Source organism: Cyrtonyx montezumae, unplaced genomic scaffold (assembly GCF_038088225.1).
Source record: "Cyrtonyx montezumae isolate F1298 unplaced genomic scaffold, pur_monq_1.0 scaffold_3, whole genome shotgun sequence".
NCBI classification, from domain to species: domain Eukaryota; kingdom Metazoa; phylum Chordata; class Aves; order Galliformes; family Odontophoridae; genus Cyrtonyx; species Cyrtonyx montezumae.
The window spans coordinates 90,393,156-90,465,244 of record NW_027072034.1 but is presented as its reverse complement, the minus strand read 5'-3'; the positions used below and the strand labels follow the sequence as shown (position 1 = coordinate 90,465,244).

Below are 72,089 nucleotides of genomic sequence, written 5' to 3'. Positions count from 1 at the left end.
AACAGAAACATAAAGTAACAAAAATTCCTTTAGAGTATGTAGTTCATCTCTTCTGAGAGAACTATCTTGGAACCATCGACAGTCCATGGTACTGTTAACTCTTTAACTCCCACTACACTACATGATGTTATGATGGAATTGGAATACCAAAAACAAAAATCATAAAACCATGATATTTCACCCCTTATTCCATATCACTTCATCATGCTTTATATATATACATAAATATATACATAAGGCCTGATGGTACCCTAACCTGAACCCTAAACCTTCCCTAACCCTAACACTAACTCTAACACTAAAGTTCCAGGTTCTATACTTTGGCCACAACAACCCCAGGCAGTGCTACAGGATTTGGGCAGAGTGGCTGGAAGACTGTGTGGAAGAAATGCACCTGGAGACGCTGGTGTGCCTAGGTATCCAAGAAGGCCAATAGCATCCTGGTTTGTATCAGAAATAGTGTAGCCAGCAGGACTAGGGAGACAATTGTCCCTCTGTACTTGGCACTGATAAGTCTGTACCTTGAGTAGTGTGTTCAGTTTTGAGCCCCTCACTACAAGAAAGACACTGAGACCCTGGAGTGTGTTCCTAGAAGTGCAAATAAGCTGGTGAGATGTCTGGAGCACACAAATCTTATGAGGAGGATCAGAAGACAAGGGGATTGTTTAGTCTGAGGAAGAGGAGGCTACAGGAAACCTTATCATTCTCTACAACTATTTGAAAGGAGGTTGTGGAAGCTGGGGGTCTGTTTCTTCTCCCAAGTAACCACCTAGTACCAGAGGGGATGGTCTCAAGTTGAGGTTTATTACCTAATAACTATATTGGCATCTTAAAATTTAATCATCTAGAAACCAAACAAATACAGTTCAGTGTGTTTGAAATTACTCTTGATACATATGCTTATCTGTATATAAGTTGATGGCTCTGTAACTGTTCCAGTACTGCCATTTTAATTAGTCTCTGACACTGATTTGATTAATCTCTTTGGGTTTGGTGTAATGAGACATACAACTCATAAAATATATGAGGTTCTGTAATGGGGAAAAGGGATGACAAGAGCAGAGATGGCTTGCTCAACAGCTACTAAAGAGGGAAAGTATGACTCACAGAGAGTAATATGATGAGAAGAGCCATATGAAGGGAGTGTAAAACTTGTGTGGTTTCTTATTCTATTTATAAATATCTATATTCTTTTCAACTGATATCCTTTCATTATATATTTTTCTTTATTTAATCAAACATTTGAACTGACCCTGACTGCCATACAAAGTAGCTGATGAGTTTGGGAAGATCAGTTATTTCCTCCTGAAGGAGCTTTTTACCATTATAGTTAACTATGGAACCATTTAATAAACAGTAACTTGTAATCAGCATCAATGTCTGTGTTATTACTATGAGAAGAAATTTTAAACAAACAGTACCAAAAATTAAATGTTAGAGTCATTAGCTTCCACAATTAGAATATGTTTTTAAAGTAGTACAGATTAAATGATTTTTAAAAGAAATGGTGTAGGAGACAGAGGGCACCTATATTCTTTCTACATTCTTCTTGAAATGTGGATTTCAATGTGGATTCTTTTGTATGTCAACATTTCAGTAAATTTGCCAAAGACTTTTATCATACTTCCATAATTAAGTTTGACACCATAATATGTAGGTCACTCGGAAGGTAATGCTTCCCATTTATTTCCATAGAAACTTCAAAATATATGAAGAGCACAATAACAGTTTTTGGTAGAGCAAGTTCTCAACTACAAAACACTATTTTTTAACATAGTCACCAACAATTGCCATGCATTTTTGCCAGCATTGAACAAAAGCCTGCATGATATACTTGTAACAATCTGCATGGTCATCTGGAATGTGGCTGTTTTTCACATCATTGTCTACATCACTGAAATGCACCACCCCCACCTCACTGTGCTAACACCCACTGTTTGATCTCCATAAACATTTAGTAAGAACCAATGATTTCAACAAATGCTGCATAGAGGAATTCACTTCCATGCCTTTGCTTCCTATGCACTTCCATGTCACACTCCATTTTGTCAGATAGGCCCTCTACATCTGTCACATGGCAACAAAATACAAGGAAATATTAGCAGGAAGATTCAATTTCTACTGCCATAACACTAATATCTCTCTGCCTCTGAAGTTGTGAGACAATATAATAAAATGTGAGGCATTCGTTTTGGAGCATCCCTCGTAATTTAATTGCATTTACTACATTCTCTTTTTGGTATCCTTTTTAAAAAGTTGCCCTATACAGTTATATTCTAGAAAAAAAAATTAAAAAGATAAATAAATAAAATAATAATAAACTTTCTGAAAAAGATCATAAACTAAACAGAAAATCTTGCACATGAAATCTGAGCACACATTTTGTTGGTAAGTATTTAACACACCTCACCAAAGGGCATGAGCATAACTGGAGAAATATGACCTGCCATACTTGTCAACTGCATTTTTCTCAGCAAGATAAACAAAATAGGATAAAAAGATTCATCCCAAGAATCCATTGTATGACATTGTTATGAGTACACAAGGCTTAAATCATATCTTTTCTACCAAATACCATTTAAATAACTGTGTGAAGGGGGAACTCAATGAGATAAAAAATTAGTACATTTTATTTCTAGTATGAAATTTGCTTCCGGTAAAATTAATTCAGTTATATGTTTTCTATTTATATAAGACTAAAAAAAAATTAAGGACAAGCCAACATTTACATAGTTATTTGGACAGCGTAAGGTGCTGTATCTATTCTGGTTTATGTCCTTTGAGTGAGATTGAATGGAAACTTTTCCATGTAATTGTCTGCTCAGAATACCAAATAAGGATTTGGTGGCATCTACCCATACCAAATAGTATAAATTGATAGATAATCTATAAGAAAATCATATTCTGTAGAAATCAGGCCTTAAAACTTCAAATCGGTATGAATTTTTAACAGATAAGAGTTTAAGAATAACAAGTGTGGTCTAATACAAATTACTAATTTCATCAGAAACTTTCGTATATGTGGAAACAAAAGGAACAAAAACACATGCAGATAGGTAAATTTGAATATTGAGAGACTGAAGCCAACACATTGTAACTGAGACAAATTCATATATGTAGCCATGGTAAGTCTCATGCAATACACAAAATTCAGCAATCAGGAAAAATACTTTCTTGTACCTCAAAACCACAATTCATCAATAACCACCTCCTGAAAGCAGTAGAACAGCACACCAAACAAGGTGAGGAATAAGGATAGCTCATTGAGAGACTCATAAACTGGTGCTTATGAGTGGCTAACTAAATTTTCAGTAAGCTACATGATTTTTCCATGTATTTCCATCACCACATATGATACTGACTCATGTTTTGTTACTTTTGGCAATAAATATTTGCATAAGCTCAATCTGGTGAAAACAGAAGAGCATCCCAGCCAAACTGAGACTGGGTGAGTTAATACAGCTATATGTATAATTCCAAAACACATGGAAAAGATTGGTGGAAACATTAGTAAGCTCCTCTGGGTCCCTGGAGGTCCAAGTAGTTGGTATTTTCACAAGTTAGAAAGATGTGATTTTATTTTTTCACATTGTTTATGGATTTAAAATCCACTTTCATCTTTTTGAAAGAGCACGAGCTCAACAAATAAATGATCCCTTATGCACTGTAAAGAAATATTAGCCAAGGCATTTTTGTTGATTTTATTTCTTTCTTTTTCCTTTTTTATTTTTTTAACAATGATTTCTTAGGAGACTGGAAAGGAATAAAGGCTCCATTCTTCCTTCCACTTCATACAATGCTAGAGTTTCAGCTACATTTGACCAATGTCAATACAAAATTGTGTATGATTTTTTAAATTATTTTCACTAATGCGTGAGAGGTTATCTGCTTTGACAAGTATTACAGATCTGCAGAGGTTTATATATCATCATAAACACATTTTTGGAATATGATATCTTCAGGTGCAATTGTTTACATTCACTTCTCCAAAATTTTCCATTTGATTTAATTTGGGGGAAGGAGAGTTTTCTCTTCTAACTACTGAACATATATTTGTGACATTTAAGAATTAGATGTTATATTTTGAAGATGCTTTTTCCAGAGGATTGACTGAAACTTTGCATATTCACAGAAAAAGTTCCCCTAGACACCTCTGTCATTAAGGTTAACATAAGTTGAGAATATATGTTTGGGTTTTAGTTCTGCCCTAGCTAGATATCTAGGCAATATGACAACGCAGACTTGGAGCATAAAAACTCTTCCTGTTGTACAGAATGAAAGTAGGCTTTATTCTAAAGCATTTCTGAAAGACTACTTTAAAGCAGGACAACTTAGTGTATCCATGATGCTAAGCCATCAAGACATGAAATTTTCTACGAAATAAAAAATAATAGGAAAAGAAGGGAAAAAAATAATGGAAAAAAACAAAGCAAGATTAAAGTCATAATATTACATTAATATTTTGGATTAAATGCCTGGCATTCTCTTTACCAGATGAAAACTAGAAAACAAAATTCTAAACAGAAAATTTAGCAAATGAAGCAATGTCTGAGGTATTGATAACTGTCAATATCTGAAGAAAAAATGTAGTCATAAAGAGCAGGTTAAGGAATCACCCTTAGAAGCTGAGATGTAGACAGCCTGTTCAGATCACATCTAAGAGGAGACTTGCATTGTTTACCTGATGATGATTCTTAAATGCTTTTTTTCCAAGTAAAAACAGTGCTTCAAACTTCTCTAATGAAAATATGAGCAAACATTTTCCTCTAGATGCCTAAAGCAGAATGAACTAAAGATGTCATTATTTAATTCCTTTGTGTATAAGTTAAAAAAAATCATCTGACTGGAAATAGATACGTGATTATAGGAAAATATTTGAATCATAAACGTTTACTATTTTCAGATGAAGAAAAATAATTATCAGTATGATTCCTCAACAAATTTATTCAATGAAGTATTTACTTATAATGACCCTTTTTATAATGGACTTCGATTCTCTACACTCATTTTACTGGCTTATCATCAAAACAAAATAGTGAAAAGTAGAAAAGGAATAACAATGAATTAATCTATCTGAAAATTTTCTACTAGAATATTTTAACTCTACTATCCTTAATTATTAATATTATAATTATTATGACTATTTGTAATTTAGTCATCTTATTTAAATCCCATTTTAGATGCATACTTCTGGGCTACAGTAATTGGTGCTGTCCTTAAGTGACTTGTTTTTCTCAGACTTGAAAGACCCAACTTCTGCTTTTTTTTTCACAAAGCAAGCTTTCTGAGCTTTCTTGTTTGACAGTCAAATGATCAAATGCCCATCTTTTTTAGGGGAAGCACAAAATAATATTGATTATTAAATAACATATCAGTGACTGACATGTTTATTTGATATGCCATTAGAATAATAGTTTTAAATATCTGGAAAGCTTTATAAGATTTTCTATTAAAATGCAAATCAAGGATAAATTACAAGGCAATCATGTGTGTGTGTATCAATGCACTTCTACAAGTAATACCTCATTATTTACTAATGTTGGGTTGGAAGAGAGTCCCCAACACAATAATTAGATATCTTCCCTTTACAATTGCTAGAAATATCTCTTCATCCTTAACCCAATGGCAGGTCTTGATTTTCCTGTGTCTGTTGCTTAAGGTGCTTACCAGTGTGCAAATTTCATCCAAGTGTTGATGACTATGTTAAAGGCTAGGAGTCCTAAAGTACAGATTTAAAAAATACAACAGAATGGGTACACAGCCTGAATATGCATAACCCAATTCCTAGAAAGGGAAATATATATATATATTTTTTTTTTTTGAAAGAAATATTTATTTTCCCTACTTGCTGAGGAGCAGTGGAGAGCTTGTGGGTGAGAATCAAGGGGCAGGCTGGTAAGGGTGACACTGTCATGGGTGTGTACTATAGACCCCCTGATCAGGAAGAGGAGGTTGATGAGGCCTTCCATAAGCAATTAGAAGTAGTGTCACATTCCCAGGTGCTCATGCTTATGGGGAACTTCAATTACCCAGATATTCGCTGGATGAGCAACTTGGCCAAGCATGCACGGTCCAGACAGTTCTTGCAATGTGTTGAAGACAACTTTCTGATGCAGGTGGTGGAGGAACAAACATGGGGAGGGGTGTTATTTGACCTTATTCTCGCTAACAAGGAAGGACTTGTTAAGGAACTAAAGACTGGGGGCAGCTTGGGTTGTACTGATCACGAGATGGTGGAGTTTAAGATCCTGAGTGGAAAGAGCAAAGCAAAAAGTAGGATTGCTACCCTGGACTTTAAGAGAGCCAATTTTGATCTATTCTGGGACCTACTTGGAGCTATTCCATGGGTTAGGGTGTTAGAAGGTAAGGGGGCCTGTGAGAGCTGGTCAGCATTTAAACAGTTCTTCCTCCAAGCTCAGGATCAGTGCATCCCTGTGAAATCAGGAAAGGGTGGCAGGAGCTCATACACAAACTCAAAGGGAAGAAGAAGGTCCATGAAGTGTGGAAAAAGGGTCCAACCACTTGGGAAGAATACAGAAATGTTGTCAGGGCCTGCAGGGATGCGACAAGGAAGACTAAAGCACACCTGGAATAGAATCTGGCAAAAGTGGTAAAGGACAATAAAAAAGGCTTTTTTAAGTATGTTAACAATAAAAGGGAGATTAGGGAGAATGTGGGCTGCCTACTAGGTGAGGGGGGTGTTATGGTAATGGGGGATGCTGAGAAGGCAGAGATACTGAACACCTTCTTTGCTTCAGTCTTCAGTGAAAAAGCTCTCCCTCAGGAATCCCAGACCCTGAAGGATAGTGAGAGGGTCTGGGGAATAAGAGACTTTCCTTTAGTCAGGGAAGAGGTGGTCCGTGAGCACCTAGGCAATGCTAATGTTCATAAATCCATGGGACCCGATGGGGTGCATCCACGGGTGCTGAGGGAGCTGGCGGACGTGATTGCTGAACTGTTCTCTATCATCTCTGAGAGGTCTTATAGAATGAGGGATGTGCCTGATGACTGGAAGATAGCCAATGTCACTCCGATCTTCAAAAAGGGCAAGAAGGAAGATCCTGGTAATTACAGGCCAGTCAGTCTTACCTCTGTCCCTGGAAAGGTGATGGAACAGCTTGTGCTGCATGCCATCTCCAGACAATTGGAAGAAAAGGAGGTTATCAGGAGTAGCCAGCATGGGTTCACCAAGGGGAGGTCATTCTTGACCAACCTGGTGGCCTTCTATGATGTTGTCACTGGCTGGGTGGATGGAGGGAGGACGGTGGATGTAGTCTACCTTGATTTCAGCATTTGATACTGTCTCCCATAAAATTGTTATAACAAATCTAAGGATGTGTGGGATAGACGAGTGGACAGTGAAGTGGGTTGAGAACTGTCTGACTGGCAGAGCGCAGAGGGCCTGGTGAGGCCTCATCTGGAGTACTGTGTCCAGATCTGGGCTCCCCAGTATAAAAAAGACAGGCATCTCTTGGAAAGAGTCCAGCGCAGGGCCACAGAGATGGTGAAGGGCCTGGAGGCTCTCCCCTATGAAGAAGGGCTACATGAACTGGGTCTGTTTAGCCTTGAGAAAAGAAGACTGAGAGGGGACCTGATCCAGGTTTATAAATATCTGAGGTATGGGGGACAAAGTGGCAAGGCCAGACTCTTTTCAGCAGTGTGTGGAGTCAGGACAAGGGGAAACAGACAGAAACTGCAGCACAGGAGGTTCCACATGAATATGTGTAAGAACTTCCTTATGGTGAGGATGACAGAGCACTGTAACAAGCTACCCAGGGGGGTTGTGGAATCTTCTTCTCAGGAGATATTCAAAACCTGCCTGGACGCCTACCTGTGCGACCTGGGGTAGGGAACCTGCTTTGGCAGGGGGGTTGGACTCGATGATCTGCAGAGGTCCCTTCCAACACCTATGATTCTATGATTCTATGAGGGGTTAAAATGTCACCCTGTCACAACTGAATCGTCTAGAGCTTGCAACTTAGTTCTACAAGAAAACAATCTAATATAGGTGGATCCATTTTTCTGGGATTTCAGGTATTTAATGGTGTTGCAAACTTGACCATAAATGCATGCCCTAAAAGCAAAAAAAAAAATGGCAAAGGAAATGATATGGGGTTATTCTTTCTGAATTCCAAAACAGCTACTCATATCACAGCAGAACACATCCTCAGAAAACTTGTTGAACTGTCTTACCTGTCCTAACTGGTTGTCAGTGGGGTAGTAACACCACTGCAGAGGTATGGGTTAACTTTCTCTGGCAGAAAGCATCCTGTGTTGCAGGACAATTACTATAATTCAACATCAGGAAAGACCTCACTGAGGCCAAAGCTACTAGGGTTCATAAACAAGCACACAGCAAACCTTCTCATTAAAGTCCCTTCTACAAAGTTACTTAAATACAACAAAATTTTTGAGATTTTCACATGCACCCTCCTCTTCTGCTACAAGGATTTTATTATAATATAAGGATTAATATTCTATGGTAACAGAGTACCTTAAAATACCTTACATATAGTAATACATATAGTTCCCTCCATTGTTCACATACACAGCTAGATTGATGTAGATAAATCCTGGTGATCTGACTGAAGGGGAAATCAGAGGCTTGTAACAAGAAATTCAGAACATCTTGCAGGTTAAGTTAGAAGTGGGAAATATACCTATCCTATCTTTCCTTTCTTCTATTTATTCAACTAGCTTCCCAGTACAAGCTTGCAGTGCTTGATGCAAGCTGAACAAATGTCCAAGACATCAGATGTTTTTACTTCACGTATGAGTTACTTGTGCCAAACAAATTCACTAAAACATAATTACATCTTGAAGAAAGCAATTACTCATACTTTAACAGTACATAACTATGTGCTGTCTGGATTACTTCTTAAATAAACTGATGTAAAGAGAGATGTTTGGTGTTTCACACAGGATGTAATGTTTCTTAAGTTCCTTCCTCTTGATTTGGCATTCACACCATTCTTCAAATGCCTTGTTTCTGTACTCCTGTTTCTCAGAACCAGCACAATAGCACAGTCATCCACTGTCCAGTGCTTCAACATAATTGTTTCCTATACAAGGTTTATATTTCTGTAGGTGTGAAAAGCTAGTCACTAGGACACCTTATTTTAGAGGTGGCAAACACCTCCTCATTAGATCCTATGATAAGAACAATAATTGAGGCTACTACTACAATTAGATCTGTTAAGAAAAAGAAAGGATGTATTAAATGTCAGCTCTCAGCATTAAAGCCCACAATGAATACAAACTGAGAAAAGCACATCAAAAATGAAACGAAGTTAGCTGAAGTTTGGTGGAGAGGAAATCACTATAATAGCTTCACATCAAAACAACAACAAAAACCTACAACCCCCATATACAAAAACAAACAAAACCACTACCACCACCAACAAAACAGGTTCTCCCATAATTAATTTAATAATGAAATCTTTGATGGCAAAGGCATATGTACACTATAGAAATTAATCAACATTTCAGCTCAAGGCTCTTAAGAGTAAATGTAGGGTAATGAAAAGCTTATAGAAAGATATCTCATACAGATACACACCCTAATAGCTTCAAATTTTATCAAAGTTTTCAACATTTACAGAACTGCTAGAACAAAGGTTGCCTAGAAAGAATCAGAGCTGATGCTGGCTTACTTTGTAGTAGTCTTTAATTGTATGAAACAAAGATAACTGTTTCCACAGTTCTTTTTTTTTTTTTTCCGGCAAAATACAATACAGCATTTCTACAAAACAAACAAACAAACAAACAAAAAACATCAATAACAACAACAAAACAGTATCTTACACTCTGATTGGATTATTTTCAGTATTTTTCTGATTCCTCTCCAAGGAATAGTATTTAGTTAGCTAATTAAAGACCATACTACAATAATTGTAAATTTATGTGTAAATATAGGGGGAGATAAATTAAGATTAAGAAAAAGCTTCCATTAATACAACTTCTGATTATGCAGTCTTCTAAATTTTCAGTGTTGCTCCTTTATAATGCATGTGCATCAAAACACTACTAAATTATCAGACAGATACATACCTATCTGATGACCATACCTTCTAAATACACTTCAATCAGGTGGTGACAGTACAAAACATTTTTCATTTATACTTTCCCTTTTTCTAACAATATATTCTAATGGTAGAAATCTTTCAAGTATTTCCTCCAAATATATTTTAACATCTTTATTTTTTCTCTGTTTCTAATTTTCATCCCAATTTCCAATTTTTAGTCTTCTCATAGAATTCAAACTTTACTGGTTCAAAGAGCCCTATTTTATATTACAGTTTATCAGCACATCTCTCTGCCCTTACTCTGCTACCTCACAATCCCATGCAGTTTCAAGCCCAACTTTCTTTCCCTAAAAGTCCTGCTGCCACTTTACACTTCCTTCTCCTGACATCAATCCTCTTCTTATTTTCTCCAGGCCATTCTCTTACATGGCAACTTCACCATGGTGTTCAAGCCTGGTATCTCCCTTTTTATGTGCCCTGAACAGTTTCAGAAAGAGCCATTACCCATCATGTTTGAAAGACTGTGGCAGTCTGTTGAAATTCTCACTGGTGTGACTGGAAAAGGGGAAACATAACTCCCGTTTTCAAGAAGGGAAAAATGAAGAGCCAAGGAACTACAGGCCAGACAGTCTCACCTCTGTGCCTGGAAAGATCATGGAGCAGATCCTCCTGAAAGCCCTGCTAAGGCACACAGAAAATAAAGATGAAGTGATTGGTGGTAACCAACATGGTTTCACCAAGGGCAAGTCATGCCTGACAAACTTGGTGGCCTTTTATGATGGAGATGTAGCATCAGTGGATAAAGGAAGAGCAACTGATGTCATCTACCTGGTGTTGTGCAAAGATTTTGACACTGTTCTGCATGACATCCTAGTCACCAAACTGGAGAAAAATGGATTTGATGGATGGAACAATTGCTGGATAAGGAATTGGATGGATGGTTGAACTCAGAGAGTTGCAGTGAATGGCTCAATGTTCAAATAGAGACTGGGGACAAGTGGCATTCCTCAGGGATCTGTGCTGTGACTGGTGCTCTTTAACATCTTTGTAGGCGACATAGCCAGTGGGATCAAGAGCACCCTCAGCAAGTTTGCAGATGATATAAGTTCATAAGTTCATAAGTTCATAAGGTTGGAAAGGACCTATAAGATCATCTAGTCCAACCATCCTCCTATCACTATCTCTACCCAACTACTAAATTAAATCCTTTAGCACCTCATCTAAACGCTTCTTGAACAGCGCTAGGGATGGTGCCTCAACCACCTCCCTAGGCAGGCCATTCCAGTGCCTGACCACTCTTTCAGAAAAGAAATGCTTCCTCAGGTCTAATCTAAATCTTCCCCGGCGCAACTTGTGGCCATTCCCTCTCGTCCTGTCGTTATTTATCAGGGAGAAGAGGCCCACCCCCTCCTCACCACAACCCCCCTTCAGGAAGTGGTAGAGTGCAATAAGGTCTCCTCTGAGCCTCCTCTTCTCCAGACTAAACAATGCCAGCTCCCTCAGCCGCTCCTCATAAGACTTGTGCTCCAGACCCCTCACCAGTTTTGTTGCCCTTCTCTGAACACGCTCCAGGGCCTCAATGTCCTTCTTGTAGTGAGGGGCCCTCATATGAAGCTAAGTGGTGCAGCTGAAATGTTAGATGTGAGGAATGCCATCCAGAGTGACCTGGTCAGGCTTGAGAGGTGGGCCCATGCCAACCTCTTGAAGGTCAACTGGCCAAGTGCAAGGTCCTGCACCTAGGTCACTTGATGAAAGACTCAGCATCAGCTGGCAATATGTGCTTGCAGCCCAGAAGGCCAACTGCATTCTGGAATGAATCAAGAGAAGCAACACCAGCAGGTTGAAGGAAGTGATTCTGTCATCCAATTTTGAGGCCTCCAAACAATATAGTGTTGTAGTCGATGCAGTGATACTTTTGCATGTACAGTCATCTGTAGCCGTTCTGAGCTTTTCTTAACAAACATGCTGTATATTCTCCAAAGGCTACCCAAATATTAATGTTTATCAAAGTAAATATAGAAAGTTACCCATAGGACTCATGTTAGGCCACAAAACTAGATCGGCTCTAGAAACAGCTGAAGAATTTATTTGTTTGTAATGCAACAATTCTTTTTCAATAACAAAAAATGAGTACAGTATTTCATCATACTGTTCTCTACTAACATCCAGATGTACAATTGAACTTATTTCCTGAGGATTTGTGTCAAGTTTCATAAGGTCACAGATGGTTAAGGAAAACATCAGGCCATTCTCTCTCCTTGATACTTCCACATTCTTTTATTTAAATATTTAATAGTTGAGTCATGTAATTCACGGGTCTACTGGAGTCTAAACAAAAACACAGACACAAAACAACACAAAATTTGCCCTATGTTAGAGCAAATCTTTTATCAATTCATCATTTTTCGGCAAGATGTACTATTTGCATCTCCCCCCAAAGCTCTCCCCTACTCCAGAGATGCTAACCACAATAGTACCTCAAAACACAAAACACTGTTTAATTTTGGTAATTTTTCCCAAGTTATGCTTTAGACATTTCTCTTTTTTCATTCATTCCTCCCTCTGCAGAAAAAAAATAAAAATAAAAAATTGTATACACCTTTCTTTCTGCTTTCTATATCAGACCTCCAGAAAAAATCTTCTTAATTTTCCCAAATTTAGGGAAGATTGAATGAAGTATTCTTTGATGGACTTCCTGTGTCTTACAGCTATGTTTTAAACATTAATTTCTATTCGTCCACCAGAAGAAATAATTTCATAAGCTCACAAAGATACAGCTTAGATTCACCACAGGGCCTCTGCAGTTGCTGAATGCTAATGTTAAAAATAATAATAATAATAAAAAAAAGTAAAGTTAAAAAAAAAGCCAGCAAACAATAAACAATACAGTTCAAATCTCATCAACAATTGATAATGGCTTTCTGGCAAAAAGTATCCTCTGGAATCCAACATATTTAATCCTGCAGCCTGCAGACAACAGTTGGGCCACATATTCAGCACCGAAAAAGTCAACCATAACAATATTCTGTATCAGAAATAAAAGGATAACATATCAGATCTTTGATTAGAAGACAGACTACAGTTTCCACATCTGATTTATTCCTACAACAAATAGAAACAAGCTTGTGATACACTTTACAATATAAAATATTGTGTCTCATATATTCACATTTAATATGTGTATATCCTAGCCAGTATGGTAAACAGGTTTGTTATCTGTTCATTAATGCAATTTTGCATGAATAAAAGGACAATTTAAGCTCAGTTCCATCAGTAAATTACGGTGAAATTACAATACTGTTATTCTTCTATATTCTTATTTTTTAATCTTAAGAATTTTAAAGAAATGTAGACTTCAACCATTTTATTTCTAAATTGAATAAGGATAGAAAACATTTCCATACCATAAAATAAAATATAAGAAAAGAAAGTACAATATCAACTTCTGTATATTCAAGAATATGCAACTTATGAAACAAATGAATGACCTATATATTAATTTTTCTTCTTTCTATGGTAGGGGATATTGCTTCCCTCTTTTTTAAAACAATTATGCATTATCAAGAGTCTGTATATTTCAAAGCGCTTTTGAAGAAAACAATCAAAATTTGATGCATTTGTTGAAAAATTTGATCCCTCCTTTTTTCATTTTCCTCCAGGATGCAATAGGCTATCACAGCCAAAACACAGCTTCTAGGATTTGTTTAAATTCAAATTGTATCCATTAATTCAGTGACAAAACACTTATTATATAAATGACAGTTTTGGAAAATACCTTTTTTTCTAGCTTAAACATGTCTTTTGTCTGCACATGGGAAATTCTAAAGCATCTCTGTAGTGAATATACTTAAATCACAGTTTTCAATTTCTTAGCAGTATTTACATGTTTAGAAATGATGCACTGAATTGCAGAGAACAGACCAAAGTCTTACAATTCTAGAAAATAGATATTAAAAACTCTACACTACTACATCCAATTTTGATTTTTAAGAAAATTAGGTTAGCATTTATCTATTCACTTCTAGCTCTCTGTTTTGCCTGGAATGAGAAACAAGCAAATATCGTAGAATCATAGAATCAAAATGTGCACAATCATTCTCCTGTTCATATCGTAATTTCTGCCTCACAAAAATCAAAGATTATGGGAAAGATAAGAAAATTCAGAACATAATTTTAAGGCAGAAACAAAAGAAAATACATAGCAAATTAGTTTTCAGTTTACTGATGGTTAGGAATTTCCAGTATTTTTCCAGTGATACGTAGTTCAGCTACTGTACAAGAAATAGTTTTTCTAATTTTTGTGTCTGTAGTCAAATGTTTTTTTAATTAAAGCACATTTTAAGAACGGTGTTCAAAGGAAAACTGTTTGCAAGGATTTTGCAAAATGTTGTCACTAAATTCTTTATATTTTTATAGGTTCCTAATGTCATCACTTCAAAGCATTTTGTTCTGAGCTTCTAATTAAGCATCTCTTATTTGACTAAAGGAAGCAAAATATTGCCTATATGGAGGAAAGGCACTGAAGCTTGGCAGTGGACTGAAGTCACAAGTCCTTCTTTTAGAATCATAGAATGGCTTGGGTTGGAAAGGAATTTAAAGATCATCTGGTTCCAATCCCACTGCTGAGGGCAGAGTTCCAACCAATAAATCAGGCTACCCAGGGCCCCATGCAGCCTGATCAAGTGGCATCCACAGCTTCTCTGGGAAACTTATTCTAGTGCCTCACCACCCTCAAAACAAAAAATTTCCTCCCATAATCTAATCAAAATCTCCCCTCCTTTAGTTTAAAACTGTTTTACCTTGTCCTTATACTATCTGCCCATGTAATTAGTTGGTCTCCTTCCTGTATATAAGCTCCTTTAGGTACTAAAATGCTGCTATGAGTTCTTCCCAGAACCTTCCCCAGGCTGAACAAGTGCAACTTTCTCAGCTTGCCTTCATCAGAGAGGTGCTCCTGCACCTCTTTTATCTTCATGGACCTCCTTTGGGCTTGCTCTAGCAGCTCAGCATTCTTAGGCTGTAGCCTCAGACCTGGATTTAGTACTCCAGATGAGGCTTCATGGGGGCAGAGTAGAGGGATATAGTCAACTCACACACCTTGCACACAACTGCTCTTTTGATGTATCTGAGGATACAGCTGGCCTTCTGAGTTGTTAGTGTACACTGTTGGCTTCTGTGAAGAATTTAATCCACCAGAATTCTTAAGTCCTTCTTCAGGCTGCTTCTTCTCAAGGCTGCTTTCAATGAGTTCTTCTCCCAGTCTACAAACGCCTGGATCATCCCAGCTCAAGTGCAACACCTTGCACTTTGGCCTTGTTGAATCTCATTAGGTTAGCACTGGCCCACATGGGTCACCAAACTTGCTGAGGTTACTCTCAATCCCTTGCACTTAGGCAAAGCTAGTGTCATGGCCTGATCTGAAAGATCATTCCCACAGCCTCATTTTTGGACAAAAATAGCTGATTCCCACTGAGCTCCCCGTCAGAGCTACATACATTCAGAGTCTTAGAGGAAGAAATAAAATCAGAAAACATAGTTTATGTGCTTCTGTTGACAATACTAGTATCTTGCTATATTGACAGGAGAACATATCCATAGCAATTCAAATAAAATAAGAGGCGTCAATCAATTGATCAATTGCATCAAATAGCCTTTGTCTGCCTCATAGTGGCAATTTGTTCAGTGTCCCTCCTAGCAGACAATACTGGTGGCATCAGGGTTAGAATTAGCGTATATTACAATTACTGGGTCAGCTAAATTTACAAAACAAAAACAAAAACAGAAAAAAAACAATCTTAATGAGAAACACAATATTTGTGTGGAAGAAACAAAAACTTCTTGGAATTAGAATCACTGAATCACAGAATCGTACTGGTTGGAAGGGACCTCAAGAGATCATCGAGTCCAGCCCCCCTGCCAAAGCAGGTTCCCTACACCAGGTCGCACAGGTAGGTGTCCAGGTGGGTCTTGAATATCTCCAGAGGAGACTCCACAACCCCCCTGGGCAGCTGTGCCAGTGCTCTGTCACCCTCACCGTAAATAAGTTCTTGAGCACATTAAAGTGCACACATGAAAAAGATGAGTTATTTTCTCAGTTGCAGTTGTGTTTTAGGTGGAGAGCACACACAAGCCACTCTTTACATTTTTTGTATTAGAATATTGTAGGTGCTTGAGTAAAAGGAGGAAGTGGGATGGCTAAATGAAAAGAGTATGCTCATGCCCTATTCATCAAGGAATGTCAGTTCAAAATAATGAAGCCTCATAAGCAGATATAAAGGTTTAATAATAAAAATATTTGCACACATGTACTTATGTCCAAAATAGAATTGGATAACATGTCACAAGGGTTTTCTAATTCTTAGAGGTGAAAATGTCAGTTTAGTTACACATTCATTTTTACTTGAGTTATACAATAATATGGCCTGACTGTTCCACCGTATAAAAGAAATAATGTTATTCAACTGACATTAGTTTACCTGTAAATTCCATAAGGGATTTGATACCTCATTACCACCTACACAGGCCAATATATACTATACAACTATCACCAAATGCCCCTAAGTATTACAGGACCTATCTGCCTGCTATACCTTAAGAGATCCATTATTATCTATAAGAAATTATCTGTCCTGGTAAGGACAGCAGGAGTAGCTGTGAATTTCATGTATTAGACTACAAACATATCATTGTATTACACAGACCTGAAGCACTAATGCATTGTGGCAAAGCATAGATTTAAAGTTATAAACTTGCATAAGAAATAGAACATTGGCAAAAAATTCCATCACTTTATACACCAATTCCTTTGATACAGTAGGAAAAGCCCTCTCAAACCTAGAATAATCCCTACACTACATTATTAATTATAGAGGAAACAGACTCAAGCTCATATATTATGAGGCTTAATTTCCATTCTGCTAACAGACTCAGAATGATGTAACATTTTATGACTTTTTTTAAGTGGGAGAAGGGGCAAAACAGAGACAAAAATAAAGGAATAGGATTGCTCTTACACTGTAGGCTGAAAGAGTAAGTTCTCTTTAAAAAAAAATGAGAGTGTAATCAACAAAATGCTTCCCAAAAAGAAAAGCCACTCTGAAATTCAGTTCAGAATCAAAGTAATTAAACACGCTAGCTTAAGAAATTCAATTATCACTTGGTAATCCAAGGTTTTTTTTTGCTTTGTGTTTGTTTTGTTTCTGTTTCTTATGTTCTGATGTTGTTTAATTTTATTTTCCCTTTTACTTTTGAGAAACCTGGGCTATATATGCACAACAGGAGTTGTTAATGGTATATCGGACACAAGGAAGTATTATATAGAGACAAAACAAAGCAGTGACTTCAGGAAAGACATAGAACAATGTGATCCATCTGCATCCTGCAACTCTTTCCTAAGATCCCACTATTAAGCCCTTATTCCTAAATACAGCTCCAGCAAGAAGCCCCTCTCTTGAAAAGCTGTACTCTCTAGCAGAGCACCACTATGACATTAACACATAAAGACATTAACTAGGTACTAATGTGTTTGGAAGATGTGCTATTGGTTTTTCCACGAGGAAAACGTGTCAGAGGAAAGTAGATTAATAAAGTATGTCTCCAAAAGGAAGAGGTGTCACAGAAGCTGCTCTCGTCTAGGAAAACCACTGGAATAAAGGATGTAGCCCTGCTGAAACAGGGAAGGGGATGGATCTCAGTTGAAACACTAAACCTTTTACCTTGTGTCTCTGCAGAAAGCTTCTAGGACAGTACATGCCTTTCTAAGCTTTAACACACTAGCCAGAAAAGAACTACATGAAAAAAACAGCCATCTGGAGAACATCACTAGAACTTTGTGTTCCTTGATAAAAGCAAAGGAAAACAAAACTCAAGGCCCTCTACCAATTTTAATATGTAATAGTTTCATAAGAAAAACTTCCTATTTTGCACTGAATACAGACCACTATCAGTGATGCAACACTGAACTAGCTAGAATTTTGGTCCAATCCAGTAGTACATGCATTCATAGAGTTTCGCCACTACAGCTTAGCCTGAAAATGTTGCAGTAGTTTCAAATTTATATTTAGTGCTCTGAATTTGAAGGTACATTAGGATAAACACATTTCTTATTCCTCCTTCGTTCCAACTGCAATGATTAAATTACAAAATTAAATATAATTCACCATGCAAGTAGGAAGTAAACTAGTAAAATTGAATTGATATGCTTTATAGGAAAAAAATACTATTTTCTCAAAGTCAAGTACATATTTGGTATCCTCAAATCAAAATTTCTCATGGAAACTCTAAAAAAATTCTCTTTTACCTATAACATTTTCATACAAATACATGATTTCTTGTGTCCTATTCCTCATATTGTGTAAAATACCAAATATATGAATAAAATATTTTTCTTTTTTTTTAAACTGCAGAATTTTTTAGATTACTCCAGTGAAGTAAGAAACTATTTTTGCAATCTTTCTGCAAGGTCTTTTACACTAAAAAAAAAATTTTTTTTAATTGTCTTTTGTGAACTACTATGGTGACCTCTTCTGGTAAAAAAATATATGACGTCAAACCATGAACACATTCATCAAACTAATCCTCAAAGGAGGGATTACACCTGGTCCATTTTATAGTTTATTTTTTAATGCTGTATTCTTAAATATCTTGATGTCATTTACAAATCAAAACTGTCACATGAACTACCAGAAAATTACAAAATATCACATTCTCCTGCTGGATAGGCAAAAGCACGTACAAGAGACTTTTGCAACTTTTTGAAAGTAAATTTTTCAACAGAAGCATCTTAGCAGAAAATAAAATGATAACTTTTTCCATTGGGAAATGAATATCTGGGACAAACTGAGAAGATAAAATGAAGGAAGCGTCTGAAGAAAAAAGAGATGACCAAGAGCACGTGCAAAACTTGCAAATAGTATTTCTTCCTATTTTGGCTCTTGGTTATTTTATTTATTCTTTTTTTTTTTTTTTTTTCTGAGAGAAACAATAACTTCTACAGGAAATATCATGAAAAATACTCCTCATTATTTTATTTTTTCTTTTTTCAATCTCAGTCACTTAGCTACTGTAATCTCAGAATTCAACAGTTTCAACATTTGTCTCTGGTCACACAAACATCAGGAAACTCTGAGAAGAGTTGTAAACATTCTTCTGAATAATCACCCAACAACAGTAACTGGTTAAAATACATAAATCTATTGTAGAATATGTAAACACATATGAAAGAAAGCCATAATCTTCCTGTATATCTGGAAGTAGACAGGTCCAAATGAGTTTGATGACCTCTGAGTGAGAGTGGCTGAAAAAGATGGACAACTGTAAACATTACAGAAAATAAAATTCTAGAAGATAGATTATATAGAACAAGAAGTATGAAAAGGGGACTTACACAGAAATTACAGTTATTAAAAGTTAAAGTAAATAAATAAATAAATAGACCTGTTAAGTAAACAGAATTTTTGAAATTAAAGACTGTGTAAATAATCAGTACTGATTTGGTTGATATATTTTATTCAGCATGAAAATCTCAATGAGGGAAAAGAGTGAAATAATGAATAAGAGAAAGAGAACTCTGGGAAATATGGCCAATGGAACCATAACAGACATATGAGATAATGATTTTAAAAGCATGTAGACTCTAAGCAGTATTTTTAGGGAAAAAAGAAAAAACTTACTACAGTAACACTAACGCTATTTTAGTATTTAATTACTTTCTTTTCTTTTACTTATTTATTAAAAAATCAACTCTAAACACATCAGTGAAGAACTGAAGTAGTATTTCAAGCAGGTAGGGTTTCCAGTAAAAAAAAAGAAACAGTAATATAAATAACATTATGTCTACTTTCTTAATTTTTCAGAATATGCATTTATGTAAGAATTTGTGGTTAAACATAAAAAAAAGCAAGCTGCAGTTAAGTATAAAGGACCAAAACCACAGCTGTCATGAGCACTCTTCAAAAGCCATGTTCCTGACAGAAAACTGAAAGGGGGCTCAGATCTGCAGATCAATCAGGATTTGTTCTGCACTCCATCACTTGGTATTTCAGCAGTACTTATGAAAACCATTAGAAAGGTAGCAGATAAACACAAATAACAACAAGGAGTTGATTATATCAAAGACAGTGAACGATGACTTGGAATTAAGTATCTACTGTAGGGAATCCCCTAATCACCATTCTTGTATTTGAGACAAGCTATGAAAAATCAAGCAGAACCTGAGGAATATCTCTATTAGTTTCAAAAGTATCCAAAGAGTCATTGAGGAGGAAAAGAACTAAAAATCACCACTATTTGACAGGTTTTTACTGTCTTGTTTATGAGAAGCATTAATCAAGTTTTTAAAATTCATTTTAAACCAGACCCAAAATTCTGATGCACATATCATGCTAGGTAAAGGTATTATCATGTGGTGCTCCAAATGCAAAAGACAAGAAAAATACATTTTCTCTCCCACTCCCAAATATTTACTCTTAGTACATAACATGTACTCTGGTTGCCCATTTTTCTGGTAATCAGACATGGCAGAATAATTTGTGTGGCCATATCACAAATTCATAAAAGCACTCCTGGACAGGATTATTTCACAAACTTGGGTTTAGTACACAACAGTTGAAATTACCTCTTTTCAGCTATTCCAGTTACAGAACTGGCAAAAAACATCTCTCACATATTGTTTTTTTGGAGAGTCAGTTTTGCCAATTCATTCTGATGATCAAAATGAAGGATCTCCTATGTGAGTTCCTGCTCTAATATTTAAAGCATTAAGTGCTGAGGAAAATGAACAGAGACATCAGACAGGGAACTTAATAGAGATGTGATGGACTGTTCTAGGTTTCTCCAATAGTAGTTGCACCAAATCAGGATTTTACAACAGGATATGTGATTTTTTTACAACACTATAGGTGATGTAATGATGAAAGTTTGTTAGAGACTGCTTGATTAAGATTTTAAAAAATAGTCAGACTTGTTTAAACAACTTAAGAAAGTTTCTGAATTACACATCCTGTTTCTTATGGCTGACTTCAATCCAGCTAAAACCTATTTGAAGAGCAATACATTAAGATAAAAGCAATCTGATGGATTTTAGCGTAATTCAGGACAACTGAGAATGAATCAGTTGGATCTGCTAATTGGATACACAAAGTAAATTATTGGAAATGTAAATAAAGATAGTGTTTTGGCTAAATATGTCTTAACATTGAAATGCAGGACTAAAGAGTCTTTTTTTTCCCTCTATAACTGACTTGAAAATGTATGTGGGTTTCAAAGGTGGTGGGTAATATATATTTTCTTTTAATTTCACACCAAATGATAAGTTATGCCGCCCTTCAGACAGCTAAGTCTTTATAAGAAGATTTCAGTGGCTTAGGATACATCTGCTACTGCACATCTGTTACTAATGTGCCATATTTCCCTCAAAGACACAAATTATCCAGAATTATATTTTACATGACATTTCACTCTGTTAAGAAAACACAAACACACCGAAGCATCTTCAAGTGTCCAGTGATCCTACTTGTCAGGTTCTATCAACTTCCGACACTACAATTCTGAAGTCCTTTTTAACTCTTAATCCACCTCGTTATAATGACAAGCAGCTTTTCCGCAACTGGGAAAACATCAAAAACATGACTGGGCAATATTTATCAGCTACCAACACAGTAAAAGGGCTATGCAAAGAACTTCATGTTTTTTGGATCAGGTGATAAACAAATCAATTTCATTCTGAATTTGATCCAATAGATGTTTTGGTCCATCTTGTTTCTTACCATGCTGGCATTCTCCTCTGCTCTCAGTGAGCTAAATATTAAATATCCACTAGTATTACTGTTTCTGGTAGTGGTCATAAGTTATAATCACTCAGCATTCTTCAGTGCATATGGCTGGCAGAATACTGCACTTCTGACACTGATTACTGCTTAAAGGCCAAGTAACATTTCTTACAGGATTAACATCAGACAAAATCCCAAAAAATCTCAGGGATCCTAGTGATGGCTTAGTCACCTGAATGCAAGAGTATATGGTATGTACTTACATACAGTAAGTACACTTACATACACTTACATACACTTACATACACTTACATACACTTAAGTACACTTACATACACTTACATACTGTACATACAGTACTTACATACAGTACTGTATGCTGGTATAGTATGTTCTACAGGAAAATAAATAGTAATTCATTTCTGTTTTCAAACCAGCTGGAAAACCAAAATCTATCACAATAGAAGTCAGCATTTAGCAAAAAGAAATTACAGCATGACTTCTGAGATTACAGTACATTGATATTAGAGGATTTGAGTGGCTAAGATGCAGATGTTGTGAGGAACTGTTTGAATGTAATTTACTCCATTTTAATGAAGGAATTTTTATATTGCTTCTCAAAATTTCTAGAAGTGAAGGGGAAATGAAGGAACAGCTTCTGGAGTCCTTATGCAAATTTCTTGTTTTTCAATTCCTACCTGCTTCAAATTAGCATTTCAAAATATCGTATGTATTTTACAACAGTTCACTTGTCTCTAGAAGGCAATTCATATCCTAAAGACGCATATTAGATCAGGACTGGTAATAATGTTCCAGCACATTTAAAAAGTAAACTATACACTCAGTTCAGTGATAAAAAAGATTGTTACATGACCACTGTGAAATAAAAAGCAAGTGTAACCATTAATTTATCAAGCATCTTCTTAGTTAAATAATAACTCCTTTTTAACTGTCACCTGCCAATGAGAGTAGGTAACATTTTAGCTGTCCTACGAGCATGCTTGGTATGAACATTTCTTAAAATGATGTCCCTTGCTCACCTAAAGCAATTCACATTGACTAGTGTCTTTACTAATAAATCTCACTAACCGTCCAGAAAAGGCTCCCAGTGGCTCAGAGTAATGTGCTATAGCAGACAGTACACTGAATATTAAACAAATCACCACAGAGATAAATCTTTAAAAACAAAACTGTAGTGATTTTTCAAGCTGAATTAAAAAGTTAAGTTTCATTTTATCTCTTCCATTCATATAACACTTTCATCATAAATACTTTCTATTTAATCAATTCATTCATTCTTTTCAAGTGAAGAGTGTGTTCTGAATTCCACCATTTTGCATTCTATAAGTTATAAGAAGCTGAAACCAGCAGAGAGAACTCACAATATCGTGTATCATATCCCAAAGAAGCTAGTAATAGTTAGCATTTCAGTAAAGCCATGGGTTGCAGTAGAATTCATGTCCTTTAGTAGTACCAAGTTATCAGAATTGATATTACATTAAATGAAGTAGAATTAGACATAAGACTGGCATGAGGTTCAATAACTGTAATGAAAACTGTGTCATAAAGTGTATTCCATAAACTAAAAATATAAATAAACACAGAAAAATAAATAGCTCCCACAACAGTATTTCTAATATCATTATCCAGATCGAGAAAAAAAGTCCTCTCGAAGGCCCTGCTAAGACACACAGAAAATAAAGATTAGGTGATTGGTGGTAACCAACATGGTTTCACCAAGGGCAGGTCATTCTTGACAAACGTGGTGGCCTTTTATTATGGAGCTACAGCATCAGTGGATAAAGGAAGAGCAACCGATGTCATCTACCTGGACTTCTGGAAAGAGTTTGACACTGTTATGCATGACTTTCCTTTTCTTTGTTCATGGCCTCAATGAGTCAACCAGCAGAGGGAGCAAAAGTCACACAGTCTTCTTGTAGACACTATTAGGGAAAGGGGTGAGAAAAAGAGTGTAAACGGTTTGCGGGCCGGTTTGACCCGGTACCGTGACAATTGAGGCAGGGGACCCACGGACCCACACCCCGGAAAGGGGAAGGGGGAAAGGGAAAAAGGAGAAGGGAGATGGGAACAAAACAGGAACAACGGCAACGATCTGAGGAATGATTCCTAGGAACAAAACAGCGGCAACGATCTGAGGAGGAAAGCTAATTTACTAAATAAGATATCAGAAAGGAAAATTACACAGTATAATACAATATAATTGGAATTGAGGCTAATGAATCAAATAAAATGAGCAAGAGAGAGTGTCTGATAAACCAAAGGCCTTATGCTAATGCTGAAGGTGGATGGATGCAACAAACACCCACTGCCAAGTTCGATCCCGAAGGGAAGAGAGATAGTCCCATGACCGCAGACAGGTTTTATCTTTCACTCTGGGCAGAAATATAAAAATGCAAAGCATCGCAAAGTCCTCTGGGGAATGCAGTTCTTCTCTTCTGAGACAGGTACACCCAGACCTATTGATGATCCATGGAGCTGGAGCATTAACTCCCAATACACCACATGATGTTATGATGTGGAATACCAATAACACAACAAAAATCGTAAAACCATAACAGAGAGGAAGGGAAGAAGGGAGGGAGGGAGGGGAGGGGAGGAGAGGAGTGTAAGAAGTGAAAAACAAGGAGAAATTCATTGGAATTCTGTTGGGCTTTTTATGCTATCAATAGGAATAGTATAAAAAATGTAGTTTTTTCATTTATTATGTACTGTAAGCAATATAAACGAGATTTTTTATATTAAGACAAACATTATATATACATCCTATCCTAACTGCTTTCTACAGATTTTAAATAGGGGATTAACCAGCACCTTAGGTGCTGGTACCTGCGCTGTGGAATTTGGCTTTCTCAGGGATTTTAGGAGGATTTCAGTAAGGTTGTAGTTCACTGCAAACTCCTTCTCATGGTTACATTGTTTTCAGTATCTCACATGACTAATCTAATACTGGCTGTGGCTAGAGACAGTCATGAGCCCAACTAAAGATCAGAAAGATCTTCAAGTAAGAGAGAAATTGGAATATTCTTTTTAATCAGCAATCCAATAGTGCATAATTTCACAGTGGTACTGAATGTCCTTGGTTGGCCAGAGCTAAAATTGCTTGTCTGCTCTGTTATAATCCTGATAGTTATATAACCCAATAGTCTGAAACAGGTGAGAAAAAAGTGTGATTTCTTCTCACTAATAATGATGGCAGGTCTTTAGGAAAATTGTTATGCTACAGATATACAAGAACTGAAGATTAGTTTATTGTTTTGTACCTAAAGAATATCTTTTTGAAGATAATCAAGGATAAATACATGTAAATACAATGAAAGAAAATAGGAATATGAGAATTTCAACATTAAAAATACTTGCTCTGCTTACATTCATCTAGTAACATCTATCAGGACACTCAGGGTTGCAGAACACATCATATCTTTTCTCTTGTTCTACTCTCAGTTAAGCAAAGAGAAAAACTAGATATTCTCTATGACCCAGAAAAAAAGTAACCAGATTTGTAAACTTTTAAAAAAGAGATAAATTGAGGAAGTGATTACTAAAGATGCAAAGATGTATGTGCATAACGACAAGTAAGGGAGGACAACTGATGTATTTTATTTCCTAAGAGACCTAGAATTGTCCAAAGGGTGCTAGGTCAGCCCAGAAGTTCTCTAAGTTCCTGTTAATTGTTGTTTCCTCCTTATATTTATTTGTTGAAACTCTCTTTCTCTCTTCCATTTAATTAAAACCATTCAGAGGATTCATAGAGTTCATTTCATTTGTGGCACTATATATTCTGCCCAGTGAGTGTCACTCCTTCCCAGTAAATGACAAAGAGGCAATTCATTTTCTAGTACAGGATAGACCGAATATTCCACAGATAAAGCACCATATCCTCTCATAAGCTGCATTTATTTGAAATGTAGGATCAATGGTGATCACTTTTGGCTTAAAAGATCAAGACTTGCTTTTTGCAAGAGAGAGAGAATCTGGATATATTTCAGTTTCAATAATTTCCTAATCCAAATGCTAACATAAAACCCACCGAGAAACAACAGAAAGTCTTTTCATTTGCACACTTCATTTTAAAGAACTTGTGCTGAGGTGCCTAAGTCTAGAGATCATGTCTGTCACTTCTGGCACCTGCAAGATGCAACAGAATGAAACATATAAAGCAACAGAAGTGAAAGGGTGTGAGCAAAGACAACCTCAAGGCGAACATTCCAAGCAATGCAGGTTAAGATGGTATCAATACTAAGCAGCACTGCATCACCACAAAGGATTATTCCAAGACAGATCAAAATGATGACAGATGGATATGCTACTCTTGACCTTGACACCAGAAAATTAGGAATTATTAGAGCCTACTTATTGGAATATGAAACCTGAAAGAATAACAGAAACAGTCAGGGACTGACAGAAAGCTTGATATTCAGACTGGATGCCAGAAAGCAGAGATCTGAACAACTAACATCATAAAGGGCATGTCAGTAATGTCATTGTCCAAGTGATAAAAAAACTAGGCTAAGCAGCAGTGAGAGCAACTGAAATGTAAGCATGAGGGAAGTTCACATAGGGAGGATACAGAGGAAATTGTGGTGAGGATAAAATCTAAGAAATTGACTGCAGAAGTCAAGATCTGGATTTGATTATATCCTCCCTGTAAGAACATATCTCATGGGCTACTGAGAATTTTCTTCCTACGTTGCCTCATAGAACTTGTGCTGTTAGATCCCAGAACCTAGAAATTACTTTTTGAAGCTTTAATTTTACCATAATTTAGGTTAGGTTAGGGTTTAATTTGCCGATCAGCTGTTGTAACTGTTGGCTATATCAACTATGTTGGTAACCTAAGGATTTAGTATTTCAAAATCATCTGAAGAGTGTATGTAACCCTTTCTAATACAAAACTACTGTGTACACTCAGAGTGAAAAACCCCGCCAAATAAAAATATTTCACAGGAATCTTATGGAAGTCTTTATAAAAATGACCTTTATCTAAATAATGCTGGATTTAGATATTTCCATTAAGGTTATAGCACACAGCAGAAACTTTACAGGCAAAACCTGAACAATTGCAGCAAATTTGATTCCCAGGCTGAGTTAGAGATCACCCAGATTGTTAAAGATCATTTTGATATGTGATACTCAGCGAGAGAAAGCACAAATCCCATGAGCTGATCTACTTTCACTAGCACTGAATGACTGCTAAAGTGATTCTTCATTCAAAACCAGAAAATTTGGTGGAGTGTGAGACATTAGCCAGATAAATACATTATATATCTTGTCATAAGAAATTAAGAGCGGGGATTGGATTGATGAAAGCTGCTGGAACCACTCAGAACTCAGTTGATTCATTATATTGAGAAAAAAAATATATAAAGGAGGAGACAGACTATTTTATTCTTCTTAATCTTTACTCTTAAATATGACAGAATTCACCACCGTGAATTTTCATTCAGAACTATTATTTGATGCTTTTTACAGCATTTGGGGCATATACGTTTGGAGTGCTCCATCTTCTTCTGTAGGAAGGAAGATTAATTCCAGACTCTGGCAAAGAAATCTGATGAAAGTATTACATGAGAAAACTAGTGTGTAAAATGGCCATGAAAAAGAATATCTGTCATTTAAGTGACTCAAGCTGTCAGTTCAAGTTTGCTGTTTGATCATTTATACTTCTATTGTCTTGTTTGGATGCTAAAGATTATTAACAAAAGTAATACAATCTGGACACCATTTTAGACACCAAATAGAAAACAAGAGAAATTTCTCCTGAAGGTAATACCTGCAGTTCAGTTAAATTTCTATTCTAACCATAATGGCCAAGAATAATAGAGAAATGCTGTGCAAGATTATGTCTTATTTTGTGTAAGTGTATGGAAACTGTTGAATCACAGTCTGAACCACTGAGTGGTCACCTAAGGCGAGCACCAAGTCAGCCACAGATGAAAGGGCACAGGTAAAGGGGCACAGGTGAAAGTGATATACCTGTGTGATTGGAAGGGGTGGAGCCTGGCTCCACCTCTCCCAAACCCCATTTAAGGGCTGACCACCATGAGGGAAGAGTCTCTTGTTGGAGACCCCTTCTGCATGGAGTCCAAGGCAAGCCTCCATCGTCTTAAAGGTGAGCCACCCTCTTTGCTAGCTATCTGTGTACCATCTATATAGGCCTACTAAAATATACCATCTTCCATATTATTTTCATTGAGTACCATCCTTGGGATTATTTTACCCTAGAGTAAGAATAGAAAAACAAATGTTCAGCAGGCATATACAACTCATACATAGAAGATACAATATCTAGATAAAAATGTACAGTTCATGTAATCCAAATAAAACCATCTGTCTTACCAGTACTTCCTATCAAGTGAAAGGTTGCAGTACTACCCCTCAAACACACTCTTGACTTGTGATAATACTGTTGTGGGTTGGTTTTCTTTGCTTCTTTCAGTCCTGGAGACAAGTTTTGGCTACTACTGGTGATGGCCTTCTCACAGCAGTGAGGCTGTGCATACTCCCAGCATGCTGCAGGCAGCTGAAAAGAAGCCATAGGATTTTTTTGGATCAGCAGGCACGTTGAAACAACTGTCCTTTTATATTTTCTCTTCTAATACAGTGGAACAGTGTTTGCTTCTCCCTCTGATACTTTCAGCAGATAGCATACACTACATTCTTTTTTTTTAGCATTGTTCTCCCTGTCACTGAACCATGCATCAAAATGCAAGTTAGTTTTGAGACATCTAAATCTGTTTAATTAATTGCCAACTGATTTGCTGAATCCAAGAAGCTATAATTCTATTGCCCCTGAGGCAAAGGGAGTGACCCTCCTTTTTAAAATCTGCTGGAAGAAATTTAAAATAAAATAAAAATGATTACCAAATTCCTTATGAAGAGCAGGACAATAATTGGAAATGTGATACCACAAACAAAGCTTCAGCAATTCTCATCAATAAACACCACTGGCTTAAAGCCTCACTTCATGTTTGAGAAGCAAGCTGTTGCCTGTAATGTGAGGTCAGCAAAAATCTATTGTCAGCAAATGGTTACTAGCTCCTGGGGCTCCTTAAATAATTTGGATTAAATTTCTAGAATACTTACAGGTAGAGTAAGTGGACGGATGTGAGTTAATGTTGTTGGTTTGGCAAGAAAGTACTTCAACTCTGTCATATGGCTATTTTCCTTTCTTCACCATTTGCTTTTACTCAATCACCAATATCCTTGCCCTCTTTTGCAGCAGGCATTGTCTGTATTGTAAAGGGATCAAAACAGGTTGTGACTGTTCATTTGCTTACAAATTATTTCCAGAGGACTGCTGGCTAGTCTTAGTGGCAGCTTATCAGTTCCTACAGAGAGGGGATTAATAAGGGGGAAACGTGAATAATTACCTGCCAGTGGAGCTGGCCTACTCTTCCCTATCCAAAAAGAAATGAGGTACTGCTTTCTGGTGCCTTTTAATCTTTGCATTTTTCTGTGATTTCCACAAACAACAAGCCATATTTTGATCTATTACTTCTGTAAATTCAGTTTTCCTTTTCTACTATACAGCTCCTAAAAAAGGAGGAGGTAAGTCTTATGTCTGAAAACACCTGTCTTTCTTTCCCCTGTAGTTTTTCACTTTTCTTATGGCAGAAAGTTGCCTCATCATTTGTTTGCAGATTTTCTCTTATGATCTGAGAGTTTATTTGATTTTGAAATCTTACATAGTGCACACAAATAAAAGATGGAATTGATTTCATGAAAAAGGTATTGCCAATATATACTATATTTTAGTGCTTCTTCATTTATCCTGAATTTCTTAATCTTTATGCATACAACAGGAAAAAAATCTTCACTGTTTTTAAACTATCATCCCATCTATTCTATGTCTTAACTAATTAAATTAGCTGTACTAGTGTATTGGATAGTTGTATGGGAAACGGTTGAATCATGGCCTGAACCACTGATTGATCACCTGAGGCGAGCACTGAGTCAGCTGCAGGGGTACAAGGGAAGGTAATGTACCTGTGTGATGGGAAGGGGTGGAGTCTGGCTCCACCTCTCCCAGACCCCATTTAAGGGCTGACCACCACCAGGGAAGAATCTCTTGTTGGAGATCCCTCCTGTGTGGAGTCATCACTGAGCCTCAACCATTTGTAAAAGGTGAGCCACCCTTTAATTACCAGTAGTCTGTGTACCATCTATATAAAGCCTTATGGAAATATACCATCCTCTGCAATATCTCCTCTGATTTCCATCCTTTCAAATTACCTGCCATACAATAGTTGATGAACTAGAGTTAAAGAATCAACATCAGTGCCCCTTTCTGCCCTGATCTCCCTTAAACACAGGACCATTCTAGAGAGTAAACAGTGCAGGTGTGAACATTTCTGTTGTTCCTGTAGCCAGGGACAAATTCTGCTTAACAGACTAACTGGGTATGAGCATTCTTCTTTGAAATGTACAGACACTTAGAACTAGTATGCTAGCTAAAACAGAGCAAACTGATGTCAAGTGCTTTATCAAAAAAGAACTTTTTCAAGATTGTGTTGTAATATTTTCCATGTAAGACATGCCTAATGAAAGTTCTTAAAGGAGAAGTAGTAACCATAACCAAAAATAGCAACCAACTTTTGAATCTTGTATCAAATAATACTATTTCTAGTAAAGACTGTGCACATGAGGTTTTTCTGTTTATCTGCTGCAAACAAGTGTACTTGAAGGGTTGGTATACAAGATGCTTGTGGGACTGTTATCTCTTGAACAATAAAAAAAGTATGGTGGAGGAAGAAACAAACATCAGCTGGAAGACTGAGATGTGCTTCTATGTAACTAAGAACAAAAGAGTTGCTCTGTGGCCTTTTTGGCTTGCCAAACTTAATTGACCCTACCAAAGTGTGATTTGAGAGAGGAAAACATTCTTAGAAAATGTGAACTATATACTGTACAATAATCAATGCAAACTGTTATAAAGAAAAACTACTGAAATCAATGCTATGAGGTAGAAGCATTGATCATGAGTCATTGATGTTTTTATGAAACCACACCTGTTTTTCCCCTTACGTCCTCCTTTCTAAAAACAGAGTTTCTGTGACTTACTTTGCTATAAAAAAGCCCTTCACCTGAATAACTGCAAACCACAGCACAGCTATAGTTGGCAGGGACCTCTGGGTCCATCTGCTCCAAATCACTTCTCAAGTAGGGGAACCCAGAGCAGGGTGCCAAGGCCCAGGAAGCTTCTGAAGATCTCAAAGGAGGAGATTCCATAACCTCACTGTATAACCTGTACCTGCGTTCCACCACAAGCACATCACAGAAGTGCTTCCTAGTTTTCAGAGGAAGCCTCCTGTGCTGCAGTTTGTGCCCATTGCCTCTTATCCTGGTACAAGGCACTTCTAAAAATAGCCTGGATTCATCTTCTGTGTGCTTTCCCTTCAGATATTTGTGTATAAATGACTTGTTTGTGTCTCCAGCTTAAATTTTAACAAAAAAAAGAAAGGCTTTTTTTCCTCACTAAAATCCATTTTCTTCTGCTAGAGTCAAATTACAAGAGAAAGAAATTAGACTGATGGTAGTATGTTCAAGTAAATTGATATGCACCAATCTGAGCTTTTGCATTTTTCTTGGTATTAGGCAACTGAGTGGTCCAGCCCAAATGCTGTCAGCTTTAAGACGGCATGTTGCTAGGGAGAGCAAATGAGTTTAGCCATCAGAAAGTAATACGTTTGGAGGTTTTTTATTTATTGTTTTGTTTTTTAATTTTATTTTAGGTGGCTATTTTGGGGCAGACATATTGAGGCATGTCCATTAAAAATATAAAAATGTAAAAATATTATATTAATACTATATATTATTTAAATAAAAATATTTATAAAAATAATTTTTATAAAAATAAAAATGCACGCTATTCTCATTTCTGAGTGCATGAAGCACTTCATTTTCTTCTAAATACTACTATACTGTTTAACATTCAATAGCCATACGCTTCTATGAAACATTCTTCTTAGTCTGAGTATAAGCTCATTTCTGTTGCTTGTGTATTTTTCTTATACAAATAAATTTGTGACAGTCACGAAGAGGTTGTCTGTGTGCCTTTGTAGGCAGATTTTGATGTCTATCAGTTCACTTATAGTTCAAGCCTCAGGAAACTGTAATTAGATGTTTTGTTGAAAGATTTGGGGCTTTTATATACATAATCAGACACAAATTAGACTTGGTCAGAAATACTGGTAAAGGAACAATTTTTCTGTTGAAAATACCAGGATGTTAAAATTAGAAAGAAGTTAGGGAACGTGTTGGTTTCAGCAGAACTGGAGAAGAAGACCAGACAGGTTTAATAGAAAGTAGAGTCCAAGCCTAGGCTAACAACTGGCAGCCTATCTGGAAAGGAGTTTAGACATATCTGACTTCCTTTTTTTTTTTTGCCTCAGAATAAAATATATTCAGGGATTTCAAGCCTTCAACCAAAGGAAAATTCCAGCCATAACATGAGTTTACTGAGGATGTCTGTTTTCAGTTTTTTCTTCAGCTTACTCTAGGCTGAAGCCAGAGAAGGCTGATACTAGCCCAGTGGCATGTAACATGATGTTGCCCATCTGGCTCCAATCAGAAGTTGACTGAAAAAGATCCAGTGTATGCCTGTTCAGCTTGAAAACTTACGAGTCTTGATTTCTGGTGGGGAGGAGCATTACTTGTTTGCTTTCTGTGGACAGAAGCTGTCTTTGAATGCTCACAACTTGCAATACTGCTTGCTCTCCTTGCATAAATTCTTTCACAGACTTCTCTTTCTGCCTTAGACCTACTGCTGTCTACACTGCACTGCTACATTTTTTTGAAGAGCTAAGTCAGTCTCAGCTTTGGTGATACTGCATATGCCTAACCTTGCCTCTGGGAATGACAGTGTCCAGACCATGGAATAACTGTGAGGAATAGGCCTAGGACATCAGGTATTAGCTTCTTCACTACAAATATATTTAGTAGATAGAATTTGCACAACTTTCCTTAGAACTGTTAGAAATACCAATTTGGCAGAGACGCCTGTGCTCACAAAGTCTTGATATATTGTTTCTATATTTTTATTTCTCTGCCATAAACCTTCTCTTGGATATAATAAGCATGTCTCATGATCTAACACACAAAGCCACTTCAGAACTTTCTAAGTTTGGCATACTGTTTAAAACTTTTGCTAACTTATTTTTGACTGTAACTACTTTGAGAATCAAAACAAAATAATTCTTAAGGTTTTGTCAGTTTTAAATTCATAATGCATCAGACATGGTCAACAGTACATTTATATTTTTTTTCTAAAAGAAAAGATGTTTTCTAAATGGTACTTCTATTTTTCCTAAAATTACTGGAATTATTGCATGTATCACGTACAAATTGACGTATCAGTATAATAAGGCGCTGAAAAAGAAGAAAAAAGGGAAAAGAAAAAAAAAACTCTTTTGTCACATTAAAAATGGAATCTTTCATCCATTTTATTTTCAGAGCACACAAAAATTGATACAGTACACATTCAATGATCTTTAATAAGTGAATGAAACAATTATTTTTCAGATTCTACTCATTACTGTTCAGAAACTAAATTGTTCAAGCTATTTGTTTATGTCCACTTCAATAAATTGCTTCCAGTATTTCACTCTCTTTCAGAGAGGAATAATCTTGTCCTAAACGTTTTATAAATAGCTACCTAACATTTCTAAAACACCTAGATAAACAAGAAAGGGATTTACAAACATATGTTACTATTCTGTACCTTTATTGGGACCTTTGAGCAGCATATAAATGAACTATCACCAATATGAATCATTACCTAACAATTGTGTTCAAACCACAGCATGAACCACACATCAGAAAAAAAATCTCACATTAGTAGCAAAGATTTTCAAAGTATTTAACAGTCTAATCTATCTGCTGTTCTTTAGATAGCACTGCAACTTGGATTTTCCTTTTCTCTGAATTTAGCTTGCACTAATCCAGAACTGGCAGAGCACGTTTTACAATTGCCAAAAGCAGGGGTCAAAAAAAACTCCTTTTAAGTGCCCTGCCATTCCTATGGTTAAATCTTCTTCATTCAACTGAGTATCTTCCAGTAATGTCTGCAGTACTTTCTTTGTCTTTTAGGTTTTATCTCCATATGTCCTGTTACCTGTACACTTGGATGTCCTTTCTGTTCCTGGACACAGAAATCAAGTGTCCATTTTGATTACGTATCAGGCTTGCCACACTAAGTTTCTATAAGAAATAACCTAATCACTTCTTTAAACATTCACAGAAATAGTTCATCAAACAACAAAATGACTTCATGATCAGTTTTTATGGGTCTGACATATTTTCATTGGTCTTGGCTATCAAACAGATCAATAAGTTTTGGCATGTATCTTCATGCTGTATCTTCTTATAATGCTAACTCACAGGGACAGGAAATTACCACAGAACAACATTGACCTCTTTGTAATATTCTAATTAATATACTAAAGTATTAATAAAATATTATTAACAAAATATATAATATATAATATTAATAAAATATACAAGCACATTATGATGCTGTGCAAATATATTCAGCACTAGGTTAATGCCAGATTATTGATTATCATAAAGAAGCCTAAAGCATTCCTCTTCTTACCATGTAGAGTCCACAATTTAATGATCAACTGTAACGTTAGCATAAAGAAATCCATTTTTGTTTTACTGCCTTCTGTAAGAGCAAAAATTTTTTCCACAAAACTCTAACCAAATTCCATCATTAGCACCATATCATTGCCACAGCTCGGTATTTGTTTTCACTATAGAAACAAACTGCTTCAATATAGAAAAAAACAGCTTCACTAGAAAAAAACCTTAGCCTGTGAGGATGTTAGACCATGCAATGATCTATTGCATGGTCTATTTAAAAAATTGAGATTCTAGAATAAGATGGATTAAATTTCTTACATAAACGATGGAAAAAGTCATCAATAATTTCAAAAAATTAAAATAAAACTTACACAGCTTGTGGCTTTGTGCCCTGTGGTTAGGTTATTCTGTGCCTAAAAAGAAGTAAGCTCAGATCAAAGTTCTTCCTTAGAACTCTCATAACATCTCTTTCCTGAAAACTCTTTGGTGCCAATGCCAAACAATTTAACTGAACTCAAAGTGAAGTGTTTTCATCTTTGGAATTATTAATTTTTCTTTCCTCTATCCAACTGCTTATTTTAACAAAACTTGAAGAAACTTATTATCTCTGACAAGTCTCATCCTCTGTCAATATTTACTGAAGCTTGCCAACTGGCTCCAAAGTTTTTGGTAAGGCACTTTCAGACAGACGCTCTCAGTGCAGCTGCATAGACCTAATTTCCTTAGGAAAAGAGGCTAAACATTAATGACTGCTCCTGTGTATTTTTAGAACAACTCAATCTTGGGACTTAAAAGAATCCTAAATATAATTCTTTTTAATAGTAGTGTGCATCCAATAGCAATTTAGTTCACTCAGTTTTATCACTCAGTTGAACAGGCAACCTGAAGCAAAAAAAGGAATGTCCCACTTCAATAAAATTACTAGTTCTTAAAATTCTTCCCTTTAATACTGCTCAACTGTTGGTACCTGAAGTTATCCTTACAGATAACACATCAGCTTCATGCCACTATGCTAGTGTATATAGATAGATAAGATGTAGCTGGAGTAGCTCTAAAATGGAAAACTCAATTTCTGTGTAAAATATCCAAAAAAGTAACCGCTATGATGGCAAAAAACAACCTGAATCTAGCAATAATAAAAAGGCCTAACTTACCCATATGAAAGCACATCATGTCCAGACTTAGGCTTTGACACCAAGGTCAAAACCAGAATCTTGAAAGCAAACATATGCTTATAATTACTCAGAACTTTAGATGTTGCTAGTATTACAATCACACACAGAATCACAGAATTGTAGGGGTTGGAAGGGACCTCTAGAGATTATCAAGTCCAATCCCCACCAAAGCAGTTCCCTAGACCAGGTTTTACAGGTACATGTCCAGGTGAGTCTTGAATGTTTCCAGAGAAGGAGACTTCACGACCTCTCTGTGCAGCCTGTGCCAGTGCTCCATCACCTGCACTGTGAAGAAGTTCCCACACACATTTGTGCGGAACTTCCTATGCTTCACTTTGTGGCCGTTTCTCCTTGTCCTATCACCACACACTGCTGAGAAGAGTCCAGCCTCAACCCTTTGCCTCCCACTCCTTAGATATTTATAGATGTGGATCATATCCCCTCTGAGTCTACTTTTTTCAGGGCTGAACAGAGCCAGGTCTCTCAGCCTTTCCTCATAAGAGAGGTGTTCCATGTCCTTTATCATCTTTGCAGCCCTCTGCTGGACTCTTTCTAGGAGATCCCTGTCTTTTTTGTACTGGGGAGCCCAGAACTGGACACAATATTCCAGGTGAGGCTCCGCAAGGGCAGATTATAGGGGCAGCATCACCTCCCTCAGCCTGCTGGCCATGCTCTTCTTAATGCACTAAGGATCCCATTGGCCCTCTTGGCCACGAGGGCACACTGCTGGCTCATGGCCAACCTGTCATCCCACCAGGACACTCAGGTCCCTCTCCTCAGAGTTCTCTCCAGCAGGTCATCCCCCAGCCTGCACCAGTGCATATGATTATTCCTCCCTATGTGCAAGATTCTACACTTCCTCTTGTCAAACCTCATCTGGTTTCTTTCTGTCCAACTCTCCAGCCTGTCCAGGTCTTGCTGAATGGCAGCACAGCCTTCAGGCATGTCAGCCATTTCTCCCAGCTTCATATCATCAGCAAACTTGCTGAGGGTGGACTCCATCCCCTCATCAAGGTCAGTGATGAAGATGCTGAACAGGAGTGGACCCAGCACTGACTCCTGAGGAACACCGCTGGTCACAGGCCTCCAACCGGACTCTGCACCGCCAACGACGACGCTCTGCCAGTCATACAGTTCTCAACCCACCTCACCGTCCTTCATTGGAAAAAGCAAAAAAAAAAAAAAATCATTCTAGAGATAATCGCAGGAAGGACAGAGTTGAGAATTTAACAGTCCATTTGAGATAAACATATGTAAATGATGGGCTATAAATTCAATTTACCAATAAAACATATGTACTATGTAAACTTACTTGCAAAATATATTCAGTTTCACTGAGAAATACTAAAGCAAAAGAAATAAAAGAAACTGAGTCATTTAAAAGAATTACACTATTTTTTTTGCCTCTTAATGTTCCATACACCAGCAGTTGTATGCCAAACAAAAATGAAATATCAGAACAGTGGCTTTCCATTTCATTTGCAGTAACAGAGCATGACTGCATCATTTCCTACACAAAGCTGAGGAAAGTAAAAAAAATGATAAAGCAAACTTTGAAAAGAAAAAATAGTGTGAAAACTTATCAGTTTTTAATTTGTTTCACTGATTAAATTATTTTTTGTATTATGCATGCTAACAGATTTCCTTACGTAGTACCACTTCTGCAGGAAAATCCAAGCTAGCCAGTCAAAGTTTTTACAACATGCTCTGTTCTCTCCTACCAAAATTATAAATCAGTTATAAATAGTACAGCACTTTTTGTGTATTTGTAAGGATCATCCATTTTGAAATTATTCAACTTAGCTATTTTCAGCAAATGATCAGGAGTGTGCATGTATGTGTGCATATGTGCCTCTGCATGAAGAAGTTGTGGAGGCCAGTTCAAAGGAAGAGAGGTGTAACAAAGCAAACTCAGTGCACGTTTTCATATACAAGAGAGAACATCATACTCTTGTGGCAAAAAGAAAAGCTGTCATTCATCCTATTGCAGTCTTGGCGAGCTGGTTAGAATTGGCTCAAGCTCAAGTCAGACCATTTGTTGAGATGCTCCAACTCCTTAAGGTATCAGAAGATATTCTTTGCAGGATAAGATTTCTTTATCTTAGGAGGGCTACAATGAGGGCCAGAAGCAGCATGCTTTATGACAGAAGTGTGTGGCCAGGAGAGGAAATTTACACTGTTGGTAGTGGTAAACTATTATTCCAGTTGAGAAAGCATACTCTGGGAAAAACATTCTCCTTATCTTTTCCATGCAGTCAACATAAAGAATGATGGCTTCTCCTCTAAGTAACTCAGAGCAATAGCCATCACCCTCTCTGAGTCACCTCAGTTCCTCTCTGAGGAACTTATTCCCTGTAAGTTGTAAGGGAGCCTGGAAAACAGGCTTTGATGCTAAGTAAAGGACAACTAGAGCTGACAGAAGCAAGCTGAATGGCTATAGCAGGTATGGGAAGCTTTCACAGTGTTAAACAACAAGCAAGCCACAGGCCTGAGAATACAACCTAGGAGTTCCTCTCATAGGCCTCCTTCTTGCCTTAGACTTACCTCACTTTTCAACCAGCCTGTAGTTTTTCTTCTGCCTGCCAGCAAGCCTTCCATCTGTGCTAACTCCATTAGCGATGCTGACATTTGTCTACTAAGAACTGGAGTGATACCAACAGCTCTTTTTCTGTCTCCCTGCAACCATTACTTCTTTGATATTGGCTTGGATGAAATTCAAACCAGTTGCCTATAGGTGAAAGTTACCTTCTCCTACCATGAATTCCATGCTCTCACCTTCCCCTAGCTTCCAGCCATCATGTCCTAAACTTTCTTATTCTTTGGGGCAATCTTTATGCTTCCTGACCTATTTCAGCTTTCCCACAATTCCAGCTTCCTATGTCTAGTCAGTCTTGTGATCTGAAAGAGGTAATTGTCATTAATTTGTCCTTTCTGCAGTTTCTATGACAACTAAACCTAGACTTCTATGAAAGCTGTCTGTTTCTTTCCTGGGCCCAAAGAGGCGAACCTTTGCAGCAGAATGCTACATCATGATGCAGACATCCTTGGGGCTGGCAAAGTGTCCTCAGTCACTCACATTCAGAACAAACTAATAAGGGAGAGGAAACAGTTACCTCTTCTCCGTGAACAGAATTGAAATCATACAGTTCCGTAAGCTTGACATGAGTCAGTAGTGTATGCTTGCAGCTTAGAAGGCCAGCAGTATCCTGGACTGCATTAAAAGAGAGGTGGCTATTAAAGGATGGGAGTTGATTGTCCCTTTCTACTCTGCCCATGTGAGACGTCAACTGCTGCAGCATGTGAAAAGGAGGGCCACAAAGATGACTAGAGGGCTGAAGCACCTCTGCTACAAAAAAAATAGGCTGAGAGAGCTGGCCCATCACTGAGAACAGGCTTGGCTCTGTATGGAACTGCTTAGGAGCAACTATAAACATCAATGCATTATCAGCATGGTTTTTCTCACAGAACAAAAACATGGCTTTGTAAAAGACACTCTGAATAAAATTCTGCCCCAGCATAAACTAATACACATCATCACAGGGAAACAAGCAAAAAAAAACCAAAGAATATGCTGAAGAACTAAAAAATCTTGTCATGCGGACACCAAATAATTCAAAACCAGGAAAGAATATAAAACATTATTCTAAATAGTTTTGCTGTTGTTGTTTTTGTTGATTGCTTTGGTTTTATGTTTGCAATTACTTGCTAGCAGGTGTTTTTTCTCCTTTTCTTTCAGAAGAAATCAGCTCTGATTGTGTGGACTGTTATTTCTTTTCAGGTATCCATCTGTTGGAGAAGCCAGGCAATATGAAATCGAGAAAAAGTCCTGATGGAAGATTTTAGGCAAACTTGAAAAGCTGCAGAGATCCTCTTAATTTTAATGTATTTTCTAGCTTATTCATGTAATCTGTTTAAAAGTAGCTATGGAAAAAAGACTGCCTCAAAAATAAGTATTCTTGAAGAAGTTGGGGTATCTTAGAGCTATTTATTATAGCAATTAGAATATCTCATAAATGCTTCAAAACTCTTTTGATGTAGACAGTAGGACATGCACCTGCTTGAAGAAAATCTAACTTCAGCAACGAGTGGTGTGTTGAACGTGGAACATTTCATTTTTAAAACTAACTGCGATTAACTGGCTTAATTTTAGGAAGAGCATGTAAAAAACTGAAGAGTGTTTTTAAAATAAACTGATAACTTCAGATAGTGCAGTCCAGCACATGCAAATGCCCCATGCTGAAGTCATAAACTAGAACTTCCTAGTTAACATATAAAACCTGCAGTTAACTGGATCTTGTTCTGCACTACACATTCCAACAGAAGATCTCTCCTTATGTTACCATAATATGGAAAATATAATAAGCTAAATTTCAGAGCGTTTTCTAGTAAGAATAATAGGTAACACTCTAGTAAGAATATACAGCAGAATTTCAGTAAAGCTGCCTTGTTGTTTTTTTTAATTTCAGAATATTGTTAATATACTGAACAAATTATTAAACTTTAAATACAAACTTTATTCTCCATTTCATCTTCAGATGAATAAGCCAACTTCCAAAGTTTGTATCATGAGGAAAACAGTATGAGCAAAGATGTGCGTAAACACAGAAAGTGTTTCTCTGAACCTAGACAATGACGTATCATTATGAAGGCAATGGAGTGAGTATCACAGATAATGTAAAAATGCAGTAACACTTTAAATTGGAAAAGAGGGTGCTATCTGTAAGATATTTTTCTGAACTTCTTCCATGGTATTCAGTGTTTTGCATAGGTCACATAACATAGCATTAAGTATACATACTCTCTTTTGAAACGTGTGGGATTCTTACTAATAGCCATCAATTTTATAGCCCAGAGTACATTCAACCTCTTGAAGCACTCAAGCCAAAATCCTCCCTGAGATGCCTAGCTCTCACTGATCTTTGGGCATTTTGCATTAGAATTACCTTCCCAAGAATTTCAGATAGTTTGTTCAGTCCTTTTGTCAACTGCTGTTAGAAATGAGGTGGATGCTCCAAAATAGAAATTTTGCAGAAAGCCTTCAATTGAAAAGTTTATACTGAATTATTTTTAGCTATTAAAAATTATCCACTACTGATAGTGCATTCTGAACAATGAATATGTTAATATGGATGAAGTCACTGTGGAGCCATTGCAGATGTTAATAATAAGGTAAACTATGCATATATGCATATGGTAAATGCACCATATCAGATCTGCATTCAACTGTTTCTGAGAAACAGGGAAAAAAAGAAAAAAAAGAAAATAACAAACTGAAATTGAAGTGATCTAGTTACTTGCACGTTGATTTACACATATGACAGTGTGATCACTGCTTTCCAGTTTTTACTCTGAGGTCAGAACCTGTTCAAGGTTGTAGCTAAGAAGAAACAGTTTCTGAAGAAGTGCTAGCAAACATCACTGCCATGCACACGGTCTTCTTCTATCTTTGCAGTTCTAAATATTCAAAAGTTGGGCATGGAACATCCTGACTGCACCACTGGGAAGAAACTCATTCTAAATGACATTTAAAATGGTTAAAGTGATTTAAAATGCTGCTCCTACACAGCAAAACAGCAAGCTTCCATTACAGGGGGAGCTGAAGCATCCCCATAGAAAGCTGCCTCTGAATCATGAGAACAGCTTCCCTACGGTAAAGACAACTGCAAATCATCTAGATGATTGTTGCGGCTCCTCAATGTCTCTATGGTTGTAAAGATAAGCAGAAATAGGGGCAAGTAGTCTTTTTTGGGGTACACCACGAAGGACGATAATACTTGTACATGGCAACAAAGGTGCTACTCCCTTCTGATTTATCTGTTGGGCCAGATGTGTTACACAAACAGAGAACACAACTTAGAAATGGGGGTAGGCATAAATCAAACTAATAAACTTGTCAATAAGAGCACAAGATGGACATCCTGTTGTCCCAACAAGATAACCAAACAGATGTCTCTCTTAAACAAAACACCCACAGGAATGGTGAGGAGCTCTCCCCCTTCAAGGTTTGAAAATTTACAGCAAAATTGACCCTTAGGTTTAATCCCCACGATAACCAGAGTTTGGAATGTGATGAATATGCATGTGCTATACCTTTAAATATGTATTAGTTTCTCTCTTTGTTGTGCATCTTGGTGGAGAGATCCCCCATGCACCCAGCGCTGTAATAAAGGGAATACCTGCTTGACATATTTCATTGGTGTGTCAAGTTACTTTGTCAGATTTCTCGACATCACTCTGTCCTGCTTACAGAGTGGCCACTACTGGCAACAGGTATACTTACATCTGGCCTACCTCATCCCACATTGTGGACCTCTGCCCTTCTGTTTGATTTCTGTTTCAAGTATGCCTTCAGTTGCTTGAGTCTGCCTGTGTCCTCGTTACCTCCTTTCATCAGTGATCCTCACCTGCTTTGGGGAGGCAAAGCATGAAATAATTTGTATGGAGGTACTGAGAAGTTACTTTTTTTCGCTTTTTTTGTTTTTTACTCATGAAACGAAGAAACTTCCCTAGAGAACAAAAATAGGGAAGAGTGGGCGGCAGCCCACGGAGCCTTATCACTGCTGAGGAAATCACGGTAACACAGCGAAGTGCGTACACAACCCCAAACACACTTCCAACTATTTGTCCCTTCCTCCGTTTACCCATCCTGCCTCTCTTCCCGGAGCAAACAAATCGTTGTAGGCACTTAGCTGAGCCTGCCCCTCCCCTTTGTAGGCGGGAAGTATCGCACGCAGCTCCTCATCCGAAGATGGCGGCAGGTTGGGTACTACGCGGCTCAGGGCGCTGGCGCGCTGCGGCCCGCTGCTGTTGGCGGGCAGAGCTGCCTGCTTTCTTCTCCGCGCCAGCTGCGAGCAGCAGGGAAGCCCAGCAGAGGGAAGGTGAGGGAGCTTAGCGCGCTCCGCGGCGCTGCTGGCGGGCATGAGGCCGTGCCTGGTTACGGGTGCGGGGCCTTAAGGGTGGGTGAGGAGCTCGGCCCCCCGCCTTCCCCCCTTCAGGTCAAGATTGTGCTTGTCCCAGCAGACCAGTGCTTGAATTTCAGTATTCTAAATTAGAATCTCACAGTTGCCGAGGGATACATGTTTGCATTGCGTGTTTGGGTTTGTGTCTGGTCTCAGGTTTTGCCTGCTCGCAGTCCGGATGAGTCCGAAGTGTTCAGAGTCCCGTTGATCAGGGCTGTTACCAGCATTTTTCTGCTTTTGTGGACCCTGGTCATTTGTGGATTGCCAGGTTTGTAAAAGAGCCCTTGAGCGATGTCAGATGGTCGGGCTCGTGGCACTGCACAAGTGTCCTCATTAGGACACTGCAGCATCCTAATCAGAGGTTGTAGATATTTGTGACAGAAGGAATAAAACTGGTATGAATTGAGTATGCCTGTGTGAATGCTCCACAGAGGTAACGGTAGTTGTTGCAGAGTCCTGAATGTATTCTATATTTTATACCTATGTATAGAAGGAAGAGGTAGAATGGAATCGAAGCCATAAAATACCTAGATAAGGAAAATAGAAGGTCTTTATTTTTTTCATGTATTTAATGAAAATATTGTTGAGGGGAAGGAAAAAAAATAAAAGCAAGAAAGCAAGGATTTCAGTTTCTACTAAAGCTGATGGAATTTGTAGTCTTCGTGCATCCTTGTGAGTCCCTCTCCAGCGCTCTAGCTGATGGCAGTTGATGAGAAAACAGTCAAATGCTGGATGAGGCCTGCTAAAGAGAGTAAACTTGTTACTTGTTTTTTGCTTCATCTTCTCTGTGATAGCTGACTAAGAAAACTGTAAAGTTACAGAAAATAAACCCATTAGTATGTTTCCCATCCACAACTCATCAAGAAAAACGCTGCTGTGTGTTAATCTCAGGTAGTTTAGGTAAGCCAGAGCCTACTGCAGGGAATACAGAAGGAAGTGATGAATTAATGGGATTCCCTTTTTGGTGGCCGTGAGCTGTTAGATTGACTGTTCTGTACAGCTGATGAAGAGAGTTTTGTGACTGAGCGACTGTGTGGGATGAAGAAAAGGAAACAGTTATGAAGGCAAAAGTGTACTTCCACTCATCTCATTTCTCTATCCGATGCTAGCAAAATGTGTTTTGGCACATTACCACAAAATCATTGTTAGTATGTTTCTGGGATAAACCCAATCTGACTAAATGGCTTCCAAGCCTTTCTGAACTCGAGTTTCAAAAAAACCAGTGAGCAGTCTGCAGTCTGAGTATGTGATCTACCAGTTGTCAGGAGGTTGAATTTATTTATTTTTTCTGTCTGTAACTACGGAAATGTGGAATTACTTCAGGGTATAAATATATGTTGGTTTTGCAAGAGGAAAAGAAAAGTGCAAATGCACTGTATTTTTTCCACATAACCATATAATAGTTTGTACTGGAAAGTGTTTATTTTTTTTTTCTTCAGCTTCAACAAGGAAGAGAAGCAGGACATCGGACTTCATGAGATCAGTAAGAACTGAATCTGTTTGCAACTAACTCAGAGATGGCTGAGAAAGTTTTCCAAGATCTAAGTCTTAATAGTTTCTATAGGAACCCCTTAAAACAAGGTGAACTGATCTAATGTGACTAAATTAAGAAGTATACACTTCTTTAATCTCCCAAGTTTTCAACCTGTAATCTCAAAATTTAAGGCAAAAAAAAAAGGCTTGCTGAGACCATGTACTGCAGGTCTTAAAAGTAACTTAAGGTTGCATTTAAAAGAAAAACAAATACCTTATTGTTACTTTCAGTATGGATTGGCAGGATTTGTAGTGATTGTTTTCTGGCATTATTAAAAAACATCTGTTTACATGTATAAATAAAATTGTTCCTACTCAGTAGAATTGGTCTGATATCCAAGGAAGTTTTATTATCTCACACACCAATTTCAAAAGCAGTATAGTACCATGTTATGTGGTTTTAAAAGCAATTACTAAAATATTATTATATTAAAATTGCAATTTTTTGTTATGAGAGTTTATCCCTGAATGTGTTCATGTGTGTTCCTACTTGATATTACAGATCAGCATGTCTCCCATCAAATTTGTACAATTTTCAATTTGATAGGATCTGACTCCCAGAAGTGAGAGGATGGCAGTTGACCAGGACTGGAGCAGTGTTTATCCAACAGCAGATGTATTTAAATCTGCATCTGTGCCTCTCCCAGTTCGAATGGGCTACCCAGTGAAGGGAGGAGTACCTCCACCAAAAGAAGGCAACTTAGAGCTTATAAAGGTAAGTCACATTGTATTGGTATGCAATAACACTAAAAATTATTATTCATTAAGACTATTTTAATTGAAATAGTTTTATTGGATACTGTTTTCTGTAAGTAGAAAAATATTCTGTGTAACTTCTAAATTAAACACTAACAAAGACAAATCTAAAAAAGAAATTCAAGTGAATCAAATCAGCAAGCTTTGATTGGGTTATCTTGCCTGTGACTTACTTCTGAACTTAAATGTTTGGCTGAATGAAGCATGAGGAGAGTTTTCCTACCTTTATCTTCTGTTGAATTATATTAATGAATTCTAAGGTGTAACCAAATTTCAGTAATGCCCTTTTAATTATGAAGAAACAAAATATTATTTTGGTAACTCTTGTTATGTCTGTTCTAGATTCCCAATTTTTTACATCTTACTCCTCCTGCAATTAAGAAACACTGTGCAGCTCTCAGAGGTAGGATTTTGATTTCTTTACTTTGTTGTTTCTTTCTTTGGCTTTTTGTTGTTGTTGTTTTATGATTGTTAGGGTGTTGAGAGGCATTATTTATAGCAGTCTCTCTTAAATGACAGTTCAAAGTATAGCTGTCTGCTGAATTAATTGATGAGATATGATCCATCTCTGAAGCTGCTTTTGTCAGGCTTTGGCTAGTATAGCATGCTTTGTTATTGCTTCGCTATATTATACAGGTGATGAGCAGATAGGCCTTGTGAGGCTTCCAGTACACCTGTGAGACTTCAATTTTACCATTCTATTAGACCCTCTTGTACTGAAGAATTCATAGTTTAGACTCTTAAGGAACATGGGTGATGGATATGACTCAGTTCTCAGAAGATTAAAGCCTGGTTTAATAACAGTTTATCAATGGCCATTCTGGCATACGTTTAAAAAAAAAAAAGCCATGTATAAAGGGTTGATAGAATAAGGTATGCTGGCAAGATGCAGTGCTCAGTGAAGAGCAAGAGCATCTACCTGCCAGAGAGCAATTTAGGAGTTCCTAATGAGAAGGTTAGCCCTGAGAGAAGTGTAGGGAGCAGGTGCTAAGAGATCTGTCTTGAGCTACCTGCTTACAAACACATGCAGCATTTACAGGTGGAATCACAAGTCTGAAGACTCATGGAAATGCAAAGAGAAAACTTGTTCCTGCCTGCTTCATAACCATGCAGGGTGGAAAAACTGCTGATACGTTCCAAAGCAGCTTGGATATGGAGGTTTGCTGTGAGATGGATTACAAACTATTTGAGAGTTTAGTGAGCCAGGCTGCCTGAAGAGGAAGATAGATGAACTGTTTTGAAATAGATGGAAAACCCTCAGAGTTTCCATCTTTGGTTCTAACAGGAAGCTGCAGCCATCTAAACATCCTCTGAAACAGTAGTAGAATGAGATAGAAACAATCTTGGAGACTTCTAGAGTGCTATCAGTTTTATTTCGTTCAGATCTTGGGCAAACTGTCCATGAGAAATTTCTGTTTTATGTGTGCTAGTCACAAGCTTGGAAGAACTGGCTGTGGGTTTGAAAGCACATGACAACCCTTGGTTATGGAAAAAGGTGCTGGAGTTCAAGATCTTGAGATAAGTGGGGAAGACACCATATTAACAGCTATTTGTTGATGCAGATGATCTGCCAGTTGACTACAAGAGATACTCTGTTGGATTTGTTATTCTCAAACAAGGAAGAGCTCACACTTGAGAAGGTTAGGGGCAGCCTTGGTAACAATCATCATGAAACTGTGTAGCTTAAACTCCTGAGAAAACAGTGAAATTCAGGAGAATGATATTGGCTTATTGAGAAGTCTGTTTGGCAGATCCACTGGAGATAGTGGGAGAGGGGGAAGGGAAGCTTTTAGGACTCCCTTTTAGAAGCACAAGAATAGTCAATTCCAGTGGCAAAAATTAGAGTAAATATGGTGGAAGGACATCATGGGTGAACAGGGAACTCTAACACTTGCTTTTGTTAAACCTCATCTGGTTTCTGATTGTCCAGCTCTCCAGGTCTCACTGAATGGCAGCACAGCCTTCAGGTGTGTCAGCCAATCCTCCCAATTTTGTATCATCAGCAAACTTGCTGAGGGTGGCCGCTATCCCCTCCCTCATCAAGGTCATCGATGAAGATGTTGAACAATACTGGACCCAGGACAAACCCCTGGGAGGCACCACTGGTTACAGGTCTTCAGCCAGGCTCTGCACCACCAACAACAGCCCTCTGCGCTGTCAGTCAGCCAGTTTTCAACCCACTTCACTGTCCACTCGTCTATCCCACACTTCCTCAGCTTTGTTATAAGGATTTCGTGGGAGACAGTATCAAATGCCTTGCTGAAATAAGGGAGGGAGTAAAACAGGTAATACAGGGCTGACATTCAGAGGGATGTCAACAGGCAGGAAAAAGTCTGCTGCTAAGACTGTCATTAAGTGAGCTAAGTGTAAATAGAGTCATGTGTCTGGGATGGAATATCTCATGCTAGTTTTGCATGAGCTCCTCAGGGAACAAGGAGCTAGAAAGCAGCTTTGCAGAAAAGGACATGTAGAGCCCAGCAGGCCTTTGTAGGTTGAATGTGTAACAACATTGTACCCTTGCATCAATAGAGTCTAACCTGGGTTGTACTAGCAAAATTGTAGCGAACATATTTAGGTAATGATTTCATTTTTTTCTCCATCTTTGTAATTTCTGAGACTGCATTTGGAATACTGTGTCCAGTTTTGGGGAATTCAGTACAAAAAGACATTGAAATACTGGAGTGTCTAGCAGAGATGCTACCATTGCCTGTGAATGGGTATATAGTTTTTCTAAAACAACTTATAAAAACATAAATGACAGTAAATTTGAAAAGACAAATTATTTGGGTTGTTTTCTTTTTTACAGATTTCTGCACTGAATGGCCAAGTGCTTTGGACAGTGATGAGAAATGCGAGCAGCATTTTCCTGTTGAAATTGAGACCACAGATTATGTTTCTTCAGGTACATCTATTCGTAATCCCAAAGCAAGAGTAGTGACTTTAAGAGTAAGTAGTACTCTTGAAAAACAATCACCTTTGTTTTTAAAACCCAAATACTCGACTTTCTTTTAAAACATTTTTAAAACAAGTATGGAAATATGGGAAATGATTCATTGAATGACCAGAAAAAGCAGCAGAGGATTTCTATATATGTTGCTGTATGTTAGAACTTAGCTTGTAATGATATGGATATATATTTATAAAAAAAAAATCTGAACTCTGATGGAGACATAATAGCATACATTCTTAAAAATCAACTTTTCTGTACTTTTCTATACAGTAGATGCTATGTTATCGCTGAAACAGTGTGAGGCTACATGTTGTCCTTTATGAAAAATATCACTAGCTTTTTTCCAGAGATCTCTTTTCTTTGGATGAGAAGTTTTAGTTAAATAATATGAGGTCAGAGGCCCTGGGAAAGGGAAAAGGGGAAAGAGTAGGGAGATGGGCCTAAAAACAGTGGCAGCAATCTGAGGAGGAAAGCTAATTTAGTAAATAAGATATCAGAATGCAAAATAACACTATATAATACCATATAATTGGAATTGAAGCTAATCAAATAAAATGAGAGAGCATCCAAGGACCAAAGGCCTTATTCTAATAATGAAGGCAAGATATGGTACTGGGATGAGCAGAGAGGGGAAAGAGAGAGGAATTCGTGACTTGCCAACAATTTTATCTTTCCCTCCAAACAGAAAACAGAAATGGAAAGTAAAGTCCTCTGGGGTGTGTAATTCTTTTCTTCTGAGACCCAGGTACCCAGAAATTTGTCAGTCCACAGTATTGGAGCATTAACTCTTTAACTCACAGTGCCTCACGTGTTAGAATACTGGTAAAAAGTGGAATACTGATAAAAGAAAATCATAAAACCATAACACCTTGGAAGCTTGTGCACTGCATGTAATCTGAAAATTGTTATATTAGATGTTGTTTCAAATAGCTGATAGGTGCTGTAGTTGTGGAGGTCTAAACTAACCACTGTTAAAGTATTTAAGCTTTCATAATACCAAAATTCAGTGTGATCTGACTTAGGATGCTTAATATTAATTTGATTAGAATATTATGAAGATAGATATGAAATGAACAGTTTGTCCACAACTGTTTCAAGTATGTAATTCCTTACTTGAAGACAAAATGCAGTGGAAGAGACAGTAGTGTTGGGGAGACCAAGAACTGGAGGGGAAAAGGAGAGTCAGCTTTCTAGTTTTACTTAGTATATGCCCCATAGAACTGGAAGATCTGTTCAGCCACTTGTTTATCCCATTGTTTATTTCCATGAGTTCTCATTAATTATAATATGTACTGAGGAAAGGTAAACAAAGCAAAATCTCATAGAAATATGTAATAGCATGATATGGGATCATGCAGATATAATTAAACCAAGACTTTTTACTGTTTTTGGTTGTAAATGGTATGTTTTGATGTTCTAACCTTCATATTTCTCGATGCACACCTATACTAACAATGTTCTTTTGTACATTTTGGTATGGATAAAAATTGTATTCAGAGAAGAAAACTTTGGGAGGTGGTGTTGAAGAATTGTGAACTCTGTACATATTGCATTTTTTTTTAAAGGCACGTTTAGTAATTCAGTTAAAGCAAGTCAGTATTTTGTTCTTCTTTCCAATATCAACTGGAATTGATCTGTAGAAATCATTAAGTATTTGCTTTATTTTTTTTTCCTGAGCCCAGGCTTCTTTTAACAGTGGTATAAGGAGGAAATACCTGGATAGGTTGCTTTATGTTGCTTTTTTTTTTCTTTTTTAGAACATTAATGAATTAACTCAAATATTGAGTTTTTTCTCTTTTAGCTGTATTATGACATAAAAGAAGCTTGTCTAGATTTTTCTGTTTTCAAGCATACATTGGGAATATATATCTGGTACCCTCAGCCCACTCTGTTTTTCGATTCGGCATGTTTTATTTTTTATTTTTTTTAAATAAAGATGTTAAAAGTATGTGTAAAAAAAAAATTAAATTTAATGCTCTCTGGGAAATGATGAGATGTATTTGATATGCAGCCTCACTTTGGGCGATCAGTTCCAGTATTTGCCTGTCCTCATGGTATAGGACTGTGGCTTTTGAGTATGCCTATTGAGATGAGATTTGAACCTATCCTAAAAGTAGCATTGGTGGAGTCAGTGATGGCTGTGTTCTTTTTGTGCAGAAGCAAAAATATTGCATGGTAGCAACTTTGTGGAATCTGAACAGGAACAGTTAATTTTATTTGTAGGAGGCTACACCTTTCCTATAGACCGTGAAACTTTATTGGTTGAAATTTAACTTGGTTTATCATTAGCTTAAAAATACATTTCACCCTACTATTAGTAGTAGTTTCCCTTTTTTGTCATTACGTTTTAGAGTTAGTCTGTTTACCTACTAATTCACATTCATAGTCATGACCAAATCTTTGTGGATTTGTGTATATTATAAAAGGAAATGCAATGAGAATATAAGCCCCTGATTTTATGCTGGATTGTGAATGTACAGAAGGAGGCATGCATTTGACCTCTCCCCTGCCCCCCACTCCCTCATTACTCCTTTATTCAAAACTTCCTAGCGGAGAGATACTGACATTCCCAGGTCAGTGGTGGGCACGGTACCATAGGTTAGGCGAAGAGCTCAGCTGCTTGGTCAATCAACCTTCAGTCTCCTCCCAGTAAAAATAGTAGATTGTGTTTCTTGCCTTCTAAATCATGTAAAATGTTACTAAATATAGGTCTCTTCTGTTAGATGGATTTCTTGAGACACAAGATTTTGGACTAGGAGTCAGATTGCAGAAGAGAGGATAATTCAAAATGATACACAAGTTCGTATTATCCTGTCAAAATATGTCCATTAATGTTAGCTGGCCCTGATTCTTGTAAAGCTTTACATGAATGAATATTATGCATGTGTATTAGAAAAGGAAGAGGTTGGAGTGGGAGACAAATATGGAACAACTGTCTGCGTGCCTTTTCAGTTACAGGTGTTCTGATCTCAGACTTAATAAATTAATTGTAGTACTTTGTGATTAATCCTTCGCGAACAGAAGCTGTTTTGGGAGGGAGAAGGCATTTAAAGGTGAAAGCAGATGGCACTGGGCCATATGTTTGTATCAATGAGAGCTTTTTCTGTTTACCTTGTTACAGACTGTGATAAACTTTCTCATGAGTCTTCATGATAACACAATAAAGAAAATAATGAAAACTGTAAGAATTAAAAGCAAAAATTCTTAAACAACAAAAAAAATCTTTAAGATCTTTACTGTAGATACTAATTTTTCATCCCTTGTAGCCTAGTGCTAGTATTTCTTGGTACAAAATTTATCATAGTCTGTTCTCAAGTGCAATGGTTGGAACTGAGCCAAACAGCAGAATTTAAAACAAAACTATTTTTAAGCAGTCGTTATTCTTTGTGGAGCTCTAACTTGTCTGAAATTCAACATAAGATAGCCTGCAACATTTCAGCTAATAATTATAAGCTCTCTAAATCGTATCCTGTTTTTGAAGCAAGAGGCCATCTAAATATTTGTCACTTTAATATGACTTTGGATTTTTTGTGTTCCTGTAGCATAGGTAACAGACCAGATAGCTTTCTTATGCAAGATTTGATCAGTTCCTTTGTACTGCAGTGTCACGTTAAAAGGGATGTAGAGATTGGGTGGGGAGAAAGCAGTGATCGAATTCATAAGAGGTATTTGATGTCTTAATTTTTAGCATTTATCATCAACTTAAATTTCTAACCCCATATATCTTCAGACATTTAGCTTTGGTATTTGCTACTGTACAAACATTTTATAGTTAAAAATACCTTGCTTTACTGATGCTTGTTACTATATAGAGAAATTTGCTTCAGAGTAATTACTTAATTATAGGCATTCTATGTTATGGTGTTTCTTTCCTTTTTAGATAATTCAGTTATTTCTTTGTTTGTGGGTTTTTTGATACTGTAGGGGAAGGAAAGCTATTAAAACAGTTATTCGCTTTTTTTATTTGAATATTCACATTAGATTTGCCATGTAGGCATATCTGAAAATATTTTTCAGTATGCAGAGATTGAATTTCTGTAAATAATCAAGAGTATTTTCTTTTCTCCTTCAAGGTTAAACTTTCTAACCTGAATTTGGATGACCATGCAAAGAAGAAGTTGATTAAACTTGTAGGACAGCGGTACTGCAAGGATACAGATATACTCACTATTACAACAGACAGGTATGATTACAGGATGAAAAAATATCAGTATCAGCAGTTCCAGTGTAGAAATGTGCCAAATCTTTTCCAATTTTATCAGTACCAGTAACTACTGTTCAAATGCATTAAAATTTTAATGGACAAATCCCTTATTATCAGACCTAATCTTTATTATTATCAGATATAATAGAGATTTCCAAATACAATAATTCTTATGTAGTAGCAGTTATTCACAAACAGCTTCTGTAAGTTACAACAATTATCTAATGAGATGTGGGCAAGAAAAATGAGGACATCAGTGTTCAGACATTTTTCAGTCTTTTGATATTCCAGATTTAAAAAAAAAATCACTGTAGTTATTTACACTTATGTTCAGAAAACTGCACTGGGGAAATTTGTTTTATGTGTTTGAATTCTGAAGTGATTAAGAGAATACATATGTATCTCAGCACGGACCCCTTTGGGACACTGCTGGTTACAGGTCAACAACCATACTCTGCACCGCCAACAACGACCCTCTGCGCTCTGCCAGTCAGCCAGTTCTCAACCTACTTCACTGTTCACTTCGTCTATCCCGCATTTCCTTAGCTTTGTTATAAGGATGTCATGGGAGGCAGTATCAAATGCCTTGCTGAAGTCATGGTAGACTACATCCACTGCCCTCCCCCCCATCCACCCAGCCAGTGACAACATCTTAGAAAGCCACCGGGTTGGTCGAGCATGACCTCCCCTTGGTGAACCCATGCTGGCTACTCCTGATAACCTCTTTTTCTTCCAATTGTCTGGAGATGGCATCCAGCACAAGCTGTTCCATCACCTTTTCAGGGACAGAGGTGAGACTGGCTGGCCTGTAATTACCAGGATCTTCCTTCTTGTCCTTTTTGAAGATCGGAGTGACATTGGCTATCCCCCAGTCATCAGACACATCCTTCATTCTCCAAGACCTCTCAGAGATGATAGAGAGCGGTTCAGCAGTCACGTCCTCCAGCTCCCTCAGCACCCGTGGATGCACCCCATCGGGTCTCATGGATTTCTGAACATTAACATTGCCTAGGTGCTCACGGACCACCTCTTCCCTGACTAAAGGAAAGTCTCCCATGCCCCAGACCCTCTCACTATCCTTCAGGGTCTTGGATTCCTGAGGGAGAGCTTTTTCACTGAAGACAGAAGCAAAGAAGGTGTTCAGTATCTGCCTTCTCAGCATCCCCCATTACCGTAACACCCCCCTCACCTAGTAGGGGGCTCACATTCTCCCTAGTCTTCCTTTTATTGTTAACATTTCTAAAGCCTTTTTTATTATCCTTTACCACTTTTGCCAGATTCAATTCCAGTTGTGCTTTAGCCTTCCTCGTCGCATCCCTGCAGGCCCTGACAACATTTCTGTATTCTTCCCAAGTGGTCAAACCTTTTTTCCACGTTTCATGGACCTTCTTCTTCCCTTTGAGTTTGCATATGAGCTCCTTGCTCATCCACGCAGGTTTCCTGCCACTCTCTCCTGATTGCTTGCTTCTGATATCTTGCACTGATCCTGAGCTTGGAAGAACTGTTTAAATGCTGACCAGCATTATGTATCTCTTTTGACTTGAAAGTCTGGGTAGTTTACTGGGACCACTTGAGTTACAGTTTCATTTCTCTGGTGAAACTTATGTTGTGGCTATTAAAATAGCTGAAGGGAGCTTTACCTCTGTAGTACTCATGAATGGTCTCATGCTTCATTCCTGGAGGAATTTTTAATGTGCTTATTAATATTTCCCTCTATTTCTAGTAAACTCTGAGGCTTAATCTCTGCCCAGTATCCATTTTGTTCTGGACTTGTATTTGAAGTACTTCTAAAGTGAAATTCCTTCTCTGTGAAGGAACTGTGAGGAGGAAGCTTGAGTCTTTTCAAAAGGTTATTTGCTTGAATGGTCAGTCCCTAGCCATTTAGATAAATGTTTTCAGAGCATCTCAGATGTGGTCTTGTATGATTCAGTCTGTTCTGCATTCATGAGTAAGATATCTAAGGTATCAAAAAAGAAAAAAAAAGAAGCCTATAAGCCATTAGCATAATTTCTGAAGGCCACTTTTATAGCAGACAACAAATGCTAGAGTTTTGAGAAGCTACTATTGTGGGAAATTGTTCTTATTAACTTAAGTTCAAAAATAGCAGGCAATCCCATCTGGAGTTCTTAATCTTTTTAAATGGGAAGGCAATACCATGAATATTATCTGTCAGTAAAGGCTGAAAGTATGAATATAAAATATTTCTTAAGTATTTATTCTCTGTAAACGTGAAACAATAATGATTAATTCAAAGTGTACTAGGATCATTACTAATTTCAAATGGAAAACTGAGCACTGTTTTTACTGTCTTGATTTCAGCATAAATTCTCATAAAGTGCAAAAAAAGTACTTTGCATACATTTTGACAGCTTATGGTTCCCACTGATCCTTAGAACAACTGAAAAGTTCATGAACTATGCGTTTTGGGTAACGATCATTTAAGATCATTTGTGCAATGATCTAACTTGAAGAATACAGTTCCATGGTCACTCTTGTCTACACTAAGTCAGTACTGCTGCTGAAAGTATTGGTCCTTCAGAAAGGAAAGGGGAAAGGAGAGCCAGTTTTTACTGGTATCAGTCCTTGATCTGGTTCACTTAAGAGTTGCTGGAACTGAGGTGTTAAGTTGTTTGTAGGACATACTGTTACTAGTTTTGAGTGTGTCTGCTATGTGTCATTCTAGAAAAGAGAGGAGGGGATTTCTGCTTATCAAAAAAGATGGGAAACAAAGCAGCCTCTTGGAAGAGTTGTGAGAAAGAGGAGGTTACTGGTGATCAGCATGAGTAAATGATTAATGTCACCAAAATGTCAGTAGACATTTTGTATTGTTTGTTTTAAGAAATATGCTGCTTTTACAGCACTGTGTCTTATCTGGACAAATTTTGCTGGTGATTCTATTTTGACTTAAAGCTACATTGACTTAGAGGCTTTTCCTCTCTAGATTATCTAGGTCTTTTGTACTAAGCTATGTTTAATTGACTTTCTCACCCTTTTCTTTCTTTCTGATCTGGGGGAAAAAAAAAAATCAGATAATCAGATCTTAAGGGAGTCCAGACTAATGCATATTGGATTCAGCTTTGGCTATTTCTATCAGAGGACAAAGTGGGGAATACAGCATATGCTAGTCTGGTTTTTAACAGGTTCTGAAGATCTGTAGATTGTTTTTGTACATTTTCTTTTAGACTTGCAGATGTCTGTTCTGCCATGTTTTTATGATCATGTTATTCTTGATAATCTGTACTTGATAAATGTGTGAATCAAATACACTTCCCTTGAATTGTCTATGTCACAGAATAGAAATTTTGGTAAGTTTATTATTTTGTTCAAGTATATTTACAGTATTTTGATTTTAGAAAGATAATCTTTGTTTATGAATTTTTCAGATGTCCACTAAGACGGCAGAACTATGATTATGGAATTCATCTCCTCACAGTTCTGTACCATGAATCTTGGGTAAGCAGTTGGTAGAAAATATCTCTCATACTCCCTCTTTCTCTGTCCTCTTCCCTCTACATAAACTAAACATTACTTGAGACTTAAAGTTTTCTGACTGTGCACAACTTAAGGTGTATTACCTTAGGTTCCTTTCCCCATTACATTTCTCCAAATTCAGGTGAGGTGAGTGCTGTATTCCACACTTGCTGCATATTTCAAAACTAACTGCTCACAATTTTTGCTATTAGTCTTTTTCCAGCAGAAAGTTATTCTTTAAGTAATTTTTATGAAGAATGTAATTTTATGTCTGTGTATGCAAAAATGATGTTAATTTGAAGGCAAAAATTTATCAGTGTTGTTTTTTTTTAGTATACTTGTATACTCTTATAGTCTCAGCTTCAGTTAAAACCTGGGGCATCCACATGGAAGTAATTCTGTTGATGTAGCTAGTACAGGACTTAAATGGAATTAGTTTGCAAGGAATCTTGTCATAATGGGTTTACAGTTGAAAATGTGCAGTAAGTTTGTGACAGAGTAGAAGGAACATATCAACAAGTGGTTATGGGTTTTGATCAGCCTCAAAGCTCTGTTAATGTGCTTGAGGATAGGTAGGACATACAGAGGGATCTGGATAGGCTGGATTCATGGACTGAAGCACAAGACCAAGTCCAGGGTCCTCCAGCAACCCCATGCATCACTATAAGCTTTGAGAAGAGTGACTGGAAAGCTGTGTGGTGGAATGGGATCTAGTGGTGCTATTTGTCAGTGACTGAACATGACCCAGTAGCGTGCCTAGGTGGCCAGGAAAGCCAGTGGCGTCCTGATTTGTATCAGAAATAGTGTAACCAGCAACACTAGGATGGTAATGGTCCTTCTACTTCTCACTGATAAGGCTGCACCTCAAGTAGCGTGTTCAGTTTTGGGAAAGGCAAGTTCAGAAAGGCACTTAGGCCTTGGAGCATGCCTCAGGAAGGATAACAAAGCTGGTAAAGGACCTGCAACAGGAGTCTTTTGTGGAGCTCCTGAGGGAACTGGCATTGTTTTGTCTGGAGGAAGCTCAAGAGAGACCTTGTCACACTTCACAACTGCCTAAAAGGAGATTGTAGTGGGATGGGGATTCACATCTTCTCCTAGGTAACTAGTGATAGGACAAGGGTAATTAAGGGAAAAGGGCCTTTAGCAGTGCTGGGGTAGAGAAAGTGGGGTTCAGGTTTGGTATTAGGAAAAACTTCTCAGGAAGAGTGGTCATGCACTGGAACAGCCTGCCCAAAATGTGTAGATGTGACAACAGGGACATGGTTTAGTGGGCATGGTGAGTTGATGGTTGGTCTAAATGATCTTGGAGATCTTGTCCAGCTTTTATGGTTCTATGATTATTTTTAGGAGCACTGGAATACTACTGGATAGCTTTTGGGGTAATACAAAACTAGGGGTTTGCAGTTAAAAGTAATATTGCACTTGAAACTGGACTATTTTTCTTATCATTTTCACACAGATGTAAACAGTTAACTTCAGCAAAATCTTACTAAAGCTGAAAGCTTTTCTTTTTTTCAGAGTTGCTGAGAGTTGTCTTAAAAACATAATGGAGTGTTACCCATATTTACATAAAAAACCCTTTGTTTGGAAGCAAGAATTGTCGTTTGTTTTTTTGTTTGTTTCTGTAATGAATAATGTTGCACTTCTTTTGACAGCAGGTGTCTTGGTATTTTCTGATAGTCCTTGTTACTTTCTAAGATGTAAATTTGCATAATTATTTGTTTTAGTGGGGGAAATGAAGGAAGACAGGAATAAGTGAATTCATTGTTTGGTTCTTAATCTGTCTTCTGTTATCACTGTTTCAAATAAGGTGAATATCATACAGAACAGCTATGGAAAGGTGTTCAAAATACTGGTGGTGCAGTGGTGGATTGATGGTAGTTGCTTGGTTATACAGTGCACTTTATTTTTTAGATGGATCTTAATAGTAGGAGGAGTATTAATTTACATCTAAGTCATCCTTGGTTCAACCTATTCAAACCACGGCTTTGCTAAATTTGATTGCGAGCTTACTTAGTTAATCTGTTGTTAAAAAGATGCACAAGTAGCAAGAAGTGTACCATCAGATCCCAGACTGATGAATTTGGCAGCGTGATTTTGATTAATGCAGGTAAGTGTCTGACACAAGTCAAGTTATATTTAAAACACTCAGATTTGAAAACTTAAGTATTTTTAAAATAATGGACATTCTTATTTTAGAATGTATGGCGGTCTCCTTCACGTTTAATAGTTGTCAGGTATGTATGCAGTAGATATGACTTGGCCCATCTGTAGCAAGAATGTTTACTTTCATTGAACTATCTGGATTGTGCCTGGAGTAAATTCACCGAATGAAAGAATGAGATACATTAGGTAATTATTAAACAGCAGTTAAAATAGTTGTATTTCTGCTGCTTTACATGATCATACTTCTTGAATGCTGTAACCTCAGCTCTTAAGGTATTAAGTGGTTTGTAAAAAGTAATAGTTTCCTGCCCCCAAGTGGTTAAAAAGAGCACATAATTGGGATTAGTAGTTGGTCACTATAAACTGAAGTCCTGTATGAGTTTATAGCAGAAGAGAGAATGAAGTGGAGCACGCAGTTAAGTTTTGAATAAGAAAAAAAATATTACTAGTAGTTATAAAATGGAGTAGATCTGGAAAAGATAGTGAGAAGGAATTAATTCAAAGTTGTTTATATTTGCCAAGATTAAAAAAAAAAGTTGCAGCTATTTTCCATGGTCCTAATACGTGATTTTCACCATACACAAATGCAAGATGATGCAGAATGAAGGATATAATTCTGCAATACACAGATGAGATCTTTAAACATTATTAGTGAAAAGTTACACTAGAGAATATAAAGTGAAAGGACATCCCTTAAAGTAAGAAGTGTAGTCTGATGTACTAGAAACAATAATAGTGTTGTGAATGCTTCTGATCTCTCTTGCTTTTTCTAGAAGTGTAAGTACAGAAGTATGATTAGAAAATAATTGAGACTTAAACAAGGAAGGAGGCATAGAGGAGCAGAGATAATTGGAAAGTGATTTATGATAGAATATACAGTAGTAGCGAACGGTCTTCTGGGTGCTTCCCTTTACTATGTGCTTCCATTGCAGTTAATATTTGATGAACTGAATGGAAGGTATAAACGGGAGGATGGGTGGGAGAAGAAAACAGTCATATGTACAGGGCAGAGTAAACACTAGAGGCTTGATTAACTTGTCTGTGAATTTCCAAGGCTGTATGTACTAATGAATTTGAGGAAGCCATTCAACCTCGCTTTCAGTAGAGCATTTAACTGCAAGATACAGGTGAGACGTGAGTATATGCTTGCTTGCAGCTGAATGAATATTTTAACATTACTATTGGTTATCTCAAAATCCATGCTAAAGTTTTCCTTTAGACTCAAATTCACACTTACGCTGCATTGCCTTTTTTCTCTGTGGTTGTTTGAAGTAATTACAAGTAAGGATATTTCTATCACTTCAGGTTATATCTGAAGAACTTGGCAGCAATGGAACATTGCAATTTTCATAGTAGGACTTCACCTTATAATTCCAGTGAAAATATTAAAGTTCTGAAACCTAAACAGGCCTTGGTGTGAACACTCACAATGCTATGACCTGTGGGTTGTAGGATTAAAATGGGAGGTAGAAGATGGCTCTCATGTCTTGCTGAAACACTCTCCCTGAGAAAGATGAACTGAAAACAAAAGGAGGGCCATAAGCCAGTGATTAGTGAAAGACAAATATCTAGCTCTGAGCACTGTTTAGTGTAGTTTTAAGTCCTCTCAGTGTAAATCTCATAGCTTTGAGATTGTAGAATAATCAAGCGTGATGTAGTTGTACCCTTCTTGAGTGTTCTTTATCAGTATGTCCTTAAAATATAACATAAACCGAGGCTGAGGTAAGGGTGATTTCTGAATGCTGGGATTTATTTTGAAGTGTGTTACATTTCTTTGTGAATTCACTCACAATCAAAATCCAATAGCTTACAAAGAGTCTTTATCATTAATGCCAGTCAAAGAAGCTAGAGCTAAGTGGCATAATAGATAATTTAATGAACTTTCTTTGAAGATTGGAATTCAAAAATTTAAAATCAAAAGAAAGAATTTTACTGATAGGAAATGCTCACTTCAGTGATTGTAAAGCAAGCAAAGGCGGTGACAGAGCCTTTATTTGAGGTAGAGGCACTACAGAAAGAGATATTAGAGATAAGGGGAGTAAACTCACCCTTCCCGGTGACCATTTGCAGCTGCCTCTCATTTGTCAGAATGAAGGGAGTCAGGGAGGGGGGGTAACCTGAGCAGGCTCTGAGCATATTTGTGCTCCTGGAAGCACCACCCGCTGGGTGCACCACCGAGAGGGAGAGCGAGAGGAGCGAGAGGACGGGTGGACCTGGGCTCATCCGCTCTGGTCACTCATATGCTCCTTCACTGGTTCAGGCTGTGACCAGGCAATCCCACTACAAGTGATATTTAAATTACTTCATCCCACAAGGGATGAATATTTAAGCAAACAAACCTGGAGTTGAAACAAAACTGGCCTGCAGTGTTTCAGTTAAAGCTTGACAGTGTACTATTTCAGACTGTAGTAGTCTTCTGCAGTACCTTTTCTTTAAACGTTTCTAGTTACCGGAGAAACAAGTCTCCTTTTTAATGCATAGATGTTATTTTTTACAGTTGTCATATTCAGTCTGAGTATTTGACAGAAAGTCTTACAGGGGGATATGTATTAACAAAATCAGCAGAAAATAAAGAATGGGACAATAAATACCACCACTGTTTTTGATGACATCAGATTCTTATCTGATTCACATAACTAACAGACAGCTGACCTTTCAGAGGCATGAAGGTTCTAGAAAATAGATGCGGCCTCTTCATCACTGGGGAGTTGTGGTGTTTTTGAAAGATGCAGTCTAGTTGATGGTAACTGCTAAGAACTAAAAGTTAGTGGCAGAACCAGATATGAAGCTTTTGAGTGTTGTTAAGCATGGAAGAGTCTCTTGCTCACAGTTACTTTCTGAGGCAAAATTGTGTTTAACTGTTCTTGGGTTAGATATCATCAGATACAAATACATTTTGCCTATTTACAAAATGTCTCCGTAAGTTGCATACTAAATAATACAGTTCATACATATAGAGAAGTACATAATTATTTTAAGTCCTTTTTGACTAGAGCTACCCTATTACTAGGAATATGTTAGCATAGCTGTGCTATTTGTTACCTGAAAATCTGTGACTTTTTTTACCATACGTATAATATTCTATTTCCATGCAGTACTAAGAAATAGGTGTATTTATTCCAGCCTATATAAAGTTTCTAAGTTGACATGCAATTTAGAGAACTGTCACAAAATCTCTGGATCCTGGGAGTTGTAATGGACCTCTAGAGATCATCTTGCTCAACCCCCCCACTAAAGCAGGTTCCCTACAGCAGGTTACACAGGAAAGTATCCAGGCTGGTTTTGAGTATCTCCACAGAAAGAGATGCTGCAGCCTCTCTGAGCAGCTTATGCATTGCTCTGTCACCCTCGAAGTAAAGTTTTTCCTCTTGTTGATATGGAACTTTAACAAAAGCAAGTGTAGAGTCTTGCACCTAGGGAGGAATAATTGCATGCACCAGTACAGGCTGGGGGATGACCTGCTGGAGAGGAGCTCTGTAGAGAGGGACCTGGGTGTCCTGGTGGACGACAGGTTGACCATGAGCCAGCAGTGTGTTCTCGTGGCCAGGCGGGCCAGTGGCATTCTGAGATGCATAAAAAAGAGCATGGCCAGCAGGTCAAGGGAGGTGATCCTCCCCCTCTACTCTGCCTTGGTGAGTCCTCATCTGGAGTACTGTGTCCAGTTCTGGGCTCCCCAGTACAAAAAAAGACAGGCATCTCTTGGAAAGAGTCCAGCGCAGGGCCACAAAGATGATGAAGGGCCTGGAGCATCTCGCCTATGAAGAAAGGCTAAATGAACTAGGTCTGTTTAGCCTTGAGAAAAGAAGACTGAGAGGGGATCTGATCCAGGTTTACAAATATCTGAGATATGGGAAACAAAGTGGCGAGGCCAGACTCTTTTCAGAAGTGTGTGGAGACAGGACAAGGGGAAACGGACAGAAACTGCAGCACAGGAGGTTCCACATGAATATGTGCAAGAACTTCTTTACGGTAAGGGTGACGGAGCACTGGCACAGGCTGCCCAGGGGGGTTGTGGAGTCTCCTTCTCTGGAGATATTCAAGACCCACCTGGACGCCTACCTGTGCCACCTGGTGTAGGGAACCTGCTTTGGCAGGGGGGTTGGTCTCGATGATCTGTAGAGGTCCCTTCCAACCCCTATGATTCTGTGATTCCTGTGTTCCAGTTTGTTCCTGTTGCCCCTTGTCCTGCTTCTGAGTACTACTGAAAAAAAATCTTGGGCCTGTCTTCTTGACACTTGCCCTTTAGATGTTGTTAAGCATTGATAAGATTCCCATCTTAGTCTGAGACTCAGTTGTGGGTCTCTCAGCCTTTCCTCATAATTGGTGCTCAAGGGCCCTGATGAGCTTTGTGGATGGACTCTCCCCAGTAGTTCCCTGACTTTCTTCAGCTGGGGAGTCCAGAGCCAGACTCCAGCTTTGTCCTCAGTAGGACAGAGTAGAGCAGGAGGAGTACCTCCCTTGACTACTGGCCATGTTCTTTTTAATGCATCCCAGAATACCATTGGCCTTCTTTGACACAGTGGTGGTTTGTGGTTAACCTGTTGTCTTCCTGGACACCTAGATCCTTCCCTGAAGAGCTCCTTTCTTGCAGGTTATCCCTTAAACTATACTTATGTGTATGATTATTCTTCCCCAGGTGTAGGACTCTTCATTTGCCCTTGTTAAGTCCCATCAGGTTCCTCTCTGCCCAGCTCTACAGCCTGTCTAGGACTTGCTGAATGTTTACACAGCCTTCTGATGTGTCAGTCATTTTTCTGATTTGTCTCCATTACAGACTTGTGGAGGGTACACTGTATCCCTTCATCCAGGTCACTGGTGAAAATGCTTAACAGAATCAGAACTAGTACCAACTCCTGAGGACCATCGCTAGCTGCAAGACCTCTAGTTAGACTCTGCTGCTGATTACAACCCTCTGAGCTCTTCTAGTCAGCCAGTTCACAATCTGCCTCACTTGTCCGTTCATCTGTCCCATACTTATGAAGCTTGCCTACAAGGTTGTTATGGGAGGCATTGTCAAAGGTCCACTGTTCTCCCCTCATTTACCCAGCCAATCATGACATCATAGAAATTTACAAGGTTGACTGAGTATGATTTCCCCTTAGTTGAACCCATGTAGACTACTCCTGATAACCTTTTATTCTACTTTCTTGGAAATGGCATCCAGAATTTGTTCTATATTCCTGTCCTCCCCCTCAAAAAAAGAACAAAAACCCACTGAAATGTTCTTTGCTAAACATTGCTACGTTTTTAACTGTTCAAACTGTTGACAAGATTGACTAACACTAATCATGTTTTTAATTTCCTTTAAATTTAGCTAATTGTTAGCTTTAGTTGTTAATGACAACTTTATTTAAAACATCTTCTCTAATACAAACACCAGAGAACTGACGGTTCTAATCCTCCATATGGCTGTGACAGCAAACTTAGGAAAGTTAAGCTGATAGGAAAAAAAAGACAACGGCAGTGGAATATCTATTAATGTGATCAAAGATCCTTTCCTTTTTCTATAAAGTTTCAGTATGTCGTGATGCCTTTTTGATTATGACTTTTAAGAAGCAAGCAAGTTAAAGCAAGCCTCAGTATAGTTTTAATATATATATGCTGCGTAAACGTGTCAGATTAATCCTTTATTTTGTTTACAAGTCTTTACAGTGCTTAAAGTGCAGTTTTACTTTAAATTAAAATGCTGTTTATGATGTTAAAAAAACATATATTTTTACTACAAAGTATATTAAAAACAATCACACTAATCTGTCCCCCTTGTTTAAGTACTAGGTTTAGGTCCTTTGATTTTTAGATGAAGTGGTGTTTTTTGTTTTGGTTATTGCCCCCATTTCTCATTGGAAGTCTTCATGAGAAAAACAGTTGAAATTACCAGTTGAGCATATTACCAGCCAAGCTGGTTAATACTAACTGAAATTCGGAATTATCTGGGATAGAATGAAGAAATCATTTTTAGTCAATTCATTGAAGAATGCATTCATGATTTTCAACCCAGTACTTTAAATGTGAATTTTAGAAAGACATTACGCAGCTCCACATTTAGATTACAGTTTTCATTGTTATATTTGCTTGTTTGTAAGGCTTTTACTACATTGTTTACTAACATTTTAAATATGCAGTGAATGAAAGTAACTATAACAAGACAGGGTGGAAACATCCTTTTTGAATTTTTTCATTGTCTTGTTTACTTCCTAAATACTTAAGCAGCAGCAGTTGTAACATGTTCACTATTTGCAGTTCATGGGCAGTTGTCTACCTAGTATGCTTTTTGAAATGAAAATACACTTCACTTTTTCCTCTTGCAATAAATCTGGTTGAAAAGGTAATTAAAAGTTTCACTCAATACAGTCAGCTTCCAAAGAACCTGGTCTAGGGAGCCTGCAGGGGAGTTGGACTAGATGATCTGTAGAGGTCCCTTCCAACCCCCCAACTCTGTGTGATTGTGTGATTTGGTTTCTGTTCAGTTTCCTGTTTGTGATATATGTCTGAACTTGCGTACAGCAGGATAACATTTCATTTTGAGGCATGGCCACCAACACTGCAGCAGTGAATATAGATTTCTTGTGGTAGGATTTAGGAATAGATTTTTAACCCCCTCCTGCTATCACATTCCTCCCTTGTCCTCCCAGAAGAAAATTTTCTTTTAAAATCATCTTTGCTACGCTATTCTGTTGGGAAAGATTCCAAGAAAGACATAATTAACTTTCTTCCTCCACCCTGAAAGTCTTCTGTGTCTCAGGAGATGCAGGGAAACTCTTAATTTATTTATCAGCGTATATTTCTTAGTTGTTATGAAGAATTTTCTTGAAGAGATAAATGTGATAACTGCAAACTGGTACATTTTGTCCTCACTATTGCTTGAACATGTTTAAAAGTTTCACAGTGACCATCTTTTTGAGCTTCCAGCTTGACTCTGTCATGCAAGTTTGGTCCAGAGGCTGACTAGGAGCAGTAGCCATATTCCTTTACTCTTTAACAACACTATCCCTGTGAGATAAACTTTTGTTTTAAAAAATCCCTGGATATCCCTTGTGCAGGTGAATGATGATTATGTAAAGCATGATTATGTTCATTTTAAGAATGGATCAATCTCAGTTTTGATTCATAATTTTGAAACATGCAGGAGTACCTTACCAACTTCGTTAAGCTGCTGTTCTAGCAAAACAAATTAGAGCATGTCTATATTTGGGACTTCTGAAATAATGGGTTGTATAAAATTACTCATAGAAGTTTTCTTATTATTCATTATGTATAGTCCATAGGACTTTTCTTCCATTCCAACTAGTCCAGTTGCATCTTCCAGCTGTATAAGTAATGTGACAAGTGGGAAGGATGAAACTCAGAATTTTATGTGGAAAATGAATGGTGTATGGAAACCTCTTTGAACTCTGTTTTGTTTGAGGCTGGAGTTACAGGCCATGTACTTCAGAGAACAAACGTCTTCCAGGACTAAAGTTACTGTTTGCATTTGTTCATTTTGTTGTTTTTTGTTTTTTTTAACTGACTCGGAATTAGAGCAAAAAGATTCTGTAAATTATTCTGGCTATGTTTCAGGTTCTAATTCTAAAGTGAGGCATACTTTCTTTCAGAAAACTGAGACATGGGAGAGCGAGAAGACTGAGGAAGACATGGAAGAGTATATCTGGGAAAACAGCTCCTCTCAGAGAAATGCCCTAAATACTTTGCTTCAAATAAAAGCTGCAGAGAATGTCAGTAATGTAACTAAGGAAGAACTTCTTGCATCTGAAGTAGTTAAAAATTACAGAAACTCTGTAATTGCACTTAAAAATGAAGGTGAAACAAAAAGTAACATGTCTCAGTATAAGGAATCTGTGAAAAAACTATTAAATATACAAGCATCACCATGAAAGCTTCTGCAGGTACATTTAGTTATTACAGAAATATTGAACTGTCATGTTAGTATTACTGTATGATATGGATTCAGAACTTTAACTAAAACTATGAAACTTGTTGATGAGTTAGTTTTGAAAAAAGTTAGGTTTTTGTTTAGTTTTGGATTTTCTTGTAAACATAACTTTGCTGTCAGGAATCTTGTTCTTGAATAAAGTATGCCTTCAGTCATCTTGGTGACTTTGAACATTCTATTCTGTACTTTCTTTGCCTGGGAAATTCTGGCTTAGTTCTGTGTTTAATCACATTCTGACTTCTCACACAACTTTTTTGACGTATTATATTTGAAAATTTTTAAGTTATGAAATGACTTATGTTCCATGTTCCATTAACTTTGAGATTCTTAATTGAGAGATCTGAAGTTTTTAAATGCTTTCCAAGCCTCTCAGATTTTTTTTCTACCTCAACTTCCTTTCTGGAAAATAAAGACTATGTAACATAAGTTTAATTATTGGATAGGTGTTGAAATACACTGAGTTGTGTGAGGTTTATGGTTGTCATCGTGAGGGCTAACAAATACTCTAAATAAAAATGCAGTAATGGAACAAAATAAGTTAGAAAATGGGATGATGATAGCAAGATGAACTGATAGTTATTTACAGAATACAAAAGTGCCTTGGGAAGAAAGAATGATGAAGGTTGCTGAAATTGATGGCTGGTAGTGTGGTGAGGTGAGTACATTGCCTAAATAGGAATGGATTGAGTCTTTGTACACTGAGGCCTCCTGTGTTCTTTCTTGTGTGTTCAGATTTGGAAAGGAAGAAATATGTGTAGCTTCCCAATTAATGCTGAGAAGCATGGAAGTAGTAATCCTTATGGATGTCTTACATTTGATAATTTTATTTGAAAGGAGTTGATTCGAAACTCTGAAATTGCAAGAAACTTCCTTCTCACAATTAAATGAGTATTCCTTAAAAGTACTAGTTTGAAAGAATAACTCTCTTACTGTACCTCCCTAGCTTACAAGGATTTTACCTTACAGAGAAAGCCTTCATTTTCTGGAAGGGGTAGAGGAACTTTTGTTCATCAGACTTACAGATTCCATACCTGTAAAAGAGCTTATTATACAGCCTTACCAGTCAGGTTGAGAGGAAACTAGCAATGAAAGACTATTTAAGACAAAAGAGGTGAATTGATTTCTAGTGTGTCCTGTGTAGCTTGACTTACTCGTTGCTAGGGTTTCTTCTTGTTTTTTATTCACATACAGCTAAGCAGTATATTTATTCCTATTTCCAAAATATTGGTAGTTTGGAAGGATGCTTTTGGAAGTCAACTGAATTTACTGCAGTTAATCTCTATATGAGAATTTTCCAGTGCTGTAGCTGAGTTTTGGCAGTGCATGTGTTCTACAATCCAATCATAATTCTGTATTCACCAACTTGGTTATTTTTGGACTCCTTCTTTTTAAGTTTGTATTAATGTAGAGTTTTATCAGAAACTGGGAAGTTTGAAATTTATCAGGTTATTCCTTGATTCAGGGGGATTGAGAATACTGTTTAAAATTCTCGTTTGAAGTACTGCTTACTGTAATTACTAATGTTTTTTTGATGGCCATGAAACTGGAATCGCTGAGAAAGTAGCAGTAGTTTGACTTAGAGAATGGTATTATTTGTGGAGGAGCATTTGGCTTTAGTCCAGAGGGGATTTGGTTCTAATTCTCTATATAATATGATTTTTTCCTTAATTAGTTTTGTCAGTGTCTGCATAAAGACTTGTGTACTAGCAAGCATATGTTACTAACTTGTGTTTGCAGTGGCATGTCTTGTACAAGATGCTCATGAATAACTTCTTTAGATGTTCTAGGAAATCTTAAAGCTTGCTTTTTTCCACTCTTTATGTACTCAGAACATACATGCACGTAATAAAATCCTTTTTGCAACAGAAAGCACTTTTTCCTTTGTACATCATAGACTTTAAATGGATTAGAGTGCCTGTGAAAGTTGTAGTTAAAATGGATGTGAATTAATAATAGTGGTAGAAAGAACAGCAAATCAAGGGAGATAGATTTTTCAGTTTATTCCATTAGCATTTCATTAGTTTGGCTGCTAATTCATGAAAAAAATTAAAATAACCAGCTTCTAGGCTTCTAGAGTTCCCTTTGAAGTGTTTGAGCCAAGCTTATATATGTTCTATGAAAGTTTCAGGAAATACAGGCCATATAAAAGCTGACTTATCTCCTTAGTGCTCAGACATCCAAGTGTCTCTATTGAGTGTTTCCTTTTTTTTTTTTCCTCATTCTGGCTGTTTAATGGGAATTGCTTAGAACAATACTTGGATTAATTCACTATGTTCATGAGCACATGCAACACTTACCATTAAATCAAAGATACCAATTGTCCAGTCATATCTGGCTTTGTGACTCTTTGGTTATAGAATGTTTGGCCAAATGTCTTTAAAAATCTACTTCCAACTTGCTTTTCAATGTCTTTGTCACTTCCTGTACTTGCTAAAAAATATATGAACAAGAACAAAAGATTTATAATCCTGTAAGTGCTCAATCAAGCTGCTAGAAAGGAAGTAACCAAATTCAGTTGTGTTTGTGGTTTTAACTAATGATATGCGTTACAGAGCAGAATATGTGTAATGCAGTAGACTGGATCACACATAGACTGGATATTTTGATCTCTCATCTTAGATACTTCATATTACTTCTTCCTCAAAATTGTTTGTGTTTAAAGGAGACTTTGTTGTGTATTTGGCTGTGATTTTGTAGAATACCTAAAACTCTAGGATCTTAACTCCAGTTTGAACGCACCTAACTTTGTTTTATAATATAGAGCATGTTTTCATGGACTAAATTGCACGTCTTTATTTTCCTGTATAACTCTTACAGACCACCTAATTGGAAAGCTTCGCTGTAGTTTAAAAGCTGTGAAGAGTTGAGAGTAATAGATTTGCAGGTTATAGTAGTAAGTACATTCTCATCAGTGATCTGTGTCATACATTATATTATAAATGCACAAGTCTTTTTGTTTGTATCCCTCAATACATCTATGTGCACATGTGTGTATGTACATTTCTGGTACAGGGAATTGCTCAGGGCTCATGTTACTTTTAAATGGGAATGAAGATAGTTAACATTTAAATTAGGAAGCAGGGCAACCCTCCAGTACAGAGACTGGAAAGCAAGTAGGAGCATAAAACGATGTGCAGTATCTGGAGACATTGGCTCTCTCCTTGGGCAATTATTTTACTGGTGGTTGCTGGCCTAAAGGCTGGTTCCTGACAGCCTTGACCTAAGGCAACCCTGTCCTTCACCAGTTGAAATTTGAACAGGAAGGCTACTGGGTCACTGCTGTAACTTCCAAGTAGCAGATGTCTTGTTTCAAATCCAAACGCTTGCCCCTGCAAACTGGAAAAGTAAGTTCCATGCTTGCTGCAAGGGAAAAATAAGCTGTTTCCAATGGGGAAAAAAAAAACCTCACAGAAATTAACTTCTTGGCCCTTTGAAACAGTTGTGACACACAGTTTCACTGGTGCTGTTGAGAAGCCTAACCTTTATTTTATCTCCCATATAAACATTCCAAAGAAAAGTTGAAATTCAGCGTTTGGTCAAACTGGAAAAGAACTTGCTTTGTCTGGATTCTGACTAATGTTTTGCATCTTATAAACAGCTGCAAGCACTGGCATAAGATGTCTTTAGTAAACTCTGTTAGGAATTGTGAAGTAAAATGTTCACTATCACTAAATTTTTCTTGAGGTTTATTGTCCTGATATGCTTTTGGCATTTAAAAGTGATGCTAAACATGATCTGCTGTTTGGGTTGGACAAAAAGACTATTAGGGAAATGTAATGTGGTCTTTAGCAAAGAGGGTAGGTGTAAGAACTGCTTGTGATTTCACAGAGTGCTAAGACTCAAGTGTGGCTGTGTCTGAAAATTCAGTGAACTATAGGCAGTCTCCTGGACTTCACAGAAGTCATTGATATTCCTGGCAGGAGCTGACACGTCTACTGTGTTTTTGTGCATAGCATTACTACAAACACAGTGAAGAAGTAAAAGGGATGTGCTGTCTGAACAAAACATCTTTCTACCTAGTCCCTCGTACCTAAAATGTATGCATTAACTGTCTTGTTACTCTGCTAGTCTGTAATACAGTAGTCCAGCCACTACTGTGTTTTATACAAGAGCTGCTCTGAAAGTAATGCCTCCCATTTTATTATGTGAGCCCATAACTTCAGAGGTGGAGGTTGAACGTTCCTGCCAATATTCTGTTACATTTTGTTGCTGTGTGACAGATGGCAGCAGAGGGGCAGTCAGACAACATGGCATATGACATGGAAGTGGATATGAAGCGAAGGTGTGGTAAAGAATTCCGCCATGTGGAAAAAATGGCTCCCACTGTCACTTATGGACACTTGCTGGAACATTTGGAGACCAAACAGTGGATCTCAGCACAGTGAGGTGGTGGGCAGTGGATTTTAGCAGTAGTGAGAGCAACATGAAAGACAAGCCATGTTCCAGACTTGCTGTGCAAATTTTTATGAGCAGTGTGTGCAGGCTCTCATTCATCACTAGCTAAAATGCTTAGCTAATGGTGGTGACTGCATTGAAAATTAGTGTTTTTGTATCTGAGAATTTATCGAATAATTTTATTGTGCTCTTCTTATCTGTTGTAGTTTCCTTTTCCTGCCTATTCATCTGAGAACAGTAGTATCTTAATTACACAAAAAGAAGAGAGGAGATGTCTCATGTCCACATTTACTTCTTGTATTTCTTGTCTTGAATGCTACCCACATTGGTTCTGCAAAAACTGAGTTGTCTTAGACTTTTGTAAACCAAATACTCAAAATATGTATTTTGGATTTTAGACTCTTCTCCTATCTTATTTATATAAGTTGAATCAGAACCACATTATTTTTGATTTGATAAATTAATGAATAAAGGGCATTGTGTTAGAATTCTATCTCAGTTACTTGTTTATTGTGTGAAGCAGATGGAGAGAGGTTGTGCATTTTCTTTTATTTAAAACCTGGAAAAGGAAAAAATAGTTTCCAAATAAAAAGTATGGATCTATAACACTGAAACAGTAACAGAAAATGTGTAGCCTTATGTAACTGAAGATAAGTAGCATTTGAAAATGCTTAACAAATCTCTACGCAAAATGAAACAATTTATCCCATTGAAACCTTGGGGGAATTTATTAAATATGCAGATTATAATTTCTCTACCTGAATTGAACTAAGATGCCACATGAACTCTGTATCCTAAACAATGGCATGAGATTGTGAAGCAGTAACAATTTTAGCAAGTTCTTTGGTTTTCAGGATAAATTCTATTTGGAATTCGGTGCTGCAAGACATTGGAAAAAAGAATTGTACAGTTTGAAATGCTCTGGTATATTAACACCTTTTCTTTTAACTGAACTATTGAAACTTGTGTGAACAGAAACTGAGATTTAATAGCTCCAATCTGTGTGTGTGGGGGGGGGGGGGGGGGGGGAAGGTATCACACTGCAGATCTAGTATGCTTACAAAGTGTTTTTATGAGTTTGGGTGTAGGCTATTAAACTCACAATCCTATAGAAACAATGTTTTTTAATGTGTGGGTTTTTTTTTGTTTTTTGGGTTTTTTTTTGGCAGCAAGTATATCATCACCCAAAACTTCCATTGTGATTGGAATTATTATGTTTTTGTACGATTTTAAACAAAGAGACAATTTCATACTAAAAAAATGTACATTGCTCCATTATACTGAACATCTCTTCATGTAGCAGTGCATAGGCAGGCAGAAAGGTTAGTAGCTACTTTTGATGTATTTTACATCTTAGATGCAAACTGATTTTAAAATACATTTTCCTTGTTTACAGGACTTCAGAAATTACAGGAAGAAAAGCTAATTTAAAAAAAAACATTTTCATTGCAAAGTTGTGTGACAGTGCTGGGTGAGGTGCTCTGTGGGAGAAGTCCACGGTAGACTGTATTTTTCATTAGAACTGAGTGAGGTGATCCATGAAGCCTTTTTTAATAAGTTTATTTCAAGTATTTGATCAAGTTGCCATGATATATAAACATTTGGGCATTAAGTGTGGTAGAAATCAAAATATAGACTTAAAGAGATGTTTATCTTCTAGTTAAGAATTCCTAAATGATAATCAGTTATACCTGCTGGCTTCTTTAGTACAAAGGTGTTTTATTGAGACATGAACTTCTCAAGAATTTGAGTGTCTGTCCAAGACAGTAGCATCATAGAGCACTATATGTTCCAAATCCTGAACTGCACTGTGTACAGTTTCTAGTCTAAAATTGATTACAGTGGCAGTGCGTATCACCATTTCCATTGTAAGTTGTGATGAAAGGATGTAAAACAAACAGGCTGAAGAACTGAGCTCCCTTGACATACATGTCCCTTTGTTTCATAACAAAATTAATCAAACCTGAAAGAGAGTTCCATTTCAGAGTCAAAGTAATTGGGAGTATCTTAAGATGGTTTTGAGAAATAGTCACTTTGTTCACAGTATCACCCCATTCATTGGTAGATGTATCTGAATATCTTAGTTCCTCTCTCCTGTTATTTTCTTCTTTTTGTTAAAAGTCAGGAAAATAATACATCGACTCCTTCTAAGAC

At 37.3% G+C, this 72,089-nt stretch overlaps 1 protein-coding gene across 1 annotated transcript; it reads left to right on the top strand.

Annotated features, from left to right (window-relative positions):
• Positions 1-42,428: 42,428 nt before the first annotated feature.
• On the top strand, positions 42,429-65,707 carry MRPS35 (mitochondrial ribosomal protein S35). The gene is made up of 8 exons (XM_065742375.1): positions 42,429-42,449; positions 43,970-44,013; positions 44,611-44,778; positions 45,162-45,222; positions 47,626-47,765; positions 51,843-51,952; positions 55,357-55,426; positions 65,203-65,707. The coding sequence occupies exons 2-8, from the start codon at positions 44,005-44,007 to the stop codon at positions 65,479-65,481; spliced, it is 837 nt and encodes a 278-aa protein (XP_065598447.1). The 5' UTR covers positions 42,429-42,449; positions 43,970-44,004; the 3' UTR covers positions 65,482-65,707.
• The last annotated feature ends 6,382 nt before the right edge of the window (positions 65,708-72,089 follow it).

What these genes read in the sequence shown, in the direction of transcription:
- MRPS35 (XM_065742375.1), top strand. An exon ending in CTCACTATTACAACAGACAG is followed by an intron (nt 51,953 to 55,356) that starts GTATGATTACAG and finishes TGAATTTTTCAG; the next exon opens with ATGTCCACTAAGACGGCAGA. An exon ending in TTCTGTACCATGAATCTTGG is followed by an intron (nt 55,427 to 65,202) that starts GTAAGCAGTTGG and finishes ACTTTCTTTCAG; the next exon opens with AAAACTGAGACATGGGAGAG.